At 44.8% G+C, this 72,089-nt stretch overlaps 3 protein-coding genes across 3 annotated transcripts; all 3 read right to left on the bottom strand.

Moving 5' to 3' along the window:
* Positions 1–17,462: 17,462 nt before the first annotated feature.
* Positions 17,463–18,398, bottom strand: LOC136571878 (olfactory receptor 6N1-like). The gene has a single exon (XM_066572494.1). It carries the CDS (start codon positions 18,396–18,398, stop codon positions 17,463–17,465), a length of 936 nt encoding a protein of 311 aa, XP_066428591.1.
* A 20,828-nt stretch (positions 18,399–39,226) lies between these two features.
* LOC136571880 (olfactory receptor 6N1-like) lies at positions 39,227–40,156 on the bottom strand. The gene has a single exon (XM_066572495.1). It carries the CDS (start codon positions 40,154–40,156, stop codon positions 39,227–39,229), a length of 930 nt encoding a protein of 309 aa, XP_066428592.1.
* Positions 40,157–70,161: 30,005 nt separating this feature from the next.
* Positions 70,162–71,097, bottom strand: LOC136571881 (olfactory receptor 1E16-like). The gene has a single exon (XM_066572496.1). The coding sequence runs from the start codon at positions 71,095–71,097 to the stop codon at positions 70,162–70,164; it is 936 nt and encodes a 311-aa protein (XP_066428593.1).
* Between the last annotated feature and the right edge of the window lie 992 nt (positions 71,098–72,089).

Raw genomic sequence — 72,089 nt, forward strand, 5'->3', positions numbered from 1 at the left:
AGTGCGGCTGGGGGAATCATCACAGATAAGCGTAGCCGCTTGTCAACCGACAGTGCCGACAGGCTAACACTCATCAAGATGAACAAAGGCTGGATTTCCCCAGACTTCTGTTCTCCACCAGCGGACAGCAGCGATACGTAAGCAATACGTAGGCTGCACCCGCGGATGGAAGCTACGTTCTCTCTCACCATCCAAAACGGGGACATTTCTGCTTCATCAATCTGTGTCTAATATTCCTCCTCCTCCTCCTCCTGCTCCTCCTCCTGAAACCTCACGTAATCACGCTGAACGGGCAATTTTTCTTAGGGCCACAAGGCTCACTCAAATAATTTTTCAGAACAATTTTTATAAGTTTCAATGCGCTTAAAAGCATTGGAACTTTAACTTGAACCAATTTTTCGTTACACTGGGCTGCCTCCAGGCCTAGTTACCACTTAAGCCACATTAACCAAAGCGATTAATGGGTTTCACCTGCCCTCTTGGCTGGCCATGGCCAATTTTTGGGATGTACATTAGTACTGTTGATACAGCAATTTTTGTGGGCCCTCGCCTACAGTGTAATCAAATTAATTTTTAGCCCACCTGCATTACAGCTGACGTTACCTCAGCTGTGTTGGGCAATGCAATGGGATATTTCTATGTACCGCCGGTGGCTTCCTGGCACCCACCCAGGCAGTGGGTCCACAGGGAGTTAAACCTACATGTGTCCACTTGTAAAGAACCCCAGTCTGACTGGGGCATGCAGTGTGGGCCGAAGCCCACCTGTATTACGCACGACATTACTACCTCAGCTGTGTTGGGCAATGCAATGGGATATTTTTGTGTACCGCCGGTGGGTTCCAGGGAGCCACCCATGCTGTAGGTGCACACTGAGTTTTTAATACATCTGTACACTTCTAAAGAACCCGTCTGACTGGGGCATGCAGTGTGGGCCGAAGCCCACCTGTATTACGCACGACATTACTACCTCAGCTGTGTTGGGCAATGCAATGGGATATTTCTATGTACCGCCGGTGGCTTCCTGGCACCCACCCAGGCAGTGGGTCCACAGGGAGTTAAACCTACATGTGTCCACTTGTAAAGAACCCCAGTCTGACTGGGGCATGCAGTGTGGGCCGAAGCCCACCTGTATTACGCACGACATTACTACCTCAGCTGTGTTGGGCAATGCAATGGGATATTTTTGTGTACCGCCGGTGGGTTCCAGGGAGCCACCCATGCTGTAGGTGCACACTGAGTTTTTAATACATCTGTACACTTCTAAAGAACCCGTCTGACTGGGGCATGCAGTGTGGGCCGAAGCCCACCTGTATTACGCACGACATTACTACCTCAGCTGTGTTGGGCAATGCAATGGGATATTTCTATGTACCGCCGGTGGCTTCCTGGCACCCACCCAGGCAGTGGGTCCACAGGGAGTTAAACCTACATGTGTCCACTTGTAAAGAACCCCAGTCTGACTGGGGCATGCAGTGTGGGCCGAAGCCCACCTGTATTACGCACGACATTACTACCTCAGCTGTGTTGGGCAATGCAATGGGATATTTCTATGTACCGCCGGTGGCTTCCTGGCACCCACCCAGGCAGTGGGTCCACAGGGAGTTAAACCTACATGTGTCCACTTGTAAAGAACCCCAGTCTGACTGGGGCATGCAGTGTGGGCCGAAACCCACCTGCATTAACCCTTTCCAGTCCACTGTGTGACCTGTGAAGACATTAGGGTTTAAGGCTGTACAGCTCCGTTGTTGGTAGACGTCCGTCGGGGTTCTCTTACTGTATATTGCCAGCCTCTCTGCTGTCGGAGCCTATCCTACGTGTCAGCTCATGCAGTACTGGCTTTAGCCAGCATATAGCGCCGTTGTATAACGGCAGAAAAAGAGTAAGCCCCCTAGGAAAACCATATACAAATTGGATTGGAAAGGGTTAAGCACAACATTACTACCTCAGCTGTGTTGGGCAATGCAATGGGATATTTCAATGTACCGCCGGTGGCTTCCTGGCACCCACCCATGCTGTAGGTGCACACGGAGTTTTTACTACATCTGTACACTTATAAAGAACCCCAGTCAGACTGGGGCATGCAGTGTGGGCCGAAGCCCACCTGCATTAAGCACGACATTACTACCTCAGCTGTGTTGGGCAATGCAATGGGATATTTCTGTGTACCGCCGGTGGGTTCCAGGGAGCCACCCATGCTGTGGGTCGACAGGGACTTCACAATAGGGAGTTGTACCTGCCTGTGTCTATGAATTAAAAAGCCCGGTCTGACTGGGGCATGCAGACACCTTGACAGAATGAATAGTGTGTGGCACATAGGTTCCCCATTGCTATGCCCACGTGTGCAGCTCCTGATGGCGGTGGCACAGGATTCTATTTCTCATTGCTTCTGTACAGCATTGTGGGCTATCGCCCCGCCCCTTTTAAAGAGGGTCGCTGCCTAGCCGTGCCAACCTCTGCAGTGTGTGCCTGCGGTCCCTCGTCATGGCAGACGCAATTCTAAATAGACATGAGCGTGGTGTGGCATGAGGGCAGCTGAAGGCTGCGCAGGGACACTTTGGTGTGCGCTGTGGGGGGGAGGGGGGGCGGTTGGGCAGCATGTAACCCAGGAGAAGTGTCAGTGGAGTGTCATGCAGGCAGTGATTGTGCTTTGTTGGAGGTAGTGTGGTGCTTAGCAAAGGTATGCCATGCTAATGAGGGCTTTTCAGAAGTAAAAGTTGTTGGGAGGGGGGGGGGGCCCACTCTTGCCGGTATTGTGGCTTAATAGTGGGACCTGGGAACTTGAGATGCAGCCCAACATGTAGCCCCTCGCCTGCCCTATCCGTCACTGTGTCATTCCCATCACTTTCCTGAATTGCCCAGATTTTCACACAGGAAAACCTTAGCGAGCATCGGCGAAATACAAAAATGTTCTGGTCGCCCATTGACTTCAAAGGGGTTCGTTGTTCGAAACGAACCCTCGAGCATCACGGGAAGTTCGTTACGAATAACGAACACCCGAACATTTTGGTGTTCGCTCATCTCTAATTACTACTTTCTGCTGTGACGTCCCAACCCTCTGCACGTCTACAGCAGTGAGTGGCTGGTGGGATCAGGTGACCGCCGAGTACTTAAAGTGGTGCTACCCGCGGCTCGCCTGAGATGCATGCTGGTAGAGGTTAAGGAAAGAGTTACTACTGGGATAAAGGAAAGTGTTAGAGTAGGGATCGTATCTTCAAGAACCGAACATTCCTTCTTAAGGCTTTTCTTCATTGTGCGCATTACTTTTTTGGCTGGCTGGGAGCAGTAGTGCACCATTTCTTTTCCTTTTTAAGCATCTAGCCCTGTACAGAGCATCTCACATCTACCATTCTCTGTGTGCGGTGAATTAGCCAGAGTTCTCATTGCTAAACAGTGGGCTAATTTTTTCTGGTGCTATGCAGAGCATCTCACATCTCCCATGCGCTGTGTGCAGTGAATTAGCCGGAGTTCTCATCGCTAAACAGGGGTAATTTTTTCTGGGGCTGTGCAGAGCATCTCACATCTCCCATTCGCTGTGTGAAGTGAATTTGCCAAAATTCTCATTGCTAAACAGTAGGCTAATTTTTTGGGGGGGCTGTGCAGAGCATTTCACATCTTCCATTCGCTGTGTGCATGGAATTAGCAGGAGTTCTCATTGCTAAACAGATTGCTTATTTTTTCTGGGGCTGTGCAGGGCATCTCGCATCTTGCATTTGCTGTGTGCATTGAATTAGCCGTAAATCTCATCGCTAAACAGGAGTAATTTTTTCTGGGGCTGTGCAGAGCATCTCACATCTCCCATTCGCTGTGTAAAGTGAATTAGGCAAAGGTAGTTCCCATCGCTAAGCAGTGTGTTAATTTTGCTGGTCCAGAGCAGAGCATCTCACATCTCCCACTCACTGTGTGCGGTGAAGTAACTGTAATTCTCATCGCTAAACAGTGGGCTAATTTTTTCTGAGCTGTGCAGAGCATCTCACACATCCCAGTCTCTGTGTGCGGTGTATTAGCCGTAATTCTCATCGCTAAACAGTGGGTTCATTTTTCTGGGGCTGTGGAGAGCATCTTACATCTCCCATTCGCTGTGTGCGGTGAATTAGGCAAAGGTAGTTCCCATCGCTAAGCAGTGCGCTAAATTTGCTGGTCCAGAGCAGAGCATCTCACATCTCCCACTCACTGTGTGCGGTGAAGTACCTGTAATTCTCAGTGCTAAACAGTGGGCTTATTTTTTTTGTGGCTGTACAGAGCATCTCACGTCTTCCATTCGCTGTGTGCTGTGAATTAGCAGGAGTTCTCATTGCTAAACAGTTGGCTATTTTTTTCTGGGGCTGTGCAGAGCATCTCACATCTTCCATTCGCTGTGTGCCATAAATTAGCTGTAATTCTCATTGCTAAACAGTGTGCTAATTTTTTCTGCGGCTGTGAAGAGCATCTCACATCTCCCATTCTCTGTGTGCGGTGAATTAGCCGTAATTCTCATTGCTAAACAGTGGGCTAATTTTTTCTGCGGCTGTGCAGAGCAATTCACATCTTCTATTCGCTGTGAGCTAAATTAGCCGAAGCTAGTTCCCATCACTAAGCGTTAATTTTGCTGGCCAAGAGCAGAGCATCTCACATCTGTTATTCGCTGTGTGCAGCGAATTAGCTGTAATTCTCGACGCTAAACAGAGGACCATTTTTTTCTGGGGCTATGCAAAGCATCTCACATCTTCCATTCGCTGTTTGCTGTGAATTATCAGGAGTTCTCATTGCTAAACAGTTGGCTAATTTTTTCGGGGGCTGTGCAGAGCATCTCATATCTCCCATTCCTTGTGTGCCGTAAATTACGTGTAATTCTCATCGCCAAACAGTGGGCTAATTTTTTTCTGTGGCTGTGCAGAGCATCTCACATCTCCCATTCGCTGTGTGCGATGAATTACCCGAAGCTAGTTCCAATCGCTAAGCAGTGCGTTAATTTTGCTGGCCCAGAGCAGAGCATCTCACATCTCCCATTCTCTGTGTGCGGTATATTAGCTGTAATTCTCATCGCGAAACAGTGGGCTAATTTTTTCTGTGGCTGTGCAGAGCCATGTGCCTCTTGTCACCTGAGCTAATTAGTTTCAGCACAACTTGCTGACGCTTGCCCACCGCTGTGCTGCCGCTATGCTTCCGCGCGCTACCGACTGCTGGCGACGTGCTCACACTTCTTAATTAAGAGGTAGAGATGGCAGAGGAGGAGGGGGGGTGGAGGAGGTGGCATAAAACGCCGCAGATAACAGCAACGAGATAGGACCCTCTATTCTGGGTGTGGGTAGGATGTGAGTGGTCCCAGGCTCTGACTCGGTCCCAGCCTTCACCAAATTCACCCAATGTGCCGTCAGTACTTGTCCACGTGCCCGTGGTTAAGTGGACCTTCCTAGTAACCACGTTGGTGAGGGCACGATTTATGTTGCAGGAGACTTGCTGGTGTAGGGCTGGGACGGCACATCGGGAAAAATAGTGGCGACTGGGGACCGAGTAGCGTGCGACCGCCGCCGCCATCATGTTTTTGAAAGCCTCCGTTTCCACAAGCCTGTGTGGCAACATCTCCAGGCTGATTAATTTGGCAATGTGCACGTTTAAAGCTTGTGTGTGCGGATGGGTGGTGGCATATTTGCCCTTTCACTCCAACACTTGCGTTAGCGACAGCTGAACGCTGCGCTGAGAGACATTGCAGGTTGGCGTGGAGAACAGTGAAGGTGAGGGTGTGGGTGCAGGTTGGGAGGCGCTCATGCCTGTGTCCTAGGAGGGGGATTGGATCTGTGTGGCAGGTTGGGGAACAGGGGAAGAGGCAGTGGTGTGTCCCGGAGGCAGTGAACGGCCTTCGTCCCACCTTGTAGGGTGCTTGGCCATCATATGCCTGCGCATGCTGGTGGTGGTGAGGCTGGTGGTGGTGGCTCCCCGGCTGATCTTGGCGTGACAAAGGTTGCACACCACTGTTCGTCGGTCGTCTGCACTCTCAGTGAAAAACTGAGAGACCTTTGAACACCTAGCCCTCTGCACGGTGGCTTGGTGCGAGGGGGTGCTTTTGGAAACAGTTGGGGGATTCTTCGCTCTGGCCCTGCCTCTACCCCTGGCCACTCCACTGCCTCTTCCAACCTGTACTGCTGCTGCACTTGCCTCCCCCTCTGAAGCCCTGTCCTCAGTAGGCTTAGCAAACCAGGTGGGGTCAGTCACCTCATCGTCCAGCTGCTCTTCCTCCGAATCATCTGTGCGCTCCTCCCTCGGACTTACTGCCCTTACTACTACCTCACTGACAGACAACTGTGTCTCATCATCATCCTCACCCACAAAAAGCTCTTGAAACAGTTGCCGGAAGTCCCCAGCCTCATCACCTGGACTTCGGCAACTTTCCAAAGGTTGGGCATTGGTCACGACAAACTCGTCAGGTGAGAGTGGAACCGTTTTTTCCCCCACTCATGGCAGCGGCCTGAGAACAGTTCCTGGAAGTCTACCTGCTCAGAATATGTCATTTTCAAGGAGTGCGGAGGCTGGGAGGAAGGAGGAGCAGCCAGAGGATTCAGAGTTGCGGTCCCTATGCCGGGAGTAGTGAAATGCGTAGAAGACTAGATGGTCGATACATTGCTGGACACGTTTTTTACCATCCACGACAGGACTTGCTCGCACTGCTCTGTTTGTAATAAAGGTCTACCACGCGGATCGGTAAATTATGACATGAAGCTGGGAAGCCCAGAAACGTGCCTCTCTCCAAATCCCGCAGCAGCTGGCTGTAATTCACCACTCCCAGGAACTCGGCCGGTGCCCACACCCTCATTTGGATGCCCGCGTCCTCAACCCTTACCCCTACTCCTCATCATGGCGGATTACGAATAGAGCAGGGCCCAAATAAATTACCCCACTGTACAGCACTGACCACTGTGGCTTAATTCACTGCACACAGAGTCTTTTGGATAGCAGAGGCTCTATGCTGTGACTTGAAAAAAGTAACCCGCTGTCTCGTGCTGATACCTAGAGGTCATTTACCGCTCACAGAGACTTGTAGATTATAGAGGCTTTGTGGAGTGGGAGAAGACTCTAAAGCCAGTGGATAGTGCTGGTAACTGTGGCTATCTCAACTCCACCAAGGAAAGAGTATTGTGAGACACTCTGCACAGCGGCGGAGCTGAAATACTTTGCAGTGGCCCAGGAAATATTACAGTACTGTTTAGCCGTGAGACCTCTGTCTAATGTACTGCAGACACAGAACGGTATAACTGAGGTAGTTTGCAGTAGGCTAGGAAAGGTTAGAGTGCAATTTCACGGTGAGAGCTGGTTGAACGGCACTGCAGGCTGAGTACGCTATTACTGAAAGGCTGGGAACAGGCATAAATGCGTAAAACAAAAATTGATGCACTACTGCTCCCAGCCAGCTACAACTGTAAAGCACACGGTGAGATGTAGCCCTAAGAAGGACCGTAGCGGTTCTTGCATGGAGGATCAGGACTGTACAACTTTCTCTATAGAAGTGGCTGTGTCCCTAAACTCTGCGTTATGCACTGACAGAAGCTACAAAACTGACCTTCCTGTGAGCAGATTGAGTTTCTGGAGCATCACATTTGTGGGGTCAATTAAATGCTCAAAATGGCCAGAAAAAGAGAACTTTCATCTGAAACTCAACAGTCTATTCTTGTTCTTAGAAATGAAGGCTATTCCATGCGAGAAATTGCTAAGAAATTGAAGATTTCCTACAACGGTGTGTACTACTCCCTTCAGAGGACAGCACAAACAGGCTCTAACCAGAGTAGAAAAAGAAGTGGGAGGCCGCGTTGCACAACTAAGCAAGAAGATAAGCACATTAGAGTCTCTAGTTTGAGAAACAGACGCCTCACAGGTACCCAACTGGCATCTTCATTAAATAGTACCCGCAAAACACCAGTGTCAACATCTACAGTGAAGAGGCGGCTGCGGGATATTGGGCTTCAGGGCAGAGTGGCAAAGAAAAAGCCATATCTGAGACTGGCCAATAAAAGAAAAAGATTAAGATGGGCAAAAGAACACAGACATTGGACAGAGGAAGACTGGAAAAAAGTGTTGTGGACGGATGAATCCAAGTTTGAGGTGTTTGGATCACAAAGAAGAACGTTTGTGAGACGCAGAACAAATGAAAAGATGCTGGAAGAATGCCTGACGCCATCTGTTAAGCTACATCTGACTATGTGCATTATTGTGGTTGGCTGGGAGCAGTAGTACACCAATTTTTTTTTTTAAGCATCTTCGGGTGTGCAGGCCATTTCAACTGTAGCATTCTCAGTCTGCAGTGCATCATTGTCATTGGCTGTGATTGGCTGAAGGCACGTGTGTTTTCTGGAGGCGGGGATTTAAAGCCCTGCGTCCAGAAAGCAATGCTCTGCCGGGGACCAGGAGGGAGCGACAGCCTGCAGCAGCACCGCAGAACGCCGGGGGAAGTGAGTAATGATTTTTATTCTTTGCTCCACTGTATTCCCGGCGTATAAGGTGACAGTTGGGGAGTCGTCTTATACGCCCCGTCGCCTTATACGCCGGTATATACGGTATATATTTTTATTTTTACACATTTCTGGATGAATTGCAGGGAAGGGCTTATATATTTAAGCCCTTCCCGACAATTCATCCCATGCACGCCGGCAGCCCATTGCTTTCAGTGGAACCTGCTGTATTGCCGGCTCCATTGAATTCAATGGGCAAACATCGTTCTTCTCTTCCACAGCTGTTACAGCTGTGGCAGAGAAGAATGATTTGTCTTCTATATGTTCTCAATGCGGTCGGTGCTGCTGCCGCAAGAGAACAGGAATCGCAGATTGCACATAGGTGTGATCTGCAATTTCTATGGCCTAAGAAGGACCGTTGGGGTTCCTGAAGCCTAAAATCACTCCTAACGCCCTCCCTATAGCAGCTGCGGCACCAACAGCACTTTCCCTGAACTATGTCAGAATGCATCTGTGGCGAGCCGCGGGCGGGCAGATTTTAATACTCGGGTGACACCTAATCTCGCCAGCCACTCACTGCAGGGGGGTGGTATAGGGCTTGAACGTCGCAGGGGGAAGTTGTAATGCCTTCCCTGACTTTCTATTGGCCAGAAAAGCGCGTAAATTTCTCAGGAAAGAAAATGAAAGTGACTCGAACATCACGTGCTACTCATCTCGAGTAACGAGCATCTCGAACACCCTAATACTCGAACGAGTATCAAGCTCGGACGAGTATGCTCGCTCATCTCTAGTTGGGACCCATTAGCTTTTAATATTTATGACATAAGCAATGCTCGGGGCCAAATTTCCTGTTTCTATGACACCAGAAAGTGAAAAAAATTACATTCCGCACGTAAAATTTGGACACTAATTCTTTTGCGCTTAGAATTGAATAATCGAGTTGGGACCCATTAGCTTTTCCTATTTATGACATAATCAATGCTCGTGCCAAATTTCCCATTTCTATGACACCGGAAAGTGAAAAAAATTACATTCCGCACGTAAAATTTGGACACTAATTCTTTTGCGCTTAGAATTGAATAATCGAGTTGGGACCCATTAGCTTTTCCTATTTATGACATAATCAATGCTCGTGCCAAATTTCACGTTTCTATGACACCGGAATGTGAGAAACTTACATTCCACACGTAAAATTTGGACGCTGATTCTTTTGCGCATAGAATTGAATAATCAAGTTGGGACCCATTAGCTTTTCCTATTTATGACATAATCAATGCTCCTGCCAAATTTCCTGTTTTTATGTCACCGGAAAGTGAGAAAATTACATTCCACACGTAAAATTTGGACGCTAATTCTTTTGCGCATAGAATTGAATAATCGAGTTGGGACCTACGAACTTTTCCTATTTATGACATAATCAATGCTCGTGCCAAATTTCACGTTTCTATGGCACCGGAAAGTGAGATAATTAGATTCCGTACGTAAAATTTGGACACTAATTCTTTTGCGCATAGAATTGAATAATCGAGTTGGGACCTACGAACTTTTCCTATTTATGACATAATCAATGCCTGTGCCAAATTTCGAGTTTCTATAACACCGGGAAGTGAGAGAATTAGATTCCGTACGTAAAATTTGGACGCTAATTCTTTTGCGCATAGAATTGAATAATCGAGTTGGGACACATTAGCTTTTCCTATTTATGACATAATCAATGCTCGTGCCAAATTTTAAGTTTCTATGACATTGGAAAGTGACAGATTTAGATTACGTACGTAAAATCTCAACGCCAATTCTTTTGCGCTAGAATTGAATAATCGAGTTGGGACCCAATTACTTTTCCTATTTTGGAGATAATCTATGCGTGTGCCCAATTTCATGTTTCTACGACATTGGGAAGTTGGAGAACTTTTGGCGAGTCAGTGAGGGCTTTCAGCTTTATATATATACTAGCTGATATACCCGGCTTCACCCGAGTTAATTTGGTACTGGTGTTTATCTGGTGTTCACATGGTAAATCTTATGAAGTCGTGGTTACTTTAGAGATACTGAGGAAAAACATATGTTCACCATTTTGCATTGTTCTCTGCGTTACCCAGGAAACACCATGTGGAGGTAACCATGCAACGCTTCCTTTTTATAAAATGACATCAGGAAGTGAGAGAATTAGATTACGTACATAACATTTGGACACTAATTCTTTTGCGCTTAGAATTGAATAATCGAGTTGGGACCCATTAGCTTTCCGTATTTATGACATAATCAATGCTCGTGCCAAATTTCCCATTTCTATGACACCGGAAAGTGAGAAAATTACATTCCGCACGTAAAATTTGGACGCTAATTCTTTTGCACATAGAATTAAATAATCGAGTTGGGACCCATTAGCTTTTCCTATTTATGACATAATCAATGCTCGTGCCAAATTTCCCGTTTCTATGACACCGGAAAGTGAGAAAATTAGATTCCGTACGTAAAATTTGGACGCTAATTCTTTTGTGCATAGAATTGAATAATGGAGTTGGGACCCATTAGCTTTTCCTATTTATGACATAATCAATGCTCGTGCCAAATTTCCCGTTTCTATGACAACGGAAAGTGAGAAAATTACATTCCGCACGTAAAATTTCGACGCCAATTCTTTTGCGCTAGAATTGAATAATGGAGTTGGGACACATTCGCTTTTCCTATTTATGACATAATTAATGCTCCTGCCAAATTTCACGTTTCTATGACACCGGAAAGTGAGAAAATTACATTCCGCACGTAAAATTTGGACGCTAACTCTTTTGCGCATAGAATTGAATAATCGAATTGGGACCCATTAGCGTTTCCTTTTTATGACATAATCAATGCTCCTGCCAAATTTCACGTTTCTATGACATTGGGAAGTGAGAGATTTAGATTACGTATAGAGATGAGCGAATGTACTCGGTAAAGCACTACTCGTCCAAGTAATGTGCTTTATCCGAGTATCTCCCCGCTCGTCCTGAAAGATTCGGGGAGCGCCGTGGAGCGGGGAGCTGCAGGGGAGAGCGGGGAGGAACGGAGGGGAGATCTCTCTCTCCTTCTCTCCCGCCCGCTCTCCCCTGCTCCCCGCCGCAACTCACCTGTCAGCAGCGGCACTCCCCGAATCTTTCAGGACGAGCGGTGCTTTAGCGAGTACGTTCGCTCATCTCTAATTACGTACGTAAAATTTTGACGCCAATTCTTTTGCGCATAGAATTGAAGAATCGAGTTGGGCCCCAATTTCTTTTCCTATTTTGGAGATAATCTATGCTTGCGCCGAATTTCATGTTTCTACGACATTGAGAAGTTGGAGAACTTTTGGCGAGTCAGTCAGTCAGTCAGTGAGTCAGTCAGTCAGTCAGTGAGTCAGTGAGGGCTTTCAGCTTTATATATATATATATATATATATATATATATAGGTCAGCCAATCCAGTTAACCCCTTAACGACCGCCCCATCGGGAAACTACGTCCTCAGAAAGTGGGCTTTAAACCTAGAGGACGTAGTTTTATGCATCCTCTTTGGATTGATGCCCACTGGCCTGAGGACATGACAGCTCCATGCTGTCGGTGCCCGCAGGTAGCCGACAGCATGGAGCTGTCATCCCAGGATGCGGGCAGTCCCCCCCGGTATTGCGATCAGCGCTATAAAATGAATAGCGCCGATCGCAAAAAAGTAAATAAAACAGTGTAAAAAAGTAGTAATTCAGCTGCTATGATGGATCGAATCCATCACGGCAGCTGAAAATACTCACACGGCTTGTCGGCGGTGTCCCCCGGAGATCTGGTCCTCCCGAACCCGCCGGCGGCCTTCTGCGCATGCGCGCCAGACGATGACGTCACGCGCAGAAGCCCGGGTGTCCCCGGTAAATTTAAAATCTCCTGGCTCCCGGCTCCTGAAGGTAACCAGGGAGGTGTTACCGGGGACCACTGTGAGCGGTCCCCGGGCCCGCGATCACCGCTATCCATTGCGATAGCGGTGATCGCGAAAAAGTTGAAAAAGTAAAACAAAAGTAAAGTTTCACCTCCCCTTATGGATTGGATCCATGAGGGGAGGTGAAGATACTCACACCCGGTCCTCTGCGATGTCCCGGGACCCGAAATCCCCGTCTGCGCATGCGCGCCCGATGATTGACATCGGGCGCGTGCACAGAGGGGCTCGGGCCCCGGGAAATTTAAAATTGCTCTGCTCCTGGCTGCCATGTGTAGCCAAGAGCAGAGGGATGTCACCAGGGACATGATCACTGTCATCCAATAGATGACAGTGATCATGTAAAGTAAAAAAAAAAGTGCAAAAAATAAAAAAAATAAAAAAGGGGTAAAAAGTAAAAAAAAAGTTTTAAAAAAGCTTGCGTTTCATCTTCCCCCACGGATCATATCCGTGAGGGAGGATGAAATGACGTACCTAAGGCCTGCGGATTTATCCGCGGACTTCACCCCAGCTTCTGCGCACGCGCCCGTCGCCAATGTGGCAGGCGCATGCGCAAAAGCCGTGGTTTTTTAAAATCTCCTGGCTACAAAACTTAGCCGAGAGCCTGGAGATTTCACGGAGGGCCGCGGTGAGCGGTTCCTGATCACGTGTTCGCTGTTATCCAAAGAATAATGGCGATCACGTAAAAGTTAAAAAAAGGGGAAGGTTCATCTCCCCTCACCGATGCGATCGGTGAGAGGAGATAAAACTTTTTACCGGAGGCCTCCATATTTGCACCCCGACGCAATCTTCTTCCGTGAACTTTCCCGTATTCTGCGCATGCGACCGCCGGCAAAACACCGGACACATGCGCAGGAGTCGGGGAACCCAGGAAACTTAATATCTCCTTGCTCTCGGCGACCAACGGTCACCGAGAGCCTGGAGCAGTGACGGGTGGCCTCGTTGAGCGGTCCCCGGTCACGTGAAAAAATGGTAGCGATCTACCTTTGGCCGGTCTCACATGACCGGATAGGAATTACGGATTCTGCATGCGTCTGATCCGCGGTAATACATGGATCAATCGCATTGGATTATACAATTCCGCTCACATTAGCGGGTCGGAATTGTGTAATGCACTCGCAGAAAAGAGAACGCAGCAGGTTCTATTTTACCGCGGATATCCGCAACATAGAGCCCATTGTGCTCCATGGTCATGGATATATCCGCTGCCCATACGCAACTACGTTGTATACGAGCTGCGGGTACCCGCGTCATCGCTAAGCGCCGGTGCGGGAAATACAAACAACAAAAAAAAAAGTGTACTGCGCATGACCGCCCGTGTAAGTACGCAGTTATGCGCAGTACATTACGCGGCCGTACGCAGGGTCACAGCCGGGCTCACAGCCGGGATCCACCTACAGCTGCGTAAGCCCGGCGTTATTCAGACCGCTACCTGTAATACGCAATTTACAAGAAGCCCCGGGAACGCTCGCCTTCCTGCAGTTCCAGGAGCAGCTTGTTGAGCGTCTTCTGTGTGAGACCGCCACACCTCATCAAGCTTACGGAGACTCACAGAGCGCCACTTTTTACACCCCATCCCCGCCACTGAGGTCAAAAAATGACCCCCAAAAAGCGTGAGAGGAGGGGGGATACCCGATTTTATTGCCCTATGTGCCCATCCCAACCAGCCTCCATAATTACCCGTCTTTGGAAATACTACACAGTTCACATTATTACTTTTATCTAAGATTTGGGGAACGCCGAAAAGGGCGTGGAGGGGGGGGGGGGATTTTAGGGAGTCCATTTTTATTCCGTACAAATGAGCAATGGGGCCTGGAATTTATTCAGTTGTGCCCTGCAATCCAACGGGTGTTCCCTCCATTACAGGCCTTGCCATGTTTCCTGTAAGTAGATTAGGGCCACAATGGGTATGTTTTTGAACACGGGACAAACGGGGGTATCCATTTGGGGTGAACGTCTTCATTCCTATGTAAACTGTACAATAAAAAAAGTTTTTAAATTGACAAAATTGCCAAAAAAATGAAAATTTTAATTTTTTCCTTCTGCTTTGCTGAAATTTATTCAAATACTGTGGGGTCAAAATACGCAGTACACCCCTAGATGAATTCGTTAAGGGGTCTAGTTTTTAAAATGGGGATATTTGTGGGGGTTCTTTATAGTTTTGGACGCTCAATGGCTCTATAAGTGGGCAATGGGGCCTGGAATTTATTCCGTTGTATCCTAAAATCCAACGGGTGCTCCTTCCATTATAGGCCTAGCCATGCGTCCTTTAAGTAGATTAGGGCCACAAGGGGTATGGCTCTGAACACGGGACAAACAGGGGTATCCATTTTGGGGTGAAAGTCTTCATTCCTATGTGTGCTGTACAAAAAAAAACAGTTTTTAAATTGATACAACTGCCAAAAAAATGAAAATTGTAATTTTTTTCCTACTGCTTTGCTTAGATTTATTCAAAAATTGTAGGGTAAAAATACACAGTACACCCCTAGATAAATTCGTTAGGGGGTCTAGTTTTCAAAATGGGATCATTTGTCGGGGTCCTCTGTCGTTTTGGCCGCTCAAGGGCTCTACAAGAGGGCAATGGGGCCTAAATCACCTTCATGCTAAATTTCTGTTCTGAAAGCCACCGACTACTCCTTTCATTTTGGGCCCCGTTGTGCATCCAGACAAAAGATTAGGGCCACAATGGGTATGTCTCTGAACATGGGAGAAACAGGGGTATCCACTTTGGGGTGCAAGTCTTCATTCATGTGTGTGCTGCACCAAAAAAGCAGTTTTTAAAACGACAGAATTGCCAAAAAAACGAAAATCACAATTTTTTCCTTTTGCTTTGCTTCAATTCATTCAAAAACTGTGGGGTCAAAATGGTCAGTACAACCCTAGATAAATTCGTTAAGGGGTCTAGTTTTCAAAATGGGGTCACTTGTGGGGGTTCTCTTCGATTTTGGCCGCTCAAGAGCTCTACAAATGTGCTATGGGGCCTAAAACACCTTCAAGGAAAATCTATGTTCTTAAAGCCACCGACTACTCCTTTCGTTTTGGGCCCCATTGTGCATCCAGACATGAGATTAGGGCCACAATGGGTATGTCTCTGAACACGGGAGAAACAGGGGTATCCATTGTGGGGTGAAAGGCTTCATTCATGCGTGTGGTGTACAAAAAAAGCTGTTTTTAAAATGACAGAATTGACAAAAAAACGAAAATCACAATTTTTTCCTTTTGCTTGGCTTGAATTCATTCAAAAACTGTGGGGTCAAAATGGTCAGTACACCCCTAGATAAATTCGTTAAGGGGTCTAGTTTTCAAAATTGGGTCACTTGTGGGGGTTCTCTTTGGTTTTGGCCACTCAAGAGCTCTACAAAAGTGCTATGGGGCCTAAAACGCCTTCAAGCAAAATTTATGTTCTGAAAGACACCGACTACGCCTTTCATTTTGGCTCCCGTTATGCATCCAGACATAAGATTAGGGCCACAATGGGTATGTTTCTGAACACGGGAGAAACGGGGTATCCATTTTGGTGTGTAAATCCTCATTTTCATGGGCTCTATAGGAAAAAAATATGTCTTTAAAATGACGTATTTGCAAAAATATGAAATTTTATTTTTTCTCCCCTAAATTGAACTAATTCCTGAAAATAACTGGTAGGGTCAAAATACTGATGACCCCCCTCAGTGAATACACTAAAGGGTGTAGTTTTTAAAATGGGGTCATTTGTGGGTGTATCTATTATTCTGACACTTATGAGCCTTTGCAAACTTGGCTTGGTGCAGGAAAACAAAGTGCTCCTCAAAATGCTGAAAAGTAATGTTAAATTTGTACGTCCTCTAAATGGTTAAAAAAAACTAAAGTTTTTCAAGTGTGCATTCAGAATAAAGTAAACAGATGGAAATACATATCTTATCAAAAATTTGTACAGTATGTTTGGACATATTTGAGATATTACGGTTGAAAATGTGAAAAAATGACAATTTTTTCAAAATTTTTCCAATATTGGTACTTTTAATAAATATACACAAATTATATCGGTCTCTTTTTACAATCTAAATGAAGTACAACATGTGGCGAAAAAAACAATGTCAGAATCACTTGGATATGTAAAGCCTTTACGGAGTTATGCCACGTTGAACGATGCATGTCAGATTTCCAAAATTTGGCTCCGTCACTAAGGCGCAAACAGGCTTCGTCACTAAGGGGTTAATCTTGTTCTATTTCTAATATTCATTTAAGGTAACTAAACTGACCATCTAATATAAATATTCCATATCCTTTTACCCCTGTGTGATTCCTGCATATGGGTATTCCACATGCTCATGTCAATTATGTAGACCTCGCTGATAAGTCTAAAGGGTGGACAGCTATAGAACATGGGCACTAGCCCTACTGACCATTTATTCACATATGAAATATTGCATTGAATTTTTATTAAGAGAAATTTAAGTTCTTAACTAAATTCCATAAAAGGTGAGGGTAGACACATCCGCAAACTTCTAGAGGGTCAGCTCTGGTGTACAATTGTCAAGTATAGACTTGTCCTTATCCAAATTGGTGATTATGTCATCTTTCTCTCTGGGTCTTAGTTATTGAATTTGCAAAGTGAAGCTAGTTTAGACATGGATAGAGTTTGCATTTGCTGAAATATTGCAGCTTGGCAGAATGAAAGAATTACATGCCATGCCATTTGTCCTCCAGGTCAGTCTGACTGAGTATTGCTAGGTGAGATAAGAGAATGTGACATGTTCTGGAAAGCTATAGGCAGTAGGGTGTCTTTCAGAGGCTTGTCTCCATTTAATTACCTTGCCACTCTTATTGAGCATCTGTGGAGTTCCGGCAGGAATGGCAGGTTCAGATAGTGATCATTAAATATCTTTGCTAGCAGGTACAAGATGACAGGCAGGACAGGCAGTGTGGAGCTCAGCTTGTGCATTCACTAATACCTCACATGCAACCATGTATTTCTTTCTATTAAAAGTTATACATAAAGCAATTTCAGTATAGATACATAAACTCATAATATTAAATTCCAAAATTATAAAATTTATAATTTCAACTAGAGGAACATAACCAAATGCAAAAAATATTTTGTATCTCCTTGGAAAACATTTGCGTTTTACGAAAGATTTGGCCTTTTGGCTCCATTTATTATTTCCCAGAGAGCCTTCTTTACATCCCTGTTTCTAAAGGTATAAATGAAAGGATTAATTGTGGGTGTGAATGCTGTATACATAAAAGACAGGTACTTATCATAATGGCTGCTCTTGGTTTTGACATAAACAAGTATGGCAGCACCATAGAAGAGACTGGCCACTATGAGATGAGATGTGCAGGTGGAGAAGGCTTTCTGTTTTCCATAATCACTCTTGATTTGTATCACTGTCTTTAAGATATTGATATAGAATCCTATAATCATCAGAAAAGGCAGAACAACACAAATGACAGCAGTTAAGGTTGCTGACATACTACTAATGAGCGTATCAGAGCAGGCCAAGCTTTGTAACGGAGCCATGTCACAAAAAAAGTGGTCAATCATGTTAGGGCCGCAGAAATCCAATTGTGCTATAATGGTGACTGGTACTAAAAGAATGCTAAATCCAAAAATCCATGGAAACATGGCTAATCCAACACACATTGTATCAGTCATGATGGATGAGTAATGCAAAGGGTTATTAATAGCCATATGTCGATCAAACACCATCACTACCAGGAGATAGCATTCGGTGACACCCAAAGAGTTCAAGAAATACATCTGGGTGACACATCCACTGAAGGATATTGTGTTGTTAGCAGCAATTAAAATGGCTAAAAGCTTTGGGATGGTGACGGAGATAAATGTGATTTCTGAGATAGCAAACACACTGATGAAAAAATACATTGGGCTATGAAGTGTATGTGCTATTTTAGTAACAGTGATTATCACAATGTTTTCTATGATGCAAGTGATATAAGACACCAGAAAAACCACAGCAAATATTTTCTGGATCTCGTGTAAATCAGCAAATGCCAATAAAATAATCTCTTCAACCACAGTTTTATTTTTCGGCTCCATTTATCTGAAAATAAGGGTGAAATCATATCACATATTCCAAGGTATTCCCACAAATGTTATTTTCAGTCTAATAAACATCTAATTTTTAAGAAGGTTTTCCATGGACTCAGAACGAGTGCATTTTAGTCGTAAAATCCACACAAAATTTGGGGATTTTTCATCTCACTGTTTGGTAACTAATAACTTTTTCTCTTTACATCCACACAGTAACAGAGTATTATTTTTGTGGGAAGAGTTTTAGTTTCTACACTTAACCTGCAAATAATGTGTATATTTATAGTACATGCTTTGATTGCTATGGGGATACGAATAAGTGCGCTTTATGTTAGTATAAATGTGTTTTTAACCCTTACCAATCCAATTTGTATCCTAGATTTCCTAGGGGGCTTACTCTTTTTCTGCCATTATACAACAGCGTTATATGCTGGCTAAAGCCACTACTGCATGAGGTGACACGTTAGATAGGCTCCGACAGCAGAGAGGCTGGCAATATACAGTAAGAGAACTCAGACGGACGTCTTCCACCATCAGAGCTGTACAGTCTTAAATCATAATGTCTTCAGAGGTCAAACAGTGGATTGGAAAGGGTTAAGAATGTGTCTTATTAATTACTTTTTTTAACATCATAAGTAGAGTTGAGTGAAGGAGTTTGATGCTCGTTCGAGTATTAGCATACTCGATGGTGATCACTACTGGAGCGAGAATCACGCCGCATTCGACCCTGCCCCAGTTTTTGGCCCCTCCCCGCTGCGAAGCAGTGCATGTCAATGGAAAATTTTTTGGCTGGCTGGCAGGCAGGCAGGGGGAGAAAGAGAGAGAGAGCGAGAGAACACACAAACCAAAAAAAAAAAAGCTTGGCACCCGGCAGCCCACATACAAAAATGCTTGAGTCACCCATTATAGTCAATGGGGTTCGTTAGTCGAGCAGAGCTCTCGAATTTTAGGAAAAGCTCGACTCGAATAACGAGGACCCGAGCATTTGGGTGCTCGCTCATCTCTAATCATAAGGTAACTTTCATATAACAGCATTATTTGTATTATTGCAATATACTGGGACAAAAAATATTTTTCCTTCTGTCTTCTAAAAATAGAAATGTATCTTAAATACTACATTTGAGGACTTCTGCATTACAGTTTTCGAGTCCGTATATTTCAGCTATATTTGCAAAACAAAACCAAGATTGGAATCTACATAGGAAAAAAAAATGAAAAGAATGACCAGAAGACGGTCGCACTAAAGTGACTTAAAGCGAAGATTGCTATAATACTCTGAAATATCCCAACAGTTTAGGTAATCGTCGTGTATTTTGTTGTAGGACACAAGAAAAAATATACATACTTACAACATATAAAATGTAATTTATAGGAGGGAACATATAAAATATGAAGGTCATTATGGCTCCAAGCCCTCTTCACAGTATCCTTCCTCAGCCTTACTTTTTTTCTCGTCTACCCCTCCTTTTTTTCTGTTCCTTTTTTTCCTCCTTTTCTACAGAAAGATCATGGTGTTACATCCATGCAAGCCACGGAAGCAACAACATACATGGACGCAACCCAAACAAGGACTGGAGGGAAAGGATTGGGACAAGGGAATGTGCATACACACTGAACACCATAACAAAGTGAACTGCAAATAGGACTTGTGAGCAGACATCCAACAATGACTGATAAACACCAAAACACTTACCTAGAATGCCAACACACATAGGCAGATGGAAGAGCTAAAGTATGGGGTACTAGTTCATACTTTGGCCAAGGTGCTTAAACTCACCAACTTTCCTTGTTGTCTCATGAGTCCCTACTCTAATAAGGCAACTTAACCCCAAGTGTCCTGCCTAAGAGCAGGGTGATCATCTCAATTGGGATGGCCCCACACTGAAACCTAGCAGCCTGGCTTACTCTAGATGGTATGAAACATATATGCTAAACAGGACATAGTAACATAGTAACATAGTAACATAGTATGTAAGGCCGAATGAAGACATTGTCCATCTAGTCCAGCCTGTCTATCCTACTGTGTTGATCCAGAGGAAGGCAAAAAACCCCAAGGCCAGAAGCCAATTAGCCCTTTTGGGGAAAAATTCCTTCCCGACTCCCTAATGGCAGTAAGACTGTTCCCTGGATCAACCCCTAATAGTTCCTACCTGCCTATATACCAGGATTGACACTTAACCTAATATGTATATCCTGTAATATCCTTCTCCAGAAAGACATCAAGTCCCCTTTTAAACTCCTCTATGGATTTTGCCATCACCACTTCCTCCGGTAGAGAGTTCCACAGTCTAACTGCTCTTACAGTAAAGAATCCCCTTCTATGTTGGTGATGAAACCTACTTTCCTCTAATCGTAGCGGATGTCCTCTTGTTACCGTCGTGGTCCTGGGTATAAACAGATCGCAGGAGAGATCCTTGTGTTGTCCCCTCATGTACTTATACATGGTTATTTGGTCGCCTCTTAACCTTCTTTTTTCTAGAGTAAATAGTCCCAATATTGATAACCTCTCGGGGTATTCCAGTCCCGTCATTCCATGTATTAGTTTAGTTGCTCTTCTTTGAACCCCCTCAAGCACTGTGACATCTTTCCTGAGCCCCGGTGTCCAGAATTGTACGCAGTATTCCATGTGAGGTCTGACAAGTGCCTTATATAATGGAAGGATAATGTTCTCGTCCTTCGCCCCCATACCTCTTTTGATGCACCCCAAGACTTTATTTGCCTTTGCAGCAGCGGACTGGCACTGGTTACTCCAGTTTAGTCTATTATCCACTAATACCCCCAGATCCTTTTCCATATCACTTTTCCCATGATTCAAACACACAAACAGACAAGGGACAAACACCTTGAACAGGGAGCTGATTTCACCAAGTGTCTGGTCACCTACACAGACACTGAACACATTGCTATTCATACCAGCAAACAGTTAATTCCACCAAGAAACTCATGCAAGCAACACCACAGTGCAACATGCATTACTCCAAAAACCAGGGTTCCGAGAAGAAATGAGGAAAATAGCAAAAGGAATAAATGACCAGTGCCCTCCAGCAAGAAGGGCTGGCATTTATGTGCAGCAGGCCAGTGGTGATAGGCAGGTTGGAGAACTCGACACCTAGTCACCTCAATCATCCCACAGCTATGGAGGTGTCCTCTGGAATCCCATAGAACTACAGGTCCCAGGACACAATGTGCTAACCTTCATATAACTGTACTTCAGCCCTTTATTGTACTTGCTTGCACTTGCCTGTGGTGTGTACTGCCCCATAAACTTCAGTGCTTTGCTTTATTCTCTGTGTTTTTTTTAGAAAATTATAAAGTCTTGAGTTTTTAAAAAAATATATAAAATTCATTGCGCAATATAATTTTGTTGTTTTCATTTTTAAATGTATTTTTACTAGTAATTTTTAAACATAGTATTCTAAATCATTATAAATAAGTCTCTATTAGAGATGAGCGAACGTACTCGTAACGAGTACTTACGCACCCGAGTACCGCCATTTTCGAGTACTTCAGTACTCGGGCATAAAGATTCGGGGGGCGCCGGGGGGCGGGGAGAGGCGCGGCGGTGCGGGGGGGGAGCAGCGGGGAACAGGGGGGAGCCCTTTCTCTCTCCCTCTCCCCCCCACTCCCCACTGCTACCCCCCGTGCCGCCACGGCGCCCCCCGAATCTTTACGCGCGAGTACTGCTGTACTCGAAAATGGTGGTGCTCGGGTGCGTAAGTACTCGTAACGAGTACGTTCGCTCATCTCTAGTCTCTATTAGAGATGAGCGAACGTACTCGGTAAGGCTGATTTCGCAATCGAGCACCGCGATTTTCGAGTACTTCACCACTCTGGTGAAAAGATTCGGGGGTTGCCGGGTGGCGGGGCGTGGCGTGGTGGAGCAGGGGGTAGCAGCGCGGAACAGGGGGGAGCTCTCTCTCTCTCCCTCCCCCCCCCACTCCCCTCTGCAACCCCCCGCTCACCCACGGCGCCCCCCGAATCTTTTCACCCGAGTAGTGAAGTACTCGAAAATCGCGGTGCTCGATTGCGAAATCGGCCATACCAAGTACGTTCGCTCATCTCTAGTCTCTATCTATCTATCTCATATCTATCTTTCTATCTATCTATCTATCTATCTATCTAACTCATATCTATCTATCTCATATCTATCTCATATCTATCTAACTCATATCTATCTATCTATCTATCTATCTATCTATCTCATATCTATCTATCTGTCTATCAATCCTGAAATCTTTCTACCTGTGTGTATTCATAGGAAAAGACGCGCACAAAGCATTCTTCTATTTCATTGTCATAACAGTGTTAAAATATGGAGCAGTTGTTCAGCCTTATACATATCATCCTATAATAATGTACACAGGGGGAAACTTCTTCTGAATTGATTAGCAGATTCATTAAATGATCATGTTTTCTTCCGTTACTGATAAATACAGTCATAACAAGTTCCCCAGCGACCTTAGATTTTCATTCTAGTGAGTATTAGTGATGGCACATGACGTTTATTTTGCTCTTTTTCTTCTAATGAGAAACTCATGCAACAAATGCTAGAAAAAAAATCCAAACCCAGAGCTTGAGAAGATTGCAAAAAAATGCCATTAATACAAAAATGCAAATGTAAAAACAAAATACACTAAAAAACACTGCTTTGTGTATGAGATTCAGCTAACATCTTCCTTTTGGGGCTCTGTGCAACTTTGGTTTTAGGCAATTTTACCAAATTCTGAAATAATGACTTCTCCCAAAACCTGCAGGTTATTGAGTACCCATGAGAGTGCACTGACCATATCTGCATGTCTGTGGAGGATGATTTGAGTCCTGCTGCTGAGTCTGGTTTCCTGGCCAGGCGCTGCTGGACTGTGTCCTGATGTTGTCTAGTGTCAGTGCATTGTGTACACTGCATCGGATGGACAACATCCTAATCCTGAATAATAGCTGTCAGTACTCTGGAATTTTTGGCTATTTCAATAAGGCTTACTTCACATGGGTGAGTGCGATATGGTGCTGTGAATCCCACCCTCATATTGTGCTTGCCATTAATGGTAAAACCTCATGGATGTAAGGCATTTTCATGGCAAAACATCCTCGCATCACTTCCAGGAGCTAACAGCAGAATTTCTCCCATTGCTTTCAATAGGGCTTGGTACTGCTGCCACTGGCCCCAGTAAATACTGGGGCCGTGATGCGCGATCATGCAGGTAGATAAAACATGCTGTGATTTGTTTCCAGCATTGCATTGCATTGCATTGCATCACGGTGCCATGCAGAAAAACATCACTCATGTGTATGACCCTATTCAAAAGAATTAGGTTCATATTCATGCGAGATTTGTGCATCTCGCAACATGCAAATGTCATGGAATATAAAGTGTTAAGTTTCAGAATGCAATAAGTGTATGTTTCTTACCTTGTATTGGACTATTGACCCTTAAATAGAAGACTAAAACCTATGCTTTGTAGTGTCAGGAACTAGGATTTTAAGATAAGAAGACAATAGACAAATTAAATAAGGCTAAGCTATGTTAACAGAGAAGACACACAATGATAGCAGAACTATTGTCTAATGCAACAGCAATATCCTGACTTAGGTAATTCTGTGTCTGAGACGACCCTTAAGAGCTTTGAGAATATTTGGTAGATGTCAATAAGTCTTGTGATCAATAAGTATTTTCACCTTTGTAACAGTAAACTACGTAACACCAATCTTTGTACCAGGCAACATTTGGATACGCCCTCTTCTTTCTGTTTAAGAGTTGGCAATGTTGATAATAAAGTAGAATTCATTGAGTTCTCATGGAGGTGTCTTGACATAACATGGAGGGATTTCATGCTATTGATAGATAATGCTAGCAAAATCTCCTCATCACGGGCTTCCATATCTACCTATTTGGCACCTGACAACGAGGTCATCAGATCGATACCGGTATGGTCCGATAACACAAACCTTGCACAATTTTCTCGCCCATGTGAAGCTGGTTTCTTAAAGTGTTTTTCTAGAAAATTAGCAAGAGGTGACTCTTAAATAACACCCAGCGGAGTTGCTCCAGTACTATCCTTTACTATTCTAGAAACTGGTACAGAGGACAAGTGCTGTTCATTGTTTATGTGACCACTGCAGCCAATCACTGGCTTCAGGTGGTCATGTACAATATATTTCACCACTATTACCACTGACTGGCTGAATAAGCCACATAGAACAGTAGACAGCAACCTTGCAGAAGGTTCTGGGTACCGGGGTGGCTGTGTAGGATTAGAGTGGAGGGGGAATTTCACAGGTAAGTATTGATTTTTTCCACATCATTCCCTACTTATGAGGGTTTTTTTTCTCAAAGAAAAACCTTGTTAACTCTTCAGTGACCAAGTCTGTTTGCACCTTAATGACAGGCAAGGTTTTACATTTTTTCTAAGTAATTCTGCCATTGTTTTTTTGCCACGTGTTGTACTTCATTTAGGGTGCTTTCAGCTGAGCATGTGCGCACAAAACCACGCATCTATTAGAAGCATTGGTTCCCTACGGTGTGTTCATATGTCCATAATTTACAGGCGTTCAAACGCATGTTCCTGCAAAACATAGGACATGCATGCACCATAGGTCCGTGGTGCTTGCCAATATTCCCCAGCAGGGAGTCCCTTTGTCATTGAACACTGTGACAGCACCATCCCAGTGTTAAGTGACAAGGGGACTCCCGTGGGGAGTAAAGAATCCCCTGCCACAGCTATGACAGCTGTGGCAGAGGATTTTTTCATTTCCGCGGGAAGTCCCCTTGTCAATGAACACTGTGACAGCACCGTACATGGGTGCATGGTTTTGTGCACAACTATGTACGTACACGCTTGTGTGAATGCACCCTTAGGTGGTAAAGATAGACCGAAAGAATTTGTGCATATTTTTTAAAAGTGCCAAAATTAGGAAAATGTTGAAAAAATTATACTTTTTTTCACATTTTCAACTGCGATACATCAAATATGTGCAAACATGCTGTACAAATTTTAGATAAGATATATATTTCCATATGTCTACTTTCTTCTGGAAGTACATTTAAAAAACTTTTTCTTTTTAACCATTAATTAAACATCAATTCTTAAAATCTTGAGGAACACTGCTTTCTTACACAAAGGAAAGATTGCAAAGGGTCATAGGTGTCAGAATGATACATACCCCCACAAAAATATGCCCCTTAATGTATTCACTGAGGGGTGTCATGAGTATTTTGAGCCCACAGTTTTTTTCAGGAGTTAATGCAATTTAGAGGAGGAAAAATAAAATTTCCGATATTTGCAAATATGTCAATTTAAAGACATTTTTGTTTTGTATAGTGCCCATGAAAATGAAAATTTGCGCCCCAAAATGGATATCGTTGTTAGTCCTTTGCTCAGAAACATACCCATTGTGGCCCTAATATTATGTCTGTATGTACAATGGGCCCAAAATGAATGGAGCAGCCAGTGCTTTCAGAACAGAAATTTAGCTTGACGCTGCTTCAGGGCCCATTGCACACTTGAGCTCTTGAGCTGCTAAAACAATAGCAATTCCCCACAAATGATCGCATTTTGAAACTAGACACTCAATAAATTCAACTTTGGGTGTTCTGCATATTTTGACCCAACAGTTTTTGAAGCAAAGCGGAATGAAAAAAAACATTAATATTAACATTTTTTTGGCAATTGTATAATTTTAAAAACTGGTTTTTTTGTACAACACACACTGAAAATGTAAGCTTGAACCCCAAAATGGATACGCCTGTTTGTATTATATTTAGAAACATACCTATTGGGGCCATGATCTTATTTCTCTATGGACAGCGGTGCCCTAAACTAAAGGACCAGCTTGTCTGGCTTTCAGAACAGAAATTTTTCTTGAAGGTGTTGCCCACTTTTAGAGCCCTTGAGCTGCCAAAATTACCCATTTTGAAAAAACAGACCCCTTAACAAATTTATCTAGGCATTTACTTCTCACACAGTCGTATGTGAAATCTGCTTGAAGAGGCCTGCAGCAGATTCCAGCTGTGAATCCAAGCTTGACACTCCGTATGGCCACATAATGTACTATGCATGACCATGTACTCACACAGGCAGTCATGCACAGTACACCTTTTTTTGCTTTGTTTATATTTTCCATGCTGTCGCTTTTTTGGGATTGAACATCTGGGGTATTGATGAATCTTGCAGTGTTTTATGTATTACTTATTTTTAACCTTAAAAAATACATAATTACTAGAGATGAGCGAGCACCAAAATGCTCGGGTGCTCGTTGTTTGAGTCGAACTTTCCACGATGCTCGAGATCTCGTTTCGAGTAACGAACCCCATTGAAATCAATGAGCGAGTCGAGCATTTTCGTATATGACAGATGCTCCGCATAGGTCTTTACATGTGAAACTCTGGAAAACATCCGAAAGTCATGGAAACACCACAGAAACGGATGCATGCATGGCTGCATCTCAGGCTCCCAGGTCCCACTGTTAAGCCAAAATAGGGGCTAGAGTCTACCCCCCCCCCCCTAACAATTTTTACTTTGGACAAACCCCCATTAAAAAGGCACACCTTAGCTAAGCACCACACTACCTGCAACCAAGGACAATCACTGCCTGCGGGTCACACCACTGCCTCTTCTTATGGGTTACATGCTGCCCAACCCACCGCCGCAGGACCCTGCGTCCGCAGCGCACACAAAAGTTTCCCTGCGCAGCCTTCAGCTTCCCTCATGCCACACGGTCGCTTCATAGCTACACCACCCTCATGTCTATTTCTAAGTGCGTCTGCGATGAGGAGGAACCGGAGGCACACACTGCAGAGGGTTGGCAGGTCCAGGCAGTGACCCTCTCTGAAAGGGGGGGGGGGCGATAGCCCACAATGCTGTTGAAAATCGATGATAAATTGACGTACGATCATCATTCCAATCCCGTGCCACCTCCGTCGCAAAATTGTCACGAGCCGCAAACGTGGGTATAAAGGGGACTCAGGTGCCAGCCCAGCACTTCTACACATCTCCACAACACAGCAATACTCTGTGTGGGAAGTATGTGAGCGGGCCCTGGGTCAGGCTCGGTTCCAGCAAAAAACCTTGTGTGGCCCAAGATGCCGCGAGTGACATAGCAATGGGGAATCCATGTGTCCACACACTACTCATTCTGTTTGGGTTGCGGATACCTCATCGGCAACGCAAGGGGTAAGCCATCTGCACTCTTCATCCTACCCAAGTCAGTCAGTGTCTTTGTGCCTGACAGGTAAAACACCGCTATGGAAGTCTGTGTGCACCCACAGCATAGGTGGGTCCAAGGAACCCCAAGACATGAACCATGAAGAAATCAGAGTGCCCAAACATGGCAGACTTTCACTGCGCCGAGGACATAGGCCTCTGCACAAACCCTCAGCAATCGCGGGCATAGAGTGGACTCCAATGCTAGTGCAGCTGTGAATGTCTCATTAGTGCAGTATCACTCCTCTTGTTTAGCCCAAACCAATGCCGCGGATAACTATGGCAACACGAGAGAAAATACATGTTGGCCTCGGCCTACAATTCATGCCCTAGTCAGTCAGTGTATTTGTGCCAGGTAGGTAAATCACCGCGATGGTAAGTCTTTGTGCACCCATAGTATAGACAGTAACATTCCTGTAGCAAAGGTATAAGCAGACCCCAGTAACATTTCCGTAGCAGAAGTATAGGCAGACCCCAGTAACATTTCTGTAGCAGAAGTATAGGCAGACCCCAGTAACATTTCTGTAGCCAAGGTATAGGCAGACCCCTGTAACAATTCTGTAGCAGAAGTATAGGAAGACCCCTGTAACAATTCTGTAGTAGAAGTATAGGCAGACCCCTGTAACATTCTGTAGCACAAGTATAGGCAGACCCAAGTAACATTTCTGTAGCAGAAGTATAGGCAGACCCCAGTAACATTTCTGTATTAGAAGCATAGGCAAACCCCTGTAACATTTCTGTAGTAGAAGTATAGGCAAACCCCTGTAACATTTCTGTAGTAGAAGTATAGGCACACCCCAGTAACATTTCTGTAGCAGAAGTATAGGCAGACCCCAGTAACATTTCTGTTGTAATGGTATAGGCAGACCCCAGTAACATCTCTGTAGCACACGTATAGGCAGACCCCTGTAACATTTCTGTAGCAGAAGTATAGGTAGACCCCTGTAACATTAATGTGGCAGAAGTATAGGCAGACCCCAGTAACATTTCTGTACCAAGAGTTTAGGTGAACCCCTGAAACATTGGTGTACCATTAGTGTAGGCGAAGTCCTGAAAAATTAGTTAGATAACAGTATAGACGAGGGCCAGAAAAATGAGTGTACCAAGAGTACAAGCGTACCCCTCAACAATTTCTCAACCGAGAGGGCGGTGAAACCCAAAAATATATTTTAAAGATACAACTCGCTGTTGCTTAATTTGCAACAGAGCCTGGAGGCCTTGGAGAGTGTCCCCCTGCCTGCGCTGTACATGCTGCCTGATCTCCGCGCCTCCCCTGCTCCTTAGCCCTCGGAACTGCGCATTCTGCCGCTAGCGCTGTCAGATGGGAAGCTTAGCATTAGAGATGAGCGAGCCTACTCGGCCACGCCCCTTTTTTGCCCGAGCACCGCGATTTTCGAGTACTTCTGTACTTGGGCGAAAAGATTCGGGGGGCGCCGTGGGTGAGTGGGGGGTTGCAGTGGGGAGTGGGGGGGAGAGGGAGAGAGAGAGGGCTCCCCCCTGTTCCCCCGCTGCTACCCCCGCGCGGCCATGCCTCCCCCCGCCCCCCAAATCTTTTCACCCGAGTACTGAAGTACTCGAAAATCGCGGTGCTCGATCGAGTAAATACTCAAAATGAGTAGATTCGCTTATCTCTATTTAGCATCACTTTTTCCAGCAGGGCCCAGTGGTATTGCATCACTCTCGTACCCTTTTCCTCTTCTGCAATGAGAGTGGAAAGGTTCTCCTTATACCATGGGTCAAGAAGGGTGTACACCCAGTAATCCATGTTGGCCAGAATGCGTCTAACGCGAGGCTCACGAGAAAGGCAGCCTAACATGAAGTTAGCATGTGTGCTAGGGTACCAGTACGCAAGACATGGCTGTCCTCACTAGGAAAATGACTTTTAAGATTCTCCTCCTCCTCCTCCACAGCCCATAAACACTGAACAGATGAGAGGCAAGCAGCATTGGTACCCTCTGCAGTGTGCCCAGCTGTCTCTTCCCCCTCCTCCTCCTGCTCCTCCCCCTCCTCCTCCTCCTCCAAAACGCGCTGAGATATAGACATGAGGGTGGTCTGCTATCAAGCGACATACTGTCATCCCCCGTCTCCTGTTCCAACCGCAAAGCATCGCCCTTTATGCTTTGCAGCAAACTTCTCAGCAGACATCGTCCGTGGCAGCATCCGTGGTAGACTTGCGTGAATGTGTGCAGACGTGGCGCACCTTGCTGAGCAGGTCAGACAAGGGGGGGTAGTTTTTAAGAAACCGCTGAACCACCACATTGAAGATGTGGACCAAGCATGGCACGTGTGTGAGGCTGCCGAGCTGCAGAGACACCACCAGGTTACGTCCGTTGTCACACACGACCATACCCGGTTGGAGGCTCATTGGCGAAAGCCAGAGGTCGGTCTGCTCTGTCAGACCCAGCAACAGTTCGTGGGCCGTGTGCCTCTTGTCACTTAAGCTGAGTAGTTTCAGCACGGCTTGCTGACGCTTGCCCACCGCTGTGCTGCCGCTGTGCTGCCGCACTGCGCCACACCGACTGATGGCGATGTGTTGCTCACATTTCTTAATTGAGAGGTAGAGGTTGTGTAGGAGGAGGAGGGGGAGGGTTTAGAGGAGGTGGCATAAACCGCCGCAGATACCAGCACCGAGGAAGGACCTACTATTCTGGGTGTGAGTAGGGCGTGAGCGGTCCCAGCCTCCACCAAATTTGCCCAATGTGCCGTCAGAGAGATATAGTGGCCCTACCTGCCAGTACTTGTCCACGTGTCCGTGGTTAAGTGGACCTTCCCAGTAACCGCGTTGGTGAGGGCACGATTTATGTTGTGGGAGACGTGCTGGTGTAGGGCTGGGACGGCACACCGGGAAAAATAGTGGCGACTGGGGACCGAGTAGCGTGGGACTGCCGCCGCCATCATGTTTTTGAAAGCCTCCATTTCCACAAGCCTGTACGGCAGCATCTCCAGGCTGATTAATTTGGCAATGTGCACATTTAAAGCTTGTGCGTGTAGGTGCGTTGCGGCGTATTTGCGCTTTCGCTCCAACGCTTGTGCTAACGACAGCTGAACGCTGCGCTGAGAGACATTGCTGGATGGGGTGGAAGGCAGTGGAGCTGAGGGTGTGGGTGCTGGCCGGGAGGTGCTCGTGCCTGTGTCCTGAGAGGGGGGGTTGGATCTGAGGGGCAGGTTGGGGCACAGGGGAAGAGGCAGTGGTGTGACCCGGAGGCGGTGAACGGCCTTCGTCCCACCTTGTGGGGTGCTTGGCCATCATATGCCTGCGCATGCTGGTGGTGGTGAGGCTGGTAGTGGTGGCTCCCCGTCTTATCTTGGTGCAACACAGGTTGCACATCACTGTTCGTCGGTCGTCCACGCGAAACATCAACACCTTTGAACACCTAGCCCTCTGCATGGAAGCTTGCCGCAAAGGGTGCTTTGGGAAACAGTTGGGGGATTATTCGCTCTGGCCCTGCCAGACTTGTAATGTTAAAATCGCGAACGCGCAAAATTGCGATTTTGCAGTAGTTCGCGATGTTGCGCGATCGCGATTTTAACAATACAAGTCCCGTAGATCCCTGCAGAAAAAAAAATTGGGTCTTCCTCTGAATCAACATTGGGGGGTAGTAGGCTGCACTTGATGGACATATGTCTTTTTTCCAGCCTTACATACTATGTTACTGAAAATTATATAAAAAATGATAATAACCCAACAGGCAACATCACTATCTCCCTGCCTTTTAGATGATTCTACTTCAGCCATTAACTGTTTATCAAAGCAAGAGATAAATTTTATTTATGTGCCTAATCTAGAACTTTACTAATTTTATTTCCTTCCTAAAGTGCATAAAGATATCCTAAGACCCCCAGGTCAGCCTATTATATCTGGTATCGGTTCCGTCACCTGTCAACGTTTGTAATATGTAGACCGACGCCTCCAGAGAGTTGTCACTTATGTACCCGAGTATCATAGGGATACAGGACACTTGATTTCCCTCATTGAACATTTGACTTGAAAGGAATCATACATATGGTGTTCACTTGATGTCAAGGTTTTTTACTCTAATATTCCTCATTCTTTGGGTATCTAGACAGTAAGGCATTTTCTAAGTGATGACCTTTTAATGCCCCACCAACAAAAAGTTCCATTTCTTTTGTTTTTAAGAAACAATTTTATTTACAAATAAGAGGATTTGGCATGGGCACAAAATTAAACACCCAATCAAATTAAAACAGTTCTTGAATTGAAGTTCTTCTTTTGTTATCTAGATAATAGAATGTCCTTGTGGTCTTAAATATATTTTGGTAGAACCACTAATGCTTTGAGGGCTAGAGTGAACAAATACTAACTGGATATACATAATAGTTACATGATGGATACTATGTCCTGGCACTAACTACAGTTTCACACTAAAGATGCCTCAAAATTTTAAATTACACCCCTTGAAAATGTAGAACTAGGCTACTTTACATGGTTGAAAGAAAAGGAAATGTAGTAGATGTTTTTTTTTATACATTTACACCTAGTGTTCTGAATTAAAGGGGTTGTCACGCGAAACAAAGTTGGGGTAAGCACTTCTGTATGGCCATATTAATGCACTTTGTAATATACATCGTGCATTAAATATGAGCCATACAGAAGTTATTCACTTACCTTCCCTGCGCTGGTGTCCCTGTCTCCATGGCTCCGTCTAATTTCAGCGTCTAATCTCCCGATTAGACGCGGTTGCGCAGAAGGGTCTTCTCCCATCTGTTCGGCTTGGCACGAGCGGCATTATGGCTCCGCCCCCTTCTACGCATCATCGAGTAGCTCCACCCCCGTCACGTGTGCCGATTCCAGCCAATCAGGAGGCTGGAATCGGCACATGTGATGGGGCGGAGCTATGCGATGATGCGTAGAAGGAGGCGGAGCCAGAATGCCGCTTGTGCCGGACCGAAGAGATGGGAGAAGACCCTTCTGCGCAAGCGCGTCTAATCGGGAGATTAGACGCTGAAATTAGACGGAGCCATGGAGACGGGGACGCCAGCGCAGGGAAGGTAAAGGAATAACTTCTGTATGGCTCATATTTAATGCACGATGTACATTACAAAGTGCATTAATATGGCCATACAGAAGTGCTTAACCCCACTTGCTTTCGCGAGACAACCCCTTTAAGTTTTAGAGAAATTTTGAAATGTATTAAGGTCCTTTACATAAAGTTTTTAGGAGTCCTTCCTCCTCCTTTAACATTTTGTTTTTATTCTGATATATGCACTTTAAGACTACACTATTATATATTTAACTAATTTTGGTAATGTTTTGTAAATTCTGTTTTTATTAAGAGTATCATTAACAGATTCAATAAAATTTTCTTCATATAACGCAGAAAGCATCTTGCATACACACTGCCATTAAATTAACCCAACATCTTTTTTTCGTAACTCGAAGAAAAGAAGAGACTGAAGGAAAACTGAAGAGGAGGGAAGGGTGGGAGGGATTTGTGGGAAAGGGGGGGGGAGGGATAGGGTTGACTGGTGTTGGGGGTAAGGGAGGGGTAGGAGAAGTAGGGGCAAATTGGAGATTTAGTCCCAAAAGAGAAGGAAATATCACAGACCAGACAATGACTACATTGATTTCAATGTGCACCCCCAAAATGTGAGTGGCAGGAAGATACAAAGGCTTAACAGAAAAGAATTTCACATAGAAAAAGTTTAACAGATATAGGTGGATTAACTGCTTCAGTGGTGGGTTTCCTACCACCCTGTCATACCCACCAGGGCAGGTTTTTTTTTTTTTAATCAATAGGCTTTTTACTGGTCTTCAAAAAGGACTAATACAGCAATGGAATATACGCATCATTAAGTATAATAACATCTTGAATAAGAAAGTAGGTTGTACAATTCTTGTGAGGCATATAACCTTTGGCATTCAAACTGACCATATTTATTTTTCTTAAGTAAAAATATGCAAGAGTATGAAAGAATGATCACTGAGCCAAAATAAAGATGGGGCAGGGGGAAGGGAGGTGGGCAAGGTAAGGGACAGGAAGGTGGGGCTAAGGGAGGGAGAAAGGTATAGGTACAAACTGGGGAAGAAAGAAACAGAAAAACAAAAAGAAAAGAAAACTCGAAATTGTGTTGTTTCGAAGGGCTATTATCTTCTCGTACATGCTATGGTTCAAAATCAAATGAGATAGATCTAGATTATTGGGTGATTTTTCTGATCTCCACTTTTTAGCTATTAGAAGTTAAGCGCCAAGTAGAATGTGTCCTATTAGCTTTTTCATCGGGAAATGAATCTTGCCAGGATCTAGTAGTAATAGAGCAGTTTTTGAATTAAATGGGAGGTGGAGCCCTGACACTTCGTGAATAAGTCTATATACCTCTTTCCAGAAAGCAAGTAAATGTGGACATGATCAGAATATGTGGATTAAGGATTCCCGACCTCCACATCCCCATCCAGCATTCATCATTTGTAGATAATCCCCTTCTATTTAACTGAGTTGGAATAAGATACCAACATGTCAGTGTTTTGAGATGGGTTTCGATCAGATTAGCTCCGTGAGCAGCTTGCCATGCCCATCTGAACGCTTTGAGCCATTGATCTATTGTTATTTCTTGGCCTAAATCTCTTTCCCAATTTAACAAGTGGCATTATTTTGCAGGTCACAAAAGGCCTGTAAGACTGTCATAAAATGACCGAGTAGTCATTTTGGTGTGTACATGGTTAAGTATGGAGTGGGCTATTTTTGGAATCTTGATATCTTGAAGTTTTTGTACGCGTAAAACAGAGCATATTTGCGTGTATTTATATAAGTCGGTCTTTGTCAAATGGTATTTGAACATGAGTGAGTGGAAGGGGAGAGGACCATCCAGAGCGCAAATGTCTGAGATACATCTATTCCCATTATCTGTCCATGAGTTCAGTTGGAGGTCAGGTAGGAAATACTCCAGGGTTTTAAGCGGTATATTATGAAGCGGCTGAATTGTACTTTTTTCGAATTTTGGATTACATCACTCCAAGCCTCCAACGTAGCACTCATAGGTGGAGAGAGGTTATGGACACTTAGACATTTCGAGAGTGAAGTAGAAGATGTAGCTACAGCAGAGGCATAAATAAGAAGTTTTAGAGGTTTCTGTTTTTTGAATTCTGTCTCTATTGAGGGCCAGCCTATTTTTGAATTATGCCGTGTCCACTAGAGCAGATGGCTTAGTATAGTTGATTTACGATAGGATTCCAGGTTAGGGAGGCCCAAGCCACCTTGGAATCAATTTAGTGAATGAATAGATAACACTATTCTAGGTTTTTTATTTTGCTAAATGTAGTTAGAAAGTTGTCTTTGGAATCCCGCAATAGTTAGCTTTGGGATTTGTATAGGGAGGGTACGAAAGAAGTGGAGAGTTTTAGGTAGTATTATCTTATATATAACAACTGGACCCATCCACAAAGTAGAGCGAAGGTTGAAGGAGTCCAATTCCTTCTGAATCTCAGAGAGAAGTGGAGGGAAGTTAGCCGAAATTAAGTCTGAGATAGGAACACATAGATTTATACCTAAATATGGAATGCTTTTACTTTGCCTTTGAAATGGGAATTGTTTTATTATTACTTGTTTAAGTTCTTTTGTAATGAAGATGCCTAAAATTTGTGATTTAGTTATGTTTAATTTGTAGAAGGACGCTTCAGCCAATCTGGTCAACGTATGATATATTGTTCTGAGGGACCCAAGTGGATTTGTGAGTGTAAGTAAGTTATTGTCAGCGAATAGGCTGATTTTATGTTGCCGGAGTCCAGCGTTTATACCTTGTATGTCTGGGTTATTTCTTATGTGCTCAGCCAAAGGTTCAATAACCAGGGCAAACAATAGAGGTGATAAAGAGCAACCTTGGCGGGTACTGTTGGTTATGGAGAAAGGTTTGGAGAGTGAACCATCAACTAAGACTTTTGCTGATGGGGACATATAATATCTTTAAAGATATTGCCACAGAAACCAAACTTATTTAAGGTAGAAAAAGCGAATTCCCAATGGAGACGATCAAAAGCTTTTTCAGCATCAAGAGCAACCAAAATTGATGGGGAACGTGTACATTCAGTTTTGTGTATAAGATTTAAAATTCTTCTTGTCCTGTCAGAGGCTTGTCTCCCTTTTTTGAAGCCCACATGATCCGAATGAACGATTTCGGGTAGAATTTTTAGAAGCCTTAGGGTGACCACCCACTGGAGTTTCTTTTCCCTGCGAAATTTGCAGCATTGCGATTTTGCGCGATCGCGATTTTAGCATTACAAGTCCCATAGACCCCTGCAGAAAAAAAATGCTGTGAATTTCGCAGGGAAAAAAAAACTCCAGTGGGTAGTCACCCTAAGAGCTATAGTCTTCGCATAAGTGAAATGGGATCTTTACCCGGTTTCGGAATTGTTACAATTGTGGCCTTCAGCATCTCTGGGGGAAGGAACATTGTTCAATACCTTGATTAAAGGCCAAGGACATATCTAGGATTAGAGGAGTGGAGAAAAGTTTATAATAATCATTGGAGAAACCATCTGGTCCTGGGGCTTTATGGGGTTTTAGGGTTTTGATAGTGTCTGCAATTACCCTGGGTGATATTGAGGTGTTTAAGAAGTCAAGCTCGTTCTTCAAGAAGGATGAAAGCTTTATTTCTTTTAGGAAATTTTCTATTAATTGGGGTGAAGGTTGAGGCAAATTTGTATCGTCTTTTAAATTGTAGCGCTTGTTCTAGTATTGGTGGAAAGCTTCTGTAATTTGAGAAGGATGACAGAGTTTTGTATTTTGGTTGTGTGGATCTGTGATATAAGGAATCGAAGATTTATATATTTTTTAACTAGCTTGGCCATCATTCGTGATGATTTGTTGTTGGATATATAAAAAGTCGATCTTGAGGAATTCATTTCTCTATAATAGTTGTCTAGTAATAGATTTCTGAGCTCTTGTCTTGAGTTAAAGAGCAGGTTATGTAAGGTTTCAGAAGGGGAATCACACAATTGATTTTCTGTGTGAGCTATTTGCGCTAGGAGGGAATTAAGCTGGATGTTTTTTTCTTGCCAAGATCAGCCAGGGAGCCACCACTACCAGCCTCACCACCACCAGCATGCGCAGTCATATGATGGCCAAGCACCCCACAAGGTGGGACGAAGGCCGTTCACCGCCTCCGGGTTGCACCACTGCCTCTCCCCCTGTGCCCCAACCTGCCACTCAGATCCAACCCCCCTCTCAGGACACAGGCACAAGCGCCTCCTGGCCTGCACCCACACCCTCACCTCCGCTGTCCTCAACCCCATTCAGCAATGTCTCAACGCAGTGTCCAGCTGTCGCTAGCGCAAGCATTGGAGCGAAAGCGCAAATACGCAGCCACGCACCCGCACGTTCAAGCTTTAAACGTGCACATTGCCAAATTAATCAGCCTGGAGATGCTGCCGTACACGCTTGTGGAAATGGAGGATTTCAAAAACATGATGGCGGCAGCGGTCCCACGCTACTCGGTCTCCAGTCGCCACTAATTTTCCCGGTGTGCCATCCCAGCCCTACACCAGCACATCTCGCACAACATCAATCGTGCCCTCACCAACGCGGTTACTGGGAAGGTCTACTTAACCACGGACATGTGGACAAGTACTGGCGGTCAAGGTCACTATATCTCCCTGACGTCACATTGGGTGAATTTGGTGGAGGCTGGGACCGAGTCAGAGCCTGGGACCGCACACGTCCTACCCACACCCAGAATAGCGGGTCCTTCCTCCGTTCTGGTATCTGCGGCGGTCTATGCCACCTCCTCTAACCCCCCCGCTCCCCCTTCTCCTACGCAACCTCTACCTCTCAATTAAGAAATGTGAGCAGCACGTCGCCAGCAGTCGGTGTGGCGCGGCAGCACAGTGGTGGGCAAGCTGAAACTACTCAGCCTAGGTGACAAGAGGCACACGGCCCCCGAACTGTTGCAGGGTCTGACAGAGCAGACTGACCTCTGGCTTTCGCCGCTGAGCCTCCAACCAGGCATGGTCGTGTGTGACAACGGCCGTAACCTGGTGGCGGCTCTGCAGCTCAGCAGCCTCACACACGTGCCATGCCTGGCCCACGTCTTCAATCTGGTGGTTCAGCGGTTTCTGAAAATCTACCCTCACTTATCTGACCTGCTCGGCAAGGTGCGCCGCGTCTGCGCACATTTCCGCAAGTCCATCACGGACGTTGTCACCCTGAGGACCCTGCAGCATCAGTTTAATCTGCCAGAGCACCGACTGCTATGCGACGTGCCCACACGTTGGAATTCTACGCTGCACATGTTGGCCAGGCTCAATGAGCAGCATAGAGCAATAGTGGAATACCAACTCCAACATGGGCGGCGTAGTGGTAGTCAGCCTCCACAATTCTTTACCAAGGAGTGGGCCTGGATGGCAGATATCTGCCAGGTCCTCGGAAACTTTGAGGAGTCTACCCAGATGGTGAGCGGCGATGCTGCAATCATTAGCGTTACCATCCCGCTGCTATGCCTGCTGAGAAGTTCACTGCAAGGCATAAAGGCCGACAGCTTCTGATAGGGTCAAGGCAGCAAGGTTCTGTTAGTACAGTGTGCAGCTTGAGGCACTGGGTTTAATGAATTCTTTGCCTTAGATTATGAAGAAATGTCACCCTCACCCTCTGCTGCCGCCCTCACATCTTGTTGGCCCCAGCATGGACTGTCCGGTCCGTTTTGCACGCTCCCCCGCTCACAGCTCCCGGCCTGAGTGCTTCTGCGCCTCCGCCAGGAATCTCATCTCCATGGCTGCCGCTTACCCCCCCCCCCCCTCACCGATCAGGACTCCCCAGCTGACAGATGGCGCACTGACCGCCGTCGGGACTCCCCCGCTGACAGAAGCCGCCCTGAGCACCACCGGGCAGTGATATGTTTCCCAGACGCTTCCCCTGCTGACACCTGGGAGCATCAGCGGTTGGGGTTCACCGACTGGAAAGCCACAATGGATGGGGGGGGGCAAACATTACACTCTCTCTCCCCTGGCCAAGTCACCTCCCTGCATCGGCCGGCACCACAGAGTGCTGCATGTTTTTGCCAGGTTCTTTTAGTGGCCTTGCAGGACCTAGTTTCTAGGCTGCTCCCCAGCCAATCAGGAACAGGGGGTGTCAACCCCCTGTCAATCTTGATACCACCAGAACTTCCTGGTGGCGTCAAGATACACTAATACCGCTGGCTGCTGGGGTGCTGCTCCCTTCTGTTCTGTGCTGTTGTGCAGTTTTGTAAGCTTTTATATCCAGCCACTCACCAGTGGGTGGTGCTTATCCCCATTCATAATTCCCCACTGCAGACTACCGTAGTACTAAAAAGCGGTGTCCCTAGAACTTATGCGCACCTCTACTTTTTCCTTTATCTCCCCACTCCAGCCATGTTTCTGGGTTGGTTGTGGTGTTTTCATAGCCCTGCTGTGCACCTAATTTCCAGTATGTGGCATGTTACACTCCTCCCCCAGCAGGAGTCCTTATATGAGGGCAACATTTATCTTTTGCTTTGCATTATGGCAACTGCTTAATGCAAAGCAAAGGAGCTGTTCACTTATAGGGGGGAGGGTACCCCTCCTACATTGTTATTCCTAACTACTGAAGCTATAAAGAAGATTTAAAAATTGCAATAAAAATTACTTTTGTCCCAAAGTGTGTGCTTAAAAACTATTTTTTTTTAGAATTTTTACACCGGCCTTATGACCTGGTTAAATGCACTATAGAGAACCTTCTTCACACCCCTGTTCCTAAAGGTGTAAATGAAAGGATTAATTGTTGGGGTGAATGCTGTGTACATAAAAGCAAGATACTTATCATAATGGCTGCCTTTAGGTTTGACATACACAATGATGGCTGCACCATAGAAAAGACTGGCTACGATGATATGAGAAGAGCAAGTGGAGAAGGCTTTCATTTTTCCATCTTTACTCTTGATTTTGATAACGGTCTTTATAATAGAGCCATATAATCCTATGATTATGAAAAAAGGTAGAACAACATCGATGACAGCAGCTGAGCTTGTTGACATGCTGCTAATGAAAGCATCAGAACAGGCCAAGTTTTGCAAGGGAGCCAAGTCACAAAAAAAGTGGTCAATTATGTTAGGACCGCAGAATTCTAACTGTGCGGTAAGGATGGCCGGTACTAAAATAATGGTAAATCCAAAGATCCATGGAAACACAGCGAATGCAAGGCAAACTGTATCAGTCATCATGGTTGGGTAATGTAAAGGGTTATTAATAGCCATATGTCGATCAAACACCATTACAACCAGGAGATAGCATTCGGTGACACCCAAAGAGTTGAAGACATACATTTGAATAAAACAACCATTAAAGAATATTGTATTGTTATGTGCAATTAAAATGGCCAAAAGTTTCGGAACTGTGACTGAGATAAATATAATTTCCAGAGTGGAGAACACACTGATGAAAAAATACATCGGAATATGAAGTGAACGTTCTGTTTTAACAACCATAATTATTGCAAGATTGCCCAATATGCTAGTGATATAGGTCAGCAGAAACAGCAGAGCAATTAAAATCTGGATGTGATGCAAATCAACAAAGGCCAATAAAATGAACTCTTGAACCGTGGTTTTATTTTTATGCGCCATTTCTTTGAAAATATTTTAAGTTGTGAGCACAAAATTAATTTTAGCTGTTTAGGATTGCTCAGAAGTACAGAAATATGGCTGCTTTCTTCCAGCAATTAGTCTGATGGAGAAAAAAAGGTGGAACAATGCTGAATTGGTGCCTAGAGGTTTTGGATAGCTTTATGTTCATGAGCAAAGAGTAGAGAAAGGGTTGGAATGAAGGCGCTGCCAACCAGGTGGATGCCTCAACCGATTGGGGTGTGTGGGATATGGTGTACAAAACCATAAAAAGCTTGGTGCATGGAACATGGCGCAAACCTCCAATGAAGAAACTCTTGACCAGATAAAACAACACAAGGAGAAGTAGAAAAAAAAGGGTGAGAACAAAATTAAAAGAAAAGGCAACAATATGCAGAGACATATGAGTAATCTATATAAAATGACACATTTCAAAATTGACATTTGTAAAAACATCAAAATTGAAATTATATACATAAGAAAGATTATGTATTACTCCCCCCCCCCCCCCCCCTAGGAGTAATAGTCGTCTCTCATCCTCCCACAAAGGACCTTTCAAATGGAAAGGAATTGTTCCACAACACGAAACAGAATTTGCTACTGTGGAAATCCGCACCAAAGTCTGCACGGCCAAAAACAAATTTTGATGCGTAATTGTAGGCAGAATTCTGTCCTTTTCCATTCTGCCTCAATTCATTTACTTTCCTTCCATGTGTCATCATGCCCCCAGCAATAAAAGTGGTCCCTCTATGCATGGCTTACCTCTAGACCTTCTCTTCAGGAGTCATAGTAGAGCCTCTGTTCCCCCAGTGTACCTTAGCTCAGACACCTTTAATCTTCTTAACGTTCTGCACAGCAAGGCACTAGCACACCATGTATGTCAGCCTGTGCAGGCTTCATACTCCCCCCCCCCCCCCCATCTTCTCAACTCTGACGGCTCAGCACTAGAGGAAGTGAAGCAGACACAGCATCACAACCTTAAAGGGGTTGTCTCGCGAAAGCAAGTGGGGTTATACACTTCTGTATGGCCATATTAATGCACTTTGTAATATACATCGTAGCCATACAGAAGTTATTCACTTACCTGCTCCGTTGCTGGCGTCCCCGTCTCCATGGCTCCATCTAATTTTGCTGTCTTCTGGCATTTTTAGACGCGCTTGCGCAGTCCGGTCTTCTGCCTGGTGAATGGGGCTGCTCGTGCCGGAGAGCTGGTCATCGTAGCTCCGCCCCGTCACGTGTGCCGATTCCAGCCAATCAGGAGGCTGGAATCGGCAATGGACCGCACAGAGCCCACGGTGCACCATGGGAGAAGACCCGCGGTGCATCGTGGGTGAAGATCCCGGCGGCCATCTTGGTGAAGGAAGAAGTAGGAAGAAAGAAGAAGTCGCAGAGCGGGGATTCGGGTAAGTAATATATATATATATATATATTTTTTAACACAACCCTTGGGTTTGTCCTGCCTATGGAAAAAAAAAACCCGTTTCGGCGCGAGACAACCCCTTTAACAGACTGCTATGCACAGTAAGCCAGTGCCATGTTCTGCAGTGTGGCAAGGGAGGCCTGTGCGCCCCCAGGCTTAGAGGCCTGGTCACAAATGCAACCCCTGTGACCCCTATAGATATGAACATTTTCTATTTGATTATATAAATTAATGCTTTAAAAAACTACTAATATACTATTAAATACCACCAAACAACATGATTTTTGTATAGAATGAATTATTTTCACTTGTTTGTTAAGTATATGAAAATACTCATTTAAAAATAAGGACGTAGTGGTGCAATTTGCCATTGACACAACACAGAACTAAAACAATGTCTATCTGTAGCTGAGAGAAGAAGTCACTGTTGTAAAAGAAATGGTGCTTTTTGGGACAGCAGTTACAGGATCTCAAGTTGCTGTGGTGGTAGAAGAGTGGTGTGTGTACTGAGAAGGCCTGAAGCTGAGATAGCTGGAAAGTGGCGGACACTGGACCTCATTCATCTGCTGCCGTTGCTGGGACAAGCGCAAGGACCAGGGGCTTACCTAAAGGCTTAGAGGCACGGGTGCAAAAGTTCAGCTCGGGGGCCCTTTCTGGGCCTCCACCCCACACTGCCCCGTACCCATACCTAGATCGTGCTGCATACATGATCTAGCCCTTTGGCATGAGCTTTCCAAACATGACGTATTTCCTGCACTACATGAAAATTTACCTGCGCTCAAACATGGTTTTCCTAATGCTGTGATTTTCAAGAGCTGTCTGTTCCATTTTTGCGTTTTCATGGTTTTTAACACACCTCATCACCCATCGCAATGATGGGGTGTATTAAAAAGCACTGCCAAACACTAACGTGTGTTCAAAAACGCCGATTGAAATTCCAGTACAAATGCCACGATTTCAAGCTATGTTTTCTGAATGTACGTGTGAGTGCGGCCATAGCCTGAGTTTACATGGGGTGAATTTGCTGTGGTTTGCGGTTGCATATCCGCAGCTGAGAAAAAAAAAACAGCATTTACAGTACAAGGCAAAGTCAATGTGTTTGGCAAAAAGCTGTTCTCACAGGGCGGGATTTTTCCACATTACTGCAGTGCGGAAATGCTGCTGCGGCGTGATATTTGAAGACGCAGCATGTCAATTTTTGGACTTTTCCACAGCGCTTTTTTGTCCGTAGACCTCAATGGACACAGCAAAATCTGCACTAAAATACGTTGCAAAAAGTAAAAAGTGCTGCAGAAAAAAACACTGATGAATATTTCAAGCTGAAAAAGCGCCCAAAATACGCAACAAAATATACAAGACAAAAATAATCTTTAAAGCGTTTTCCGCAGAAGCGTTTCATCTGCTGCAAAACTACAATGGAAGAAACGCAGCAATACCACGGCAAATCTGCCCTATGTGAACCCAGCCTTATAGTTTGTCCATGTTTTTGTTGTACTTTAGAACCACAATTAACAAACCAGCAAGCAGTATTTAAAGACCACAAACGTTATTAAGAAGCTGCATTCACTATTAAAAACGGCATGTGTTTTTGTTGCGTTTTTAATTGTGTGAAAAGTGTGAAATTATATACAGTAAATCCAGGGAGATGTATAACTTATACTAGAGATAGATAGATAGATAGATAGACAGACACATACCCCAGGGCCCGGACCACTTTACCTCCCTGTGGTAGCAGCAGCCTCCATTCAGCACTAGCAGGGGCAGCACATAATGGCATCATCACTATGCCCTGCTGGCCCATGTGGCTGCCTCACTTCTCCTCCCCCTGCTCTTCTCTGCTTCCTCTCTGTCTGGCTGCTCTGCTTGCTGCACGATCAGTGTGGTGCTGCAGACAGAGCGACCAGCGGGTAATGCACTGAATGTGCACATGTATATGGCGGAGGGAAGCCTCTGGGCCCCCCTTGGCGGAGGGAAGCCTCTGGGCCCCCCTTAGCATAGGGTCCGGGTCGACCCCGTATAGTACGCATATGGCTGGGACTATGCTGAAGAAACAGACCCCGTCACAGAACAGTGCAGATACATGGGATCACAGACATCTGCTTGTTGGAGCAGTGATCCAAGACATGAGCAGGCCTGATACAGGAGGATGAGGTACCACACCAAGTCAGCTTAACTTAGTGAGTCAATGCTTATGTAAGGAACAACCAGCAGAGAAAGTACAGAGACTGATGTAATATTTTCCATATCTACAATTAGTATTGATCAGAGTACTTCAACTGCCTTTCAGCTTTATCTATCTATATCTATCCTGCATTGCTGTATCACTATATTGCCCTGCAAAATCATCAGTTAGGCCGTTGTTTTAAATATTTGCCTTAGTGATATTATCACCATCTTACTGCCCCCTCTCACAATAGTACAAATAAATGCAAGTCAAATAAAGATGTATGTGCATTAATGTTTCATGACCATATAGCATAAATATTCATCATGCAAATGTGTTTGATGCAGGCTTTGAGGCCAAGCTGTCTTCAACAGCTGACAACGACAGTCACAATCACAGCTAGTTCCATCTATGGCCATGTAAGTACCAAAATGGTTCTGTTTATCCTGACTACTTCATATAAAACTGGTCAACATATTTTTTTTACAAGAATATTTCATAGAATCATAGAAAGGTAGAGTTGCAAAGAACCACCAGCATCATCGGGTCCAACCCACTGCTCAATGCAGGATTCATTAAATAATCCCAGACAGATATCTGTCTGGCCTCTGTTTGAAGACTTCCATTAAAGGAGAACTCACCACCTTCCATGGCAACCTGTTCCACTCATTAATAACACTCATTGTCAAAATGTTTTTTTCTAATATCTAATCTGTGTCTCCTCCCTTTCAGTTTCATCCCATTGCTTCTAGTCTTTTCTTGTGCAAATGAGAATAGGGCTGATCCCTCTGCACTGTGACAGCCCTTCGGAAATTTATAGACAGCTATTAAGTCTCCTCCCAGCCTTTTTTTTACAAGCTAAACATTCACAGAGACTTTAACTGTTCCTCATAGCAGATGGTTTGCAGACTACTCACCATCTTTGTAGCTCTTTTCTGAACCTGCTCTATTTTGTCTGTATTTTTTAAATTGGGGTGCCTAGAACGTGGGACATTATTCTAGATGAGGTCTGATTAAGGAAGTGTAGAGGTGGATAATTACTTCACGTGATTTAGACTCTATGCTTCTCTTCAAGCATCCTAGAATTGTGTTTGCCTTTTTTGCTGCATCACACTGTTGACTCATGTTCAGTCTGTGATCTATTAGAATACCCAAGTCTTTCTTACATGTGCTGCTACTTAGCTAATGCAATTCTGTATGTGCTTTTTTCATTTTTTCCCAGGTGTAAGACCTTGTATTACTCCTTGTTAAAAACAATTCTGTCAGTCATAAGCCACTGTTCAAGCTTGTCTAGATCTTTTTAAATCATCTTTCTCTTTTCTAGTATTTACTATCCCTCCTAGCTTTGTGTTGCCAGCAAATTTGTTAATTTTCCCATATATCCCTATTCCAGATCAATCATAAAAAATGTTGAACAACACTGGGCCTAAAATAAAGCTTTGTGCTACCCCACTTGAGACATTTTGCCAAGAGGATGTGCAGCCATTTATGACTACTCTTTGTGTACGATCACTCAGCCAGTTGTGAATCCACCTAATAGTTGCCTTGTCCATCCCATGTTTTACTAAAGTCAAGATATACTATACCTACCGCATTTCCCTGATCAACATAGTCAGTGATTCTTTCAAAGAAGGAAATAAGATTTGTCTGGCATGAATTGTTTGTTACAGTATGACTGTTCTCAGCAAGAGAAACCAATAATCTTGCAGATATGATAACTTTTAATGGCTAATAAAACATACATGATGTTATAGTGAGCTTTTGAACCTATGCAAGGTTCTTCCTCAGGCTTAAGGAGGAGATCAAGAAGAAACATGCATTTATCAGGTCTTCTCCATAAGCCTGAGGAAGAACCCTGTGTAGGTTCAAAAGCTCGCTATAACATCATGTATTTTTGTTAGCCGTTAAAGGTCATCATATCTACAAGATTTTTTGTTTCCTCTTGCTGAGAGCAATCACACTTTGCTCCATGCCCTTCACCATATCTCTGCTGATAGCCTGTATTCTTTTATTCCCCCAATAGCACACTGAAGATTGGTTGATGTTGCATTTACTTTCTGGTAGAAAACAGATACAAAATAGGAATTTAAAACTTCTGCATTCTCAACATCATTTTTCACCAATTCCCCATTTTCATCCTGTAAGAATATCATATAGCATCTTTGACTTTTATTTTGCTTTTCACATACCTCCCGAATCCTTTTTTATTTCTTTTGGCCTTTCTTACAAGCCTCAATTCATTTTTAGCATCAGTTATTTTGACACTTGCCCTAAGGTTTCTGCAGGCTGCACTATACTTTTCTTTAATGGTGATTCTAGTAGAATTGCACCTCCTGAAATCAAATATGTTATTAGATTTTTTTTATCAAGCAGGTTTTTTTGTGACACTTATTTTTTCTTTTTACTTTAGGTGTTCTTTATAGTTTGCAATTGGATGAATTACCTTTATATTCAGAGTCTTCAATGTTCTTATAAGAATGGGACAACAGGAATATGAAGTCTCAATATATTGAAATACAATGCCCTAAATGTGCATCTCTTATTCGTGGACAAAAAAAAAATGTGTCAAATGTACCTTCCTTTAGTGAATCGGGAAAAGGTTTATTTGCCTCCAATGCCTATAAAACTTTGGATTTGGATTGAAAGATTCGGCAGCATTTATGCATTTGAAATCTAAATTTCACAAAGTTAGCCATGCGAAACTGAAAGAAGGAATTTTTAGTGGGCCACAAATCCATTGCAAAAAGCAGCCTGGTTGCCATTCAAAAATGTCCCCTCTTATTTTCTTGGAAATTATAAATCAGAAAACTATTGTGATATAATCAGTGATCTTGTAAAATTATACCAAGCTATGGGATGCAACATGTCCTTAAAGGGGTTGTCTCGTGGCGAAAGCGAAAAAAAATTTTTCACTTACCCCCGCATTCTGCCCTGTTAAAAAGAAAGCATGGGTTAGTTTTTAACAAGCACATTGCACTTACCTGCATCAGTGTTCTGCAGCTTCTTCTATTCTTCTTTTAAAGATGGCGCCGCTGGTCTTCTCCCATGGTGCACCGCGGGTCTTCTCCCATGGTGCACCGTGGATTTTCTTCTCCTTCCTTGCGTTCCATTGCCGATTCCAGCCTCCTGATTGGCTGGAATCGGCACACGTGACGGGGTGGAGCTACGATGACGACGCAGTGAGCAGCTCTCCGGCACGAGCGGCCCCATTCACCAGGCAGAAGACCGCACAGCACAAGCGCGTCTAAAAAAGCAAGAAGCCAGCGAAATTAGACGGAGCCATGGAGACGGGGACGCTAGCAACGGAGCAGGTAAGTGAATAACTTCTGTATGGCTCATATTTAATGCACGATGTATATTACAAAGTGCATTAATATGGCCATACAGAAGTGCTGAACCCCACTTGCTTTCGCGAGACAACCCCTTTAAAACTTCATTTCTTGGATTCCCACCTGAATGTCTTCCCAGAAAATCTTGGGGCTGTCAGTGATCAGCAAAGGGAATGTATCAATTAGCAGATTTCTACAATGGAACAGAAATACCAAGGTAAATTGAGTCCCAATACGTTGGCTGACTATTGCTGGATCATGAAGAGAGACATCCAGGATGCACAATATTTCAGTTAATCATCATCAACATTTTTTTTAGGTAAACTTGATTTCACATAATGTTGATTTACATAAGAACTAATTTAATAAAACTTGAAATGTGTGTCACAGAAAAAAAAACTCTGCCTGATTAAAAAATTCTAACATTTAAATTCAGTAGCTGAAATACTAACAGACAACAATAAAAAGAACTATATTCCACAATAGGTACTGCAGTTTACGATACAAGTGGCCTTAAGTTCAACTCTCCTGGTGGGTATGAAAATAAAAGTGAAAATGGTTTAACAATATTTGTTAAAAATAAAAGTTAAAAAAGGTTTTCCACTTTCCTATCAAATGTAAACAACGGAAAAAATGAGTATTGTTGCAAACCTAAAAATCTCATTTGTTAAAATATCATAATCTTGATCTAATATGGTGAACACCATAATAAAAAAGACAATTCCTGAATTGTGGTTTTTGGGCACCTTATCTCCTAAAAGATTTGAATAAAAAGTGACCAAAAAGTCATATGTACTGTACCTGAAAATGGTACCAACATAAGCTATAAATCATCCCACAAAAAATTGAACCTGTTTGCCTATTTTGATGAAAAAATTCTGGTAACAAAGGGATAAATTTGATTATTTTGTGAAATTCTAATTTAAAAGAGAATTAGAAAGTCATATCCTGCGCAAGACTTCCTTAATTTTAAGTGATATACTATACTACCTCTTCATATGTTTTGTATATCTCAGAAAATAATCCACACAACTTTAGTCAGAAATTATGTATTCTTATATTGCCTTTGCCTTGGGAGAGTTAAAATCATGTACAGTTACTCCACGTTAATTTATCCTTTTGTAGAATGTACACAGAGGAGAGCTCCCTCGTCACATGTTGGAAGACATTCTCATTACAGCCATTATGTTTTGGTAGATCATTAAAAACTAACAAGGCTAACAAGGCCCTTAATGACCATGTATTTTCCTCCCTAATGATGAATCAGCTGAGCATTCTGCCAGGTCATTTATATTTTATGATTTTCATAAACAACCAGGAATAAAGAACAGAAAACGAGCTTTATATTATTTAAAAGCTCCCGGAATTGTGTGTTGGGAAGTTCATCTCTATTGTACACTGTATGTATGAAAGCTAGAGATGAGCGAGCATGCTCGTCCGAGCTCGTTCAAGCATTAGCCTACTCGAGATGAGTACCATGGGGTGCTCGATAAAAATTTCCCCACATATTTTCAATGGAGCCGCGGCTGCCGGCGGCTCCATTAAAAACAATGATCTGCCGGCACCCTTGCATTCTTTTTCAGGGAAGGGCTTACATATAAAGCCCTTCCCTGAAAAAGAAGGATTTTAGTGTTAAAAAAAAAGAAAAAAAATTACCTCTCTACCGCTGCCATGTCCTGCGGGGATGCAGAACACAGATGCAGAAGAGGAATTCTAAATCCCTGCAAGGAATAAAGGATTCCCTACCAAAGGTGTCACACATGACAGCTGTGGTGGAGAATCCTGCTGCCAGCACCCCTGAAATGTGTATTACAGACTGCAGACTTAGAACGCTATAGCTGTAATAGCCTGCAAAGACCGAGATACAAAAAAAAAAAAATCTGCAAAACTGCTCCCAGCCAGCCCACAGTTATGCACACGGTGGCCTAGACCGGGACCAGGAAGGATGTGGGAGAGGGAGCTCCATGCTCTGACCTCTCTTCAAAGTGACTAAAAGAACAGTGAGACTACATCAGCAGCCTGTTGGAAGACCCCGAGATCCAAAGAAAATAGCATCCAGAACCCAGGCAAGAAAACTGGATGAGTTCTTCCCTCCATTGGAGAGCTCTCCCAAGATGGCACAGGACGACATGTCAGAGCTCAGAGCATCAGGAGGAGGAGAACGCAGCGGCGGCTCCGCACAGTCCCTGATTGACAACACTACTGGACAGCATGGCAGAAGGGGTGAGTCTACGAGGGGTGATGGGGTCTCCCTGTCATCTCAGCCACAAAGAGGAGGGGAGAAAAAGAGCAAAAAGGGAGGCAGAGAAGGATTCACCACTAGCAAGCAGCTGGCAGCACTTTTACTTTCATTTTGTCCAGTGGCTGCCATAGCTCCATCTTCTGGCTTAATTAAACAGAAAGCTGCTGAGGAGACAGAGGATAGTGCTTCAGAGGGGATCAGTGACATGATCCCTGCTGCAAGCATTTCATCCGCAGAGTTGCCTTCTGTGGGGAAACAAAAGGACTCTCTTGCTATATTATCAGGGGACAATACAGCTTTGTCTTCAAAGGAGCAAATTGAAATGTTTCCATCCTCAGATCAGCCAGCCACTGATAATTTTATGAAGAATATTCTATTAGTTCTGAAAGAGTCACACATAGGCCGCCTGCAGACGGGCGGGTCGGATCGGATCCGAACCCGACCCGAGCGCCTACAGGGACCAGCGCGTACTCACCTGCGCCCGCAGACCGGAGCCGGTGGCATAGAAATAGAGCATGCCGCGATTTTTTCACTGCCATCTACATAGGATTGCGTTAACAAACGCAATCCTATGCAGGCTTCCAGCAGCAGAAATTCTGCGGGAAATCCCACCTCGGAATTTCCGCTCGTATGCAGGCGGCCATAAGGGGCATTTGTGACTCCTAAAAATAAATCTGTTCAGGAACAGGGTGACAAGGTGGATCATGCAGAAAACAAGCCGTCTGAATTTACTAATTCACACAATCATTTAATAGATGCTCACTACTCACCGGAAGAATAAGTTCAGACACTAAAAGCCAAACTAGCAGATCTAGAGGACCGCAGTAGACACCACACTGGTAAATATTACAGTATCCCTCAATCTGTGTCTGTCAGACTTTCAGGACTATGTTAAACGTCTAATTTTTCTTTCCTGGAACATCCAAAGGTGATCTTATTATTGAAAAAACACAGGCTCCTCAGATTTCTGTTGGAAGCAATGCCCCATGATATCATCGCCCGTATAAACTTGTATCAACTATCATAAGGAGGCACTGATGTTAAAGGGGTTGTCTCGCGAAATCAAGTGGGGTTATACACTTCTGTATGGCCATATTAATGCACTTTGTAATATACAATCAGGAGGCTGGAACCGGCACACGTCATGGGGCGGAGCTATGCGATGACACGTGCAAGGGGGCGGAGCCAAAACGCCGATGCTGCCGAGCCAAGACGAAGGGAAAAGACCCATCTGCGCAAGCGCGTCTAAAAAGGCAAGAAGACACCGAAATTAGACGGAACCATGGCGCCGGGGACGCTAGCAATGGAGCAGGTAAAAGAATAACTTCTGTATGGCTCATATTTAATGCACGATGTATATTACAAAGTGCATTAATATGGCCATACAGAAGTGTATAACCCCACTTGATTTCGCGAGACAACCCCTTTAACTCAAAAATGGATAACTTAAAAATGGATAAGCTCCCGGCCGCCTTTTCAGAGATTAACTTGTTTAAATGCCTTTCACAAGCTACGATTCAAGCTAGAAGATACTGCGTATAACTGCAGCCCTTAGGCCTCATGTCCACCTGAAAAATCAGGCCCGCTACGGATTCTCCATGGAGAATCTGCAGCGGGTCCCTCCTGCCCCGCGGACATGAGCGCTTAAAATAGGAATTTAAAAGAATTAACTCACCCGCAGCGGACCGGGAAGGTCTTCTCTTCCTCACGGCCGGATCTTCTTTTTCGGCCAGCGGATGAACTCATCACGCTGGCAGCACGTCGCCGGCACGTCGTCGGCGTGCCGCGCGCATGTGCCGGGCACATCCGCCGAGCCGAAGCAAGAAAGATCCAGCCGTGAGGAAGAGAAGACCTTCCCGGCCCGCTGCGGGTGAGTTAATTCTTTTAAATTCCTATTTTTGGTCTCCCGCGGATCCGGACGGCTTCCATAGGCTTCAATAGAAGCCCGCGGGAGCCGTCCCCGCGGGAGACCCGCACGAAAATGGAGCATGGTCCAGATTTTTTCATGCTCCACTTTTTTAAAATCACTTTTATTGACCATCCGCGGGTATTTATCTACCCCACGGGTGGTCAATGCATCCCTATGGGGTGCGGATCCGCGTGCGGGAGAAGAGTTAAAATCCGCTGCGGATTTTAATTCTTCTTTTGCCCGTGGACATGAGGCCTTAGACAGGCTGATATTGCTTACAAATCGGAATTTCACACCAAATTAATAATAAATAAGAATGGCAAAGTGCACTTTAGGTGTAAAAATGCCTCATCATGTGGATTTTCCTTTTATTCTGCCCGCCATAAATCATTTTCCAGAATTGAGCTGTGTCTGGTAAATAGGTCCATACTAGAGATGAGCGAGCACACTTGTCCGAGCTTGATGCTCGTTCGAGCATTAGGGTGTTAGAGATGCTCATTACTCAAGTGGAACACCACGCGGTACTCGAGTCAATTCCATTTCCTTCCCCGCATGTTTAGCGCCATTTTCTAGCCAATAGACATGCAGGGAAGGCATTACAACTTCCTCCTGTGACGTGCCAGCCCTATCCCACCCCCCTGCAGTGAGTGGCTGGCGAGATCAGGTGACCGCCTAGTATTTAAAGCGGTCCCGCCCGCGGCTCGCCTCAGACACACACTGGGAGAGCTTAGGGAAAGTGCTGCTGCTGCTATAGGGAAAGTGTTAGTGTAGGATCCTGTCTACAAGAACCCCAACGGTCCTTCTTAGGGCCACATCTGACTGTGTGCATTACAGTTGTGGCTGGCTGGGAGCAGTTTTGCACAATTTTTTTTTTTTTGATCTCGGGCTGTGCAGGCCATTTCAGCTATAGCGTTCTCAGTCTGCAGTGTATTACGCAGAGTATAGGGAAAGTGCTGCTGCTGATATAGGGAAAGTGTTAGCGTAGGTCCTGTCTTCAAGAACCCCAACGGTCCTTCTTAGGGCTACATCTGACCGTGTGGATTTTACTTGGTGCCTGCTGGGAGTAGTAGTGCTTCCATTTTTGTATTACGCAGCTAGGCCTGTTTGCAGCCTTTCAGTAATACTTTTTTCTGGCTGCAGTGCCGTACAATACCGCTCTCACTGTGAAACTGCACTCAAATAATTCCTAGCCTCCTGCGAACTAACTCATTTATACTGCTATCTGTCTTCAGTGAATTAGACGCAGAGTGTTGGGGGCAACAGCCACTTCTAAGGGGAAAGTTATATACACTATACACTCCGTATCCTCCGCGCAAAAACCCGAAAACTCCTTCGTTGGGCTACATCTCATCGTGTGCATTTTACTTGGGGCCTGCTGGGAGTAGTAGTGCTTCCATTTTTGAATTACACAGCTAGGCCTGTTTGCAGCCTTTCAGTAATACTTTTTTTCTGGTTGCAGTGCCGTACAATGCCGCTCTCACCGTGAAAGTGCACTCAAATAATTCCTAGCCTGCTGCGAACTACCTCGTTTATACCGTTCTCTGTATGCAGTGAATTAGTCAGCAGTCTCACCACTAAACAGTACTGTAATATTACTGGGGCCACTGCAAAGTATTTCAGCTCTGCTGCTGTGCAGAGTATCTCACAATACCATTTCCGTTACTGGGGTTGAGATCGCCGCAGTTACCAGCACTATCCACTGGGTTTAGAGTCTTCTCCCACTCCACACAGCCTCTATTATCTACAGGTCTCTGCGAGCAGTAAATTACCCCTAGGAATCAGCGCAAGACAGCGGGTTTCTTTTTTTAAGCCATAGCATAGAGCCTCCGCTATCTACAAGTCTCTGTGTGCGGTGAATTAAGCCACAGTTGGTTAGTAATTTATTTGGGCCCTGCTCTATTCTTAATCCGCCATGATGAGGAGTAGGGGTAGGGGGTCGAGGACATGGAGCCTGGAGATGCTGCCGTACAGGCTTGTGGAAATGGAGGCTTTCAAAAACATGATGGCTGCGGCAGTCCCGCGCTACTCGGTCCCCAGTTGCCCTATTTTTCCCGGTGTGCTGTTCCAGCCATACACCAGCATGTCTCCTGCGACATAAATCGTGCCCTCACCAACACGGTTACTGGGAAGGTCCACTTAACCACGGACACGTGGAAAACTACTGGCGGGCAGGGCCACTATATCTCCCTGACGGCACATCGGGTGAATTTGGTGGAGGCTGGGACCGAGTCAGAGCCTGGGACCGCTCACGTCCTACCCACAGCCAGAATAGCGGGTCTTACCTCGGTGCTGGTATCTGCAGTCCAAATAAACAAAGAAGATCCGCAGCAGACCAGAGGATGAAGTAAAACAAAGTTCTTTTATTCCAAATCCATAAACGGTACAGGCAGCTGCCTGTACCGTTTATGGATTTGGAATAAAAGAACTTTGTTTTACTTCATCCTCTGGTCTGCTGCGGATCTTCTTTGTTTATTTGGACTGCAATATATAAAGGTTGGTTCACCCTTATTGATCGGCTGTGCAGAAGTTCTTCCCCATGATTGGGTATTGAAAGTGGTGCTGCAGGACCTCTTCATCTATATTGGTGCTGGTATCTGCGGCGTTTTATGCCACCTCCTCCAAACTCTCCCCCGCCACCTCTACCTCTCAAATAAAAAGTGTGCGTACGGCGCAGCAGCACAGCGGTAGGCAAGCATCAGCAGGCCATGCTGAAACTAATTAGCTTAGGTGACAAGAGGCACACGCCCCCCGAACTGTTACAGGGTCTGACAGAGCAGACCGACCTTTGGCTTTCGCCCCTGAGCCTCTGACCGGGCATGTTCGTGTGTGACAACGGGCGTAACCTGGTGGCGGCTCTGCAGCTTGGCAGCCTCACACACATGCCATGCCTGGCCCACGTGTTCAATCTGGTGGTACAGCGGTTTCTTAAAAACTACCCCCACTTATCTGACCTGCGCAGCCAGGAGCCCCGCGTCTGCGCACATTTCCGCAAGTCCACCACGGACGCTGCCACCCTGAGGACCCTGCAACATCAGTTTCAGCTGCCATAGCACCGACTGCTGTGCGATGTGCCCACACACTGGAATTCTAGCTGCACACGTTGGCTAGGCTGTACAAACAGCGTAGAGTAATAGTGGAATACCAACTCCAACATGGGCAACGTAGTGGTAGTCAGCCTCCCCAATACTTTACTGAGGAGTGGGCCTGGATGGCCAGGTCCTCGGAAACTTTAAGGAGTCAACCCAGATGGTGAGCGGAGATGCGGCAATCATTAGCGTTACCATCCAGCTGCTTTGCCTGCTGAGAAGTTCGCTGCCAAGCATAAAGGCCGACGCTTTGCGGTTGGAACAGGAGACAGGGGATTACAGTATGTCACTTGATAGCCAGACCACCCTCATGTCTATATCTCGCGTTTTGGAGGAGGAGGGGGAGGAGCAGGAGGGGCACACTGCAGAGGGTACCCATGCTGCTTGCCTCTCATCTGTTTAGCATGTATGGGCTGAAGAGGGGGAGGAGGAGGAAGAAGAGGATCCTGAAAGTTATTTTCCTAGTGAGGACAGCGATGTGTTGCGTACTGGAACGCTGGCACACATGGCTGACATCATGTTAGGCTGCCTTTCTCATGACCCTCGCATTAGACGCATTCTGGCCAACACGGATTACTGGGTGTACACCCTTCTTGACCCACAGTATAAGTAGAACCTTTCCACTCTCATTCCTGAAGAAGAAAGGGGTACGAGAGTGATGCAATACCACAGGGCCCTGGTGGAAAAAGTAATGCTAAACTTTCCATCTGACAGCGCTAGTGGCAGAAAACGCAGTTCGAGGGCCAAGTAGCAGGGGAGGCGTGGGGATCAGGAAGCATGTCCAGCGCAGGCAGGGGAACATTCTCCAAGGCCTTTGCCAGCTTTATGGCTCCCCAGCAAGACTGCGTCACCACTCCCCAGTCAAGGCTAAGTCGGAAAGAGCACTGTAAAAAGATGGTGAGGGAGTACATAGCCAATCATACCACCGTCCTCCGTGATGCCTCTGCTCCATACAACTATTGGGTTTCAAAGCTGGACACGTGGCACGAACCAGCGCGGTATGCCCTGGAGCTGCTGGCCTACCCTGCCCCTAGTGTCTTGTCAAAGAGGGTGTTTAGTGCAGCTGGGGGAATCATCACGGATAAGCGTATCCGCCTGTCAACTGCCAGTGCTGACATGCTTACACTCATAAAGATGAACAAAGGCTAGATTTCCCCAGACTTATCTTCTCCACCGGCGAAGAGCAGCGGAACCTAAAGATTCTTTTTGCTGCAACCGCAGAAATAAGCATTCTCTATCACCGGAAAAAAGGGGGAATTAGCTTTGTCAATCACTATCGGATATTATTACTCCTCCTCCTCCTAAAACAGCATGTCATGACGCTGAACTGCCAATTTTTTTCTGCGGCCCAAAAGGCTCTGCTTATAATTATTTTTACAATTTTTCAAAGTTTCAAAAGTATTGATACTTTAACAAAAACCTATTTTTTTCACAGGGCTGCTTCCCGGCTCTGCTACAAATTAAGTAACAGCGAGCTGTATTCTTAAAAAATGCTTCAGGGTTTCACCTGCCCTCGCGGTTGAGCAATTTTTTAGAGGTACACTTGTCCTCTTGGTAGACCAATTTTTTCTGTCCTTCGCCTACACTCATGGTACACCAATGTTTCAGGGGTTCGCCTAAACTCTTGCTCCAGAAATGTTACAGGGGTCTGCCTATACTTTTACTACAGAAATGTTACTGGGGTCTGTTTATACCTTTGCTATAGGAATGTTAGAGGGGTCTGTCTATACTATGGGTGCACTAAGTCTTCCCTTCACGGTGTTGTACCTATCTGGCACAAATACACTGACTGACTAGGGCAGAAATGTGGGCCGAGGCCAAGGTCGTTGGCGGGGTGAAACTCTCCCATGGTTGGGCACTCTGATTTCTTCCTGTGTAATACCATCTTTGTGCACTGACGGCATAGGCGAGCCCAAGGAACTTCCCCTTGCAGTGTTGAGCCATCTGTGTAGGAAAACATGGATTCCCCATTGCTATGTAACTCAGGGCACCTTTGGTCACACAAGGTGGAGGCTGGGACCGAGCCTGACCCAGGGCCCGCTCATATACTTCCCACACAGACTATAGCGGGTCTTGGTCATGGTTTCTTGGCCTTGTAATGCCACCTCCTCCTCCTGCTTGGGGTCAGGGCATCAGCACAGGGCAACATGTATTTTCTCTCGTGTTACCACAGTTATCTGAGACACTGGTTTGGGCCAAAAAAGAGGAGCATTACTGCATTAATGAGACGTTCCCTGCTGTACTAGCACTGGAGTCCGCTTTATTCTCACGATTGCTGAGGGTGTGTGCAGAGGCCTATGTCTTTGGTGGAGTGAAAGTCTGCCATGTTTGGGCACTGTAATTTCTTCATGTTTATTAATGTCTTTGGGTTCCTTTGGCTCACCTATGCTGTGGGTGCACAAAGACTTCCCATAGCTGTGTTTTACCTGTCTGGCACAAAGACACCGACTGACTTGGGTAGGGTGCAGAGTGCAGATGGCTTTCCCCTTGCGGTGTCGATTGAGGTATCCGCCACCTACAGAGAATGAATAGTGCGTGGGCACATGGATTTTCCCATTGCTAGGTAACTCGCGGCACCTTGGCTCACACAAGGTGGAGGCTGGAACCGAGCCTGACCAAGGGCCCACTCACATCCTTCCCACACAGACTATAGCGGGTCTTGGTCATGGTTTCTTGGCCTTGTAATGCTGCCTCCTCCTCCTGCTTAGGGTTAGCGGATCAGCACTGGAAAACATGTATTTTCTCTCGTGTTACCACAGTTATCTGAGACACTGGTTTGGGCCAAACAAGAGGAGCGTTACTGCATTAATGAGACGTTCACTGCTGTACTAGCATTGGAGTCCGCTTTATGCTCACGATTGCTGAGGGTGTGGACAGAGGCCTATGTCCTGGGGAAAATGCAACTGTGCCAGGTTGGGCCTGTGGAACTTCTTCCTGGTTAATCCAGTCTTTGGAGCGGTGAAAGCAACCGCAACTAATTAAATGAGACGTTCACAGCTGTACTAGCATCGACGTCCGCTTTATGCCCATGATTGCTGAGCGTGTGGGCAGAGGCCGAGGTCCTGGGTGGAGTGAAAGTCTGCCATGTTTGGGCACTGTAATTGCTTCATGTTTAATACTTTCCTTCAGTTCCTTTGGCTCACCTATGCTGCGAGTGCACAAAGACTTACCATAGTGGTGTTTTACCTGTCTGACACAAATACACTGACTGACTAGGGTAGAAATGTGGGCCGAGGTCCTTGGCGGGGTGAAACTCTGCCATGTTTGGGCGCTCTGATTTCTTCTTGTTTAATATCATCTTTGTGCACCGACAGCATAGGCAAGTCCAAGGAACTCAAAGACTTTCCATTGTGGTGTTGAGCTATCTAACACCTACACAGAATGAATTGTGTGGGAACACATGGATTTCCCATTGCTATGCAACTCGCGGCACCTTCGGTCACACAAGATGGAGGCTGGGACCGAGCCTGACCCTGGGCCCACTCACGTGCTTCCCACACAGAGTATTGCTGCATTGTGGAGATGTGTAGAAGCCCTTTATACCCACGTTTGCAGCTCCTGACAATTTTGCGACGGAGGTAGCACAGGATTGGAATGATGATGAAACGTCAATTTATCATCAATTCTCAACAGCATTGTGGGCTATCGCCCACACTTTCAAAGAGGGTCGCTGCTTGGCCCCACCAACCCTCTGCAGTGTGTGCCTCCGGTTCCTCATTCAGTACGCGCTTATAAATAGACATGTGGGTGCTCTGGCTATGAAGCGAACGTGTGGCATGAGGGCAGCTGAACGCTGCGCAGGGAAACTTTTGTGTGCGCTGTGAATGCAGGATCGTGTGGGGTGGGGGTGGGGGGTGGACAGCAATGCCAGCATGTAACCCAGGAGAAGAGGCAGCGGTGTCACCCGCAGGCAGTGATTGTCCTTGGTTGCAGGTAGTGTGGTGCTTAGCTAAGGTGTGCCTTGCTAATGAGGGTTTTTTCGAAGTAAAAATTGTTAGGGAGGGGGGAGGTGACGCCAGACTCTTTCCCCCATTTTGGCTTAATAGTGGGACCTGGGAGCCTAAAATGCAGCCATGCATGCTGCCCCTGCCTTTCCCTATCCAGTTCTGTGGTGTTTCCATGACTTTCTGAGGTTTTCCAGAGTTTCACAAGTCATGACCTATGTGGATCATCGGTCCCATACAAAAATGCTCGAATCGCCCATTGACTTCAATGGGGTTCATTACTCAAAACGAGCTCTCGAGCATTGCGGAAAGTTGGATTCGAGCAACGAGCACCCGAGCATTTTGGTGCTCGCTCATCTCTAGTCCATACTTCTGGAAGCATCAGCATCTAAGCTAAGCACAGGACATGGTCTGATCACACATCTTGCATAATGTCTTTTTTACTAGGCTCATTCTAATCTCCCCTAGGACGTGGAGAATGAACATTTTGTTAATAAAAATCCCACAGCATTAAGAAACTTTGCAAAAGAAATAGACGACCTTATTAGTAAAATCCAAAAACAGAAACCAAGCTAAGAGGGGCCCCTTTGAATTTAGCACATGAACAACTCTTCAAATTAAGGGGAAAACGTTGTCAGTTCTTATTTAGAGATTATAATAGAGAATTAAATAATTTTAAAGCCACCAGGTACTCATTTTTGGTGAGGAGGGTCAAGAGGAGAGAGGCCAAAATAAAAATCTCTTGTGTGGGAAAGAAGGGAAAGAAGTTTTAAAATTTCTCATAAATATTTCTCATAAATTTGCTCATAAAAATTAGGCAATTAGCATTGAATATTGCCTTGATATTTAAGTGTCTTACCTTTCCTACATGGATCTCTCAGAGGATTCAGAGATCCAGGCACGTTGCAAAAGGCTACAACAGGTGTTCAATCACACCGCACAACCTCACACAATCCGTTGCGTTGCCCGCAGCTATCAGGTTCTATTGAACCTAATAGCACAATGCTCACGGTGCGGAATTCCACCACGGAATTTTGCACCGTAAAATCACCCGTCCTCACCCGCGACGTGTTCTATTTGCCACGGGCGTATGCGTGGATGGCTTCAATTGCAGTCCATGGAAGCCATCCATCACGCTATCTTCCACTGTAGCACAGCGAAAGATAGCGTGAAACCGCTTCCCCGCCTACCGCCAGCCGCGTTATATGACGCGGCCGATGCGTCATGTAATGCTGTGGGCGTGTCATGTGACACGGCTGGCGTGTCACATGATGCTGCTGGCACGTCATGCGCTCTATTGCGCATGCGTGCCGAAGCGCCATGCAGGACATCAGATCTGGAGGTAAGTATGGGCTTTCTGGGGGGGCGCCGTGACTGATTTTGCTGCGGAATTCCGCTTGGGGCAGCCCAGGCCCCCACAGCACCTGGACAAGCATCTCACAGCAACTGGGCCCCAGCACTGGAGGGACATACCTCGAGGAGTGACTTGTGGAAAAATCTGTGGATTCTCCACGTGTCCGATAGTGCCAGCTCGTACGCCATAGGACTATCCACTTTAGTGACTGGAAAAGGGCCCACAAATCAGGGAGCCAACTTCAAAGAAGGCAATTTTAACTTGGAAGACAAGTACACCAACTGGCCCACAGAAAGGTACAGAGATAGTATGTGTACCTCTACTCCTCCTAAGCACTGCATCCCTGGACTGCTCCAAGTTACCACGGACCTTCTCCTACACCTCTTGCAGGTCCTGAACCCGAGCATCTGCAGAGGGATTGTTAGACGAGGAAAGACACTGTGAAACTGGGATTATATCCAAAATTACAGAAGGAGACATGCCTGATGCCGAATGTGTATGGTTATTGATAGTAAATTCAGCCAACGCTAGATAATTGACCCAGAGACTCTAACAATCACTCATGTACATTCTGAGGTACTGTACCAGTCCCTGGTTTATATGTTCCATCTGCCCATTAGACTCCAGGTGAAAGGCAAACGAAAGCGACAACCCAATGACGATATTCTTACAAAAAGCCCTCCAAAACCGGGCAACAAATTGAACTTCCCAGTCAAAACCAATATCCTCAGGGACCCCATACAGGTGCACAATCTCCTTGATAAATATGGTGGCTAACTCAGGTGCGGACGGAAGCTTCTTAAGAGCAGTAAAATGCGCCATCTTGGAGAATCGATCGACAACCACACAGATGACGAGCACCCCTGGGACTCAGGCAGGTCGGTCATAAAAGCCATCGACAGATGGGTCCATGGCCTCTCTGGAATGGGAAGAGGACAAAGTGGACCCTCGGGTCATCTCCATACACTCTTCCCTCAAGCACAAATAGGGCAAGACTTGACAAATTCCCTGACGTCCCGAGACATTTGTGGCCACTAATACAAATGGCCACACAGCTCCATGGTACGTCGGACCCCTGGATGCCCTGCTAAAACAGACGAATGAACCTCTTCCAGAATGAGGAGCCGCAAGGCTCAGGGAACAAATAACCTCGCTTCCGGGAGGCATTGGGGAGCGGACTGCTGAGCTGACTAGAGTAAAGCAGAGCTGTCAGACATAAGAGCAGCTATAACCACACCCGGGGCTAGAATACTCTCAGGCTGAGGCTCATCTACCTTGGGAACCCCAAAGCTGCGTGACAACGCATTAGCTTTGTGGACGAGGAGGAAAAAGAGGGGTGGAGCAAAACTCGTACAGTTGTGTTTGTTGTGAACAATGATACTATAAAAGTCGTGAAGAGAGTGAAGTTGTAACTTCAATAATGGAGGTGCTGCCTGACCAGATGACGCACCACCTGGGTGGGCGTGATGGAGTAAGAGAAAAGAACAAAAAAACTGGCAATGGAGAAGGCACAACACTCCAGGTTAAAGCAAATAGGAAGTGACCAAAGGCTTGTGAAACTTCTCCTTTTATTTAATAGGGTACGTGATCAGCTTATGAAAATGCATTTTGTGGATAACCCCTTCGTCAGTTCAGCTGGTGTTTAAAATATACAAGCAATTGGTGGGTCCCAAAAGGGTTAATCATTAAATCTGTTTGCCTGTGGAGTGCGGGTCAGCCAGGGCAGGAGCAGGAGAAGTAAGGTATCCAAGCAGGTTCAAAAGATAAGCAAAGAGAAAAACAAAAGGAAAGTGGAAGATAACAATATTATCGTCATGACACCTTACATTATATCCAAAAAACAGAAATCCATACTTAACAGAGGTCTGAATTTTGTACCTAGCACTGATTTTGATTTATTCCACACCCTCATGGATGTTAACAGATTTATGTGCCTATTAACGGTAAAGAAACATTTTTTTACAACAAAGAATATTGGCAAAATGATGGGAATATACCTCAGATGGATAAGGATGTTTTCCCTAATGATTTTTCCAACAAAGACTTTAAAGACCTTGAAAAGGAAAATTATGTACCAGCTGTATAACGTAATATAGCCAAAATCATCAAGTTCCGTATACCTAACACATTCTTTTACCCGAGAACATCAAGAAGCTGACATATGGATGACTTCCAGTATGCCATAGAGAAAAAACTAGTTAAACTTCAAGAACGTAATGCTGACAAGAGGAGACATAAGAATAATAATCTGTCTTTAAGGGGAAAAGGAGGATTTAAGAAATGATCTGAAAACAGAAATATTATTATTAAAAGATCGGATGAGGGAGGCAACGTGGTGATCTTGGACACAAGTCTCTATTCAAAACTAGTCTTGGACAAGTATAAGTACAGTATAATCCCATTAAGGACTGCATTGCACAGCTGACCAAGCTATTAAAAGAAGGTGTCGCAACAGGAGTGCTGGATGAGAAGGAGGTAGTCTATGCCTTGATAACCCATCCACAGCCATATTCTACGGACTCCCAAAAGTGCATAAAAATGTTTTCCCACAGCTTCATCCTTTTGTTTCAGGGATCGATTAACCCTGTGAATGACTTAGTTTGTGGGTGGATTGATCCCTGCAACTTTTGGTTCATAGAGCTCCTGGTTACCTTTTTGACAGTTAGAACATAGCACAGCTAATGCAAGGTGTGACAGTGTGGCAGTCAAAGTTCAGGTGGTTGCTTTGTGACGTAAAAAACCTTTACTCCAGTATACCACATCATGTGGCTATATACACTAAATGAGGTATTGCTAGGAAAAGTGATTGTTACAATCATGCGGGCAAACTAAGCACAGGGCCCACACAATCGTGAACAAATAGGGAGATTGGGGATGTGATGGACGCACACAGGTTGCACACTGTATTCACACGGGTTTCAGGCAACTGACCCTGTTCTACGCAGGTGATTGGCATGGCCCTACCTGAGCGGGGACATTGCCCCAATAAGGGCAGCCCAGCGGTCTTCGGATCTGGGCCCTAGCTGATCCTAGGAGCCACGCATCAGAACAGGACGCATTCACATGTCAGGGAGAGAACAACAGGATACACAGAGCCAGAATACACAGCATACAGAAGCCAAAATGCAACCACTAGTAACAGATAGGAAGCTGAATATAAATACCAGGTATTAGTTGACATTTTGTACAAGACGTGGAAGCTAGCGGGCCACTTCATGGCTCCTGGTTATACCGTTAGTCCCTAAACTAATCCGGAGTCCAGAAGAACCGGACACCGTTCACACAGAACGCTGCAACAGGATAGAACACAGATCGCAGGTCACACAGCAAGCTAACACAAAACTGACAGAATTTAAACATACAAACGGACGTGAACCAGAAAGACACAGATCACACAGAAAGCTTGCAACAGGACAGACAACCAGGGCACGAACTCTACCGGCACGGACTCTACCCAGCGCTCACATGAACACAGATGAAACTCACAGCAAGGCTATGTGTCCACATACCAGGGGGGATAGACAGTCAGCCACAGAGCTGACATAGGGCACTGTGTCAGGGATCCACCAACTGACACACTGGAAGCAGAGAGACACATACCTACTTGCAAACACAGATCAGAGTGGGAACAAGCTAAACATGACTGATAAGTTACAGAACACAGAAGTAACAGGGTTTCTGACCTTGGGGCCCAGGCAGCAACTGACTAAAAGCTGGGTTTATATGGGAGCACAGACCCAGAAGATTGGCTAGCAGGAAGTGCCACACCCAGCCAGATCAATTAACCCTCAACCACCTGTAGTTGTACTGCTAGTAGTACATAGTACAACAGATCCCAGCAGCACACCCTGACAGTGATATGGAAAAAGACCAGGGGGTACTAGTGGATTGTTGATTTAACTGGAGCAACCAATGTCAGTCAGCTGCTGCAAAAGCTAATAAGGTCTTGGGGTGCATTAAAAGAGGCATAGGGGCGAAGGACGAGAACATTATTCTTCTACCATAAAAGGCACTTGTCAGGTCTCATATGGAATACTGTGTACAGTTCTGGACAGCGGTGCTCAGGAAAGATGTAGCAGTGCTTGAGGAGGTTCAAAGAAGGGCAACTAAATTAATAAATGGAACAAGAGGACTGGAATACCCAGAGAGGCTATCAAAATTTGAATTATTCACCCTGGATAAAAGATAGCTAAGGGGCGACCATATAAGTATGTAAAAATACTTTAGGGGACAATACAGGGATCTCTCTCATGATCTGTTTATACCCAGGATTGCATCGGTAACAAGAGGGCATCTGCTGCGTCTGGAAGAAAGCAAGTTTCATCACCACCACAGAAGGGAGTTTTTTACTGTAAGAGCAGTGAGACTGTGGAACTCTCTGCCTGAGAACGTGGTGATGGCAAAATCCATAGAGGAGTTTAAGGCTGGGTTCACACAGGGCGGATTTGCTGCAGTTTTGCCGCGTTGTTTCCGTTGCAGTTTTGCCGCAGAAGAACTGCTTCTGCGGCAAAACCGCTTCAAAAGATTAATTTTGGCTTGCGGATTTTCTTGCGTAAAAATCCGCAAGCGATTTTTTCCGCAGCGCTTTTTTACATTTTGCAGCGTATTTTGGTGCGGATTTAGCTGCGTCCATAGAGGTCTATGGAGAAAAAAGCGCTGCGGAAAAGACAGAAGAATGGACATGCTGCTTTTTTTAAAACCGCGCCACAGTTGCATTTCCACACTGCGGCTGTGCGGAAAAAATCCGTCCTGTGAGAACAGCTTTTTTCCAAAACTCATTTGTGCTGCATTGCACTGCAAACTTAGCGGTTTTGCCGCAGTGCGGATATGCCACAGCAATCCGCGGCAAAACCGCAGCAAATCCGCCTTGTGTGAACCCAGGCTAAGAGGGGACTAGATGTCTTTCTAGAGCGCTACGATATTACAGGATATAGACATTAAGTGACCAGTGACCTGTTAATCCGGGTCTTACAGTCATGTAGGGACTATCAGGGGTTGATCCAGGGATTATTCTGACTGCCTTTATGAAGTCGGGAAGGAATTTTTCCCTCGGTGGGGCTAATTGGCTTCTGCCTGTTTTTTTTTTGCCTTCTTCTGGATCAACAAGGAGGTTGAAACAGGCTGAACCAGATGGGTATGGTCTTCATTCAGCCTAACATGCTATGTTACTATGTTATGTCCAGGATTTAAACACAGACAAAGATGTAATTTGCCAAAGATTATATAAGCAAGGTTATAAAAGAAATATCTTAAATAAAGCAGTTGAAAAAGTAGAACATGAGGATAGAGCAAAACTCCTTAGTGATAGTAACCATTGCGCATAATCCAAAACCCAGAATAGATAAAAGGGGTTGTCTCGCGAAAGCAAGTGGGGTTAAGTACTTCTGTATGGCCATATTAATGCACTTTGTAATATACATCGTGCATTAAATATGAGCCATACAGAAGTTATTCACTTACCTGCTCCGTTGCTAGCGTCCCCGTCGCCATGGAGCCGTCTAAATTCGCTGTCTTCTGGCGTTTTTAGACGCGCTTGCGCAGTCCGGTCTTATCACGTTATTATAGTGTCAATATATATGGATACGTTTTTTGTTTCCTCTTGGGTGGTATCTAGGTATATAGTAATTGTTAGTATATATTTGAAATTTTACATTATTCTATTTCAGAGTAGGAGTTAAATGCAGCTACGATCTCATTTTTAATTGTATTTGGTATAAAAGGAAATGATTAGAGATGAGCGAGCACCAAAATGCTCGGGTGCTCGTTACTCGAGTCGAACTTCCCGTGATGCTCGAGGGTTCGTTTCGAGTAACGAACCCCATTAAAGTCAATGGGCGAATCGAGCATTTTTGTATATCGCCGATGCTAGCTAAGGTTTTCATTTGTGAAAATCTGGGAAATTCACGAAAGTGATGGGAACGACACAGCAACGGATAGGGCAGGCGAGGGGCTACATGTTGGGCTGCATCTCAAGTTCACAGGTCCTACTATTAAGCCACAATAGTGGCAAGAGTAAACCCCCCCCCCCCCCCCGCACTGCCAGCATAAAGATTGTTCTCCTCTGCCACAGCTGTAACAGCTGTGGCAGAGAAGAACGATGTTAGCCCATTGAATTTAATGGAGCCGGCAATACAGCTGGCTCCATTGTAAGCAATGGGCTCCTGGCGAGCGCTGGATGAATTTTCGGGAAGGGCTGAGAGCTGCCCCTGATTGGTCCCTGCGCTGAGCCAATCAGAGGCAGCACTCACCCATTCATGAATTCATGAATGGGTGTGAGTGAGTGAGTGAGAGCTGCCTCTGATTGGTGAGGCTGTGACCGATCAGAGGCAGCTCATTTAGCAGGTGGGGATTTTAAATCCCCGGCTGCTGAATACTACTCAGAGCAGTTTAGGAGAACTGCCGGCCAAGCGCGGCTGAACTCCGGCTGCAGTGGAAAGGTGAGTATACTTTTTTTTTTTACACATTTTAGGATGATTTTCAGGTAAGGGCTTATATTTTTAAGCTCTTCCCGAAAATTCATCCCGCGCTCGCCAGCAACCCATTGCTTTCAATGGAGCCGGCTGTATTTCCGGCTCCATTGAATTCAATGGGCTAACATCGTTCTTCTCTGCCACAGCTGTTACAGCTGTGGCAGAGGAGAACGATCTTTATGCTGACATTTTTAATTTTTTTTTATTTTTACACATTTTAGGATGATTTTCAGGTAAGGGCTTATATTTTTAAGCCCTTCCCGAAAATTCATCCTGAGATCGCCGGCAGCCCATTGCTTTCAATGGAGCCGGCTGTATTGCCGGCTCCATTGAATTCAATAGTCAGTGCTCGTTTAATCGAGACGAGTACTGCGTGGTGCTCGTCTCGAGTAACGAGTATCTTGAGCACCCTAATACTCGAACGAGCATCAAGCTCGGACGAGTATGCTCGCTCATCTCTAGAAGTGATGTTTTCTATATAGATTAGGTGACCAAGTTTCATTGCGGACCGAAACATGTCCTCTTAATCTGACATGAATGTATAGACACTAAAGAATAAAGGCTAAGATTCTCCCACACAAGCAATGCTTTTTCATTTTCTGAGAGTACCTACAATAGAGAATATAGATCATTTTTTACAGCAGGTCCCCCTCCCAGTTATTTCTAGGAAGAAGCAAAAGGACTGAAAGACCCCTTTTCCTTGTCCGAGCTAAAACAGGCAATATCATCATTAAAACTCATGATAGCCCTGGAACCAGACTGGTTTGCTGGTGAATATTTCAAACTATTAATAAAGCAACTAGCCCCATATTTATTGGAAACGTTAAACTCCGCAACACAAGTGAGGTCTCTCCCAAATGAATTTCTACAATCCACTATAGTCACCATCCCGAAACCTGGCAAAGAACCGAATATCCCTGGAAACTTCCACTACTTAATGTAGATGCTAAAATTTATGCCAAAATAATTGCTAAAGGTTTACTCAACATCTTACCCAATGTAATACTTTCCAATCAAGTAAGTTGCACAAAAGGTAGGCAATCCCCGAATAGTACACGCAGAATTATAAACCTAATACATAGTGTGGAAAATTCCAATATCCCAACAGTCCTACTAGCACTTCATGCTGAAAAGACATTTGATAGAGTTCACTGGGGTTTGCATTTGCAACCATTAAAAAATGGGGTTTTGGTGGAAAAATAATCGGGATCATTAAAGCATTATATACCAATCCAGCCAAAGTATTAGTAGACGGGACTCTATCAGGGCCTTTTAATAACACCAACTGTGTCAGACAGGAATGCCCTCTGCACCCTTGCTATCGAGCCTTTAGTATAACTAATCTGCATTAATCCAAATGTACAATAAATGACGCCGGTCTCCGCCAACATAAATTAGGCCTCTTCACCGATGATATTATTCTAATGTTATCTAAGCCCCTCCAGTCTCTGCGAGAAATGTGGAAGATTGTTCAAGATTATAGCAAAGTGTCATACTATAGCTTAAATACTAACAAATCTCAAATGTTGGGAATATTTTACCAAATCATAAAGAGGCTCTACAGAAGGAATTCCCTTTTGATTGGCAAGTAGTGTCTCTTACTTAGGCATTCTTTTGACCCATCCTTTAAAACTCCTGCTGGAAAAAAAAAATGTGATCCCTTACAGAAGAGAAGAATAAACTAAACGCCAAAGCACTTGAAGGGTCAAGAATGTAAAGTGGTTGTACAGTATTTATAAGTTTACTGACGGATCTCCCTTTGAAACACTTCCTATTCGCTAGCCAGAGTTCACCTGACATACGGTAACAGCAACATTTTAGGGGGTAAGCGTTATAAAATTAGACAACACAAAAGATAAGGCCATCTTGATGAGGGTATTAGAAGTTTTGTCAGAGGTGCTCTGTTACACTCATGCAAGGGCTCATCCATCTTGCATGCACAAATGAACTAAGAATAGGGATGAGCGAGTATACTCGCTAAGGCACTACTCGCTCAAGTAATGTGCCTTAGCCGAGTATCTTCCTGCTCGTCCCGAAAGATTCGGGTGCCGCCGCAGCTGACAGGTGAGTTGCGGCGGGGAGCGGGGCAGAGCGGGCGGGAGAGAGGGAGAGAGAGATCTCCCCTCCGTTCCTCCCCGCTCTCCCCCGCAGCTCCCCGCCCCGCGGCGGCACCCGAATCTTTCGGGACGAGCGGGGAGATACTCGGCTAAGGCACATTACTCGAGCGAGTAGTGCCTTAGCGAGTATACTCGCTCATCCCTAACTAAGAAGTGTTCACACGAAGACAAAATGGTCCAAGATGGACCACACCAACAAATATAAAAGGTTAAGTTATTCCTAGCAACTTTTGGTGGAGACAATCCTGCCTATATGCAGGGCGATCGTTCTGAAAAGGACAGTCCTGCGTCTCAATCCTAAGGACATAGTCTGTCCCTACACGGATAGTAGGAGCGAGGACATAACTAGGCAAATGTAAAATAAGCCACTTAGGAGCACAGCATACAGATAACTGCATACACACCCCACATATCTAACAAGACATGGGTTTAGGCATCCACACACCAATGGAGAGAGCTGCACAGCACATATCCTCACACAGATTGGTAGATTACAGACAATGCAACAGGAACCTTTTGCAGCAACAGGTAGGAGGAAATAAGGACATTGGAACAATATCTCTGCAGTGCAACCTATTGGATGGCAGCATTCCTTCAAATCAATGCTTGACACTTTATACAAGTCTGTAGAGCAATGGTTGGAAATTCCAATTCAGTTAAATGAAAAATAGTAATGCCTTGGCTTCTTGAATAGACAATACAACAACAAATCAAGTACAAATCAAGCCCCCCCCCCCTATATCGCCTCCCTCATCTCAATCCATCAACCAGCCCGGCCTCTCCGCTCTGCTAACGAAACCAGATTGAGCGCCCCCTTTAATTCGAACTTCTCATTCCCGCCTCCAAGACTTCTCCAGAGCAGCACCGGTCCTCTGGAACGCACTACCAAAGGATACCCGGTCAATCCAGGACTCGCAGAACTTCAGGCGTGCTCTAAAAACGCACCTCTTCAGGGAGGCATACCGAATTCCCTAAACAAACCCTTCTGTACTCCGCCTGATAACATGCTTCCTGACCTACTGACTGCAATCCCTGCTAGCCATCATAAACCGCTCCTGCATTCATACTGTTTCTGCCGTCACACGGGTAAATGTCTGACCATTGTCTATGTGTATATCACCCCTCACTCTCCACCTCGCCATACCGTGCACATCTCCAGCCCCTTTACCTTCTGTATCCCCCCATTACTTGTAGTATGTAAGCTCGTTGGAGCAGGACCCGCACCCCTATTGTTTCCATCAATTGATTACTATGTAACCGTGGTTCTGTAATATTTGTATTGTCTTTCTGTATCCCCTGTCTATGTAAGCGCTGCGGAATATGTTGGCGCTATACAAATAAAGTTTATTATTATTATTATTATTATTATTACTCTTAGGGCGCCCACCCACTGGCGATTATTTTTCTTTGCGTTTTGCGTTTTTTCTCAAGAGCAATTAGTTTTGAATGTACTCCTGTCCACTGGCGTTTTTTTTTTCAGTCCGTTGCAATTTATAACATAGGAACTGTCAGTTGCATATGTGTCCTTATTTTTCTCTTAATGCACCCATGAATGTCAATGTAAATTAACGGAAAAAAACGCGAAAATGCCACGAAAAAGCCGCCAAAAACGCTGCGTTTTTCACGCACGAAAATCGCAAACGCCAGTGGGTGGGCGCCCTTAGTGTGCAAAAATTGCAAAATTAAAAACAAATGTTTAAATTTTGTATTGTTGGAATCATGCTGATTATGTATTTTGTATGCTGAACCCCGAAAATGAAATAGAAAAAAGCAATTCCAGAATTTCCTTTTTTCCAAATCCCTCCCAAACTGAAGAAAAGTTATACTATACATTATATGCACCCCAAGATAATGCCATAAAAAATACCAATTGACCTGCAAAAAAACATGAGCGCATATGCCTGTTAATGTAAAAATTACTAAGTTATGGCTATATGAATGTGGCTATGAACAAACTGAACAATTAGCAGTCCTTAAAGTGCAAACAGGCTTCGGTGGTAAAGGGTCAACATATATTTTTTTAAGATATTTTTCACATCCCTATTTCTTAATGCATATATAAAAGGGTTGCATACCGGAGTGAAAACAAAATAAAAGAGAGAGTAAAATTTATTATATTTGCTACCACTAGGCTTAAGGTAAATAACAAAGGCTGTGAAGAAAAATAAATTGGCGACTATAAGATGAGATGAACATGTGGAGAATGCTTTATGTTTACCCGAAGAACTTTTTATCTTGGAAATAGTTACAATTATTTTGGTGTAGATTCCAACAATTATCATAAAAGGAACAATGGCTCCTATGGATGCAGCAGCAGTAGTCATTACACTGCTGATATATGTATCAGAACATGCCAGATTCTGCAGTGGACTCAAATCACAGAAGAAATGGTTGATCTCATTAGGGCCACAATAATCCAAAAACAATGTAAACAATGTAACAATTAAAGAGTTAAACAATCCAATAAACCATGGAAGAATAGCCAGACCTATACAGAAAGTCTGATTCATAATAGCCATGTAGTGCAATGGCTTGTTAATGGCTAAGTGCCTATCATAGGCCATTATCATAATGCAAATAGTTTCCACTTGCCCCAAGGTAATAAAAGAATAAACTTGTAGAAAACAACCTATAAAGGATATTTTATTATCACCTGCCATTAAGATGACTAACAGCTTTGGAATAGGAACAGATACAAACAAGATTTCTTCAGCAGAAAATATACTAATAAAGAAATACATCGGCGTATGGAGAGATTGTTCCAGTATGACCAGAAGAATAATAGTCATATTTCCAACGATACAAACAATGTATGTAAATAAAATGACAGTCAAAAGTAAAATCTGATGGAGCCCAGGAAAAGCCAAAAGGATGAATTCTGTCACAAAGGTTTTGTTGCTGTATTCCATTGTAAATGATGGTATTGGACACGATGGCCCTGGAGGTCCCTTCCAACTCTACCATTCTAGGATTCTATATATTCTGTAAATATGGTGATAGATATTCAACTGATACTTTAGGAATAGGAGAATCTCAACTCCATATTAACAGCCATGGTCTTGGAATGGGATATCCAACAAGCTCATATATATCTAATGGTAAGACAGCCATACATTTGTAGCCTTATAGTGCACACTTATAGATAAAGCCTCTTGGTGTGAGATGGAGATGGAGTTCCATAATGTAAGATTTAGATGGAGGAAGAATCACATGATTTCAGGCACATTCTATCAACAACAAGGATGTGATAGAGTATATTGTACCAGTTCTTTTTTGTATGGCTTATTTTAAAAACAATTTTCCACCATCGATGTTGGGAAGATGAGTAAATGTCCAGTTTCTTTGTTAACATCGGTTTCCGTAGGGCTTTTATACAGCGCACTATATTTCAGCTTGATGGAAGTAAAAGTCTTCAGGGCACATAGCTGATCTTCATTATGGTCCTCAGGTCCAAAAAAGCTTAATCCTTGAGTGACAAAGCCTGTTTGCGCTATAATAATTAAAGAATGCTTCAGTTTTTTTTCATCATCGCATTCCAGGAGCCATCCTTTTTTAATTTTTGCCTTAACCCCTTGAGTGGCGGGTTTCTTACCACCCTGTCGTGCCCACCAGGGCAGGTTTTTTAAAATGGTCTAATCATTGAATTTCAACTAATTTTGCAGTTGCGTCTCAAGAGCCATAACTTTTTCATTTTTCCATTGACATGGCCATGTGAGGACTTGTTTTTTGCGGGACAAGTTGTGATTTTTTAAACAGGGGGGAGGAAAAAAAGAAATGGGGAAAAAAGAAAAAAAGGGGCCATGTCATTAAGGGGTTAAATAATGCATTAACTTCCTTCTCTGGGTCATTACGACGCACACGGATACCACATGTGTGAGTGTATTTTTGATTTTTTTACAAA

This window comes from Eleutherodactylus coqui, chromosome 6 (genome assembly GCF_035609145.1).
Source record: "Eleutherodactylus coqui strain aEleCoq1 chromosome 6, aEleCoq1.hap1, whole genome shotgun sequence".
Lineage (NCBI taxonomy): Eukaryota > Metazoa > Chordata > Amphibia > Anura > Eleutherodactylidae > Eleutherodactylus > Eleutherodactylus coqui.

Excerpts from the sequence above, each read along its gene's own strand:
- LOC136571878 (XM_066572494.1), bottom strand. The coding sequence starts at position 18,398 with ATGGAGCCGAAAAATAAAACTGTGGTTGAAGAGATTATTTTATTGGCA.
- LOC136571880 (XM_066572495.1), bottom strand. The coding sequence starts at position 40,156 with ATGGCGCATAAAAATAAAACCACGGTTCAAGAGTTCATTTTATTGGCC.
- LOC136571881 (XM_066572496.1), bottom strand. The coding sequence starts at position 71,097 with ATGGAATACAGCAACAAAACCTTTGTGACAGAATTCATCCTTTTGGCT.